Source organism: Gossypium raimondii, chromosome 9 (assembly GCF_025698545.1).
Source record: "Gossypium raimondii isolate GPD5lz chromosome 9, ASM2569854v1, whole genome shotgun sequence".
NCBI classification, from domain to species: Eukaryota; Viridiplantae; Streptophyta; class Magnoliopsida; order Malvales; family Malvaceae; genus Gossypium; species Gossypium raimondii.
In genome coordinates this window covers 22730920-22803008 of record NC_068573.1, presented here as the reverse complement: position 1 = coordinate 22803008, position 72089 = coordinate 22730920, and the positions used below count along the sequence as shown (strand labels likewise).

Here is a 72089-nt window from a genome sequence, read left to right as displayed (position 1 = left end):
CCTATGGCATGCCAACTATATTTAACGGTTTCAATAATCACAAGGCAAAAGTATCAAATTAACACACATATTACTTATTGATTATCCGAACACTATCACTACATGTTAGCATCTTTTTCAGAACACTATCACTTTCATATAACATATATAAATTATGTATACATTTGCACTTCTCACGAAAATTATCACATCCACATACCGCATATCTGAGTTCCTCATCACTATGCACAAGTTCATAATCATGCAAGCACATAAACCTCACACAAATATAGAGTAGGGGTTTAGGCTACAACTAAATTCCCAAATACGCATGACTCATGTCTATGAGTAGTGGTTCCAAACACTCACCACTAATGCTTTTGCTGAGAAGCAGAAAGCTCAATCTAGCTCTTTCTTTAACTGGTTGAAGGCCCTAATGAACCCAAGGCTTCACACCCAACAATCATACAATATATACAGTCAAATAACGACCAATGATTCACTCAAACCAACCAAAACACAAGCCTAAGTTGAGTTCCCAAGTAACTCAAAACCATTAACATAACAAACTTAAAATGCTCATAACTCAGTCTACGCTTAACCTTTTTGCATAAAATGAATTCCGTTCATCCTACTAATCATCTACGCTTAATTCCCAACCTTTAAATTACACTAAAATACCCAGTCCATGGTATCAACATTTTTCAACATCTTTTAGGCAATTTTCACAAAATTCATTAAAACATGAGAAATCATTAACGAAACTTCAACGTAAGTTTCAAAAACTCTTAACCACATTGAAACTAATATAATAACACTTTAAAATCACATTTTTACCTAAAATCTCAAAATCCACCATTAATGACTCCATTTTCAGCTTTTTAAAAACGTATGATTCAATAGCTGATACTTCAATTTTAAGCACCAGATATCATGAAAAACTCATAAGAATTCAAAATATTACCTTTGATGGAAGATTAGATGAGTTTTGACACAAAACTAGAAAACTCGCGTTTAGAGAAGATGATTAAATATATGTATATTTTGAGTGTTTTCTTAGAGATTTATGAAGGTAATTGGCTTGGGAATGTTAGGAAATCAAAGTGCTATGGTTTGGGAATAAAAAATCAACTGAAATAACAAGGGAAAAGCAAGGGACGACAAACTTGGTGTTTGGACAAAACCTATAGTGAAAACAAACCTAGGAACGGGGTTTTTAAGTTCAATTTTAGAAATCGATAAAACTGCATCATAAATGCTTACTATTTCGACTCTGTTGTGATTCAATCATTTTACTAAAATTAAGGGTTTCTAGAACACTTTTTTTAAAAATTGATTAAACAGCTAAGATGCCATAATCGAATATAATCTCGATTTACCATGCTACAAAATTCTGACCACTCTCGAGCTAGAATTCCTAAAATACCCCTAAAACTCCTAGGCCCTTTTTTGGCGTGTTACAGGTATCGATATCATTTAAAAAAAATTTTGATACTTTTGTTTCAATATCAATATCTATGTAGTTTGTTTTGAAATTTTGGTAAATGAACCCTATGCATGTTTAATTATATTTGTAAGACTATTTGATGTATGTTTAGTATGTATTAATGATGATTACAGTAAGTTTGACTCATAAATTGTGCATATGTTAAAATGGAAGATGTTTCTTTAATAATGAGCTCATTTGTATCGTGTATGTTGTGATACGATGGTGTGGCATCCTAATATTCGGGCTCAACAACTAGGTTACAATATTTTGGCAAGCATGACCAACACTCTGTGTAAGCAACTAGAGATCTATAAGACTACTAAAGTGATTCTAGATAAGCTCAAGGCATGTTCGGAGGCCATGCTACCTTGGCTCGACATTCTGACATAATTAGCTTGATGAATGGCTAGCAAAAGCCCGACACTTTGGTCAAAGACCATATGATCACTTTCATGGGCTACTTTGCCGAGGTCATGGACAATGAGACCAATCTAGACCAAAGCACTTAAATTGAGAAAAATTTCAAAAGCTTGTACAGGATTTTACTAGTTTTTGGGTTGCATATAACCCTAACAACAAAAACCTGACACTTACACAACTCATGAAGGACTTAAAATCCTATAAGTTGGTGTTAAATGGAGGTCAGTTAGTCTGAAGAGTAGAAGCAAATATAGCCATCACTTCTTCCTCAAAAGGGAAGGAAAAGTGCGCTACGAAAGGCAAGGCTAAGGTCTCTGGCCACCACAAGTGGAAAGGAATTGACCCAGAAAGCCGAAAAACTTATCTAAGTCTAAATGTTTCTTCTGCAGCAAGAAAAAGGAACTTCAAGGCAAATTGTAAAGATTGGAAAGAATACCTAGCTACCGAAGGTGAAAGTGTGGAACTCTTGATAATAGTGTCTTGTTTAGTGGAAGATTCAATAGACCAATGAGTCATTGATTTGGGAGTCACTAATTATGTTTGTGTTTCTCTACAGGGGTTCGAGGAGACGAAAGATCTTAGAGAGATAAGAGTTTATCGTTGTGAACTAGGAATGAGACAAGTGTGGCAGCTAAAACAGTGGGAGAGGTATATCTTTATTTTGATAATTTTAGGAAGATTATGTTAAAATATGTTTTCTATGTACCAAATTTCAAAAGAAACTTAATTTTTGTTGCTTGTTTATATAAAGACGGCTTGACCATGACTTTTAATGAAAGTTTAATATTTAAAAACCGTAATCTTATCTGTAATGAATGGATTCAAATAATATCTATTTTATCAAACCAAAGATGTACACACTACTTGAGACTAAAATATCGAATAAAAGACTTAAAACTTCTTACTCTAATGATGCTTACCTTTGACATTTGAGACTTGGTCATATTAACCAAGAAAGAATCACTAGAATTGTAAACGACGTAATTGTAAGTTCACTTAAAGAAGTTGATCTTCCATAATGTGAATCTTGCTTCGAATGTAAGATGACGAAGTGATCTTTTAATGCAAAAGGAACGAGGGCCTGAAAAGCCCTAGAACTTGTACACACTAATGTATGTGGCCCCATGAGCATTAGTGCAAGAGGTGGTTACGAGTAATATGTAACCTTTATTGATGACTAATCGAGATATGGGTATGTATACCTAATGCACGGCAAAAGTGACAACTTTGATAAATTCAAAGAGTTTCATGCGGAAGTGGAGAAACAACTAGGTTTACCCATAAAGACACTTCAGTTTGTTCGAGATAGAGAATATTTATCTAATGAGTTCTTACGGTACCTTATAGAGAATAAGATTCTATTCCAGTTAACTACGCCAGGCACTCCACAATAGAATGGCATGGTAGGGAGAAGGAATCAAACGTTGTTAGACATTATACATTAAGTTATTTGAAGCTGCCATTTTTCATTCTAGGGTATGTGGAACAAATGACTTGTTATATTTTGAATGATGTGTCAGCTAAGAAAACACCAAAAACTCCACACAAAATGTGGCATGGCAATAATTCAAGTCTAAAACATTTAAGGATTTAGGGATGCCCACGTATTTGATAAAGATGCGAGGAAGTTGGACTTACAGACAAAATTGTGCATGTTTCTAGTATATTCAAAAGGAACAAAGGGTAACTTGTTTTATAACCCGAAAGAGCAAACTATTATAGTCTCAACTTATACTACTTTCCTTAGAGAAAGTTACATGAATGACTTTAAACCTCGGAGTAAAGAGGTACTCGAGAAGCCTTCAGAAAATATACAAAACCCTATGAAAATGGTTTTAGAACCAACTCCTAATAGTAGTCCTGCAAATGATCAGCAGCATAAGGAGCCTGGTCGTAGTGAGTGGGTCTTTCATAAGCTTGAGTTCTTCCAATCTAGAAGAAGTGTTTTTAACACTAAGTCTACCAAACAGAAAGATGATGATCCACTCACATATGACAAAGCGATGTAGAGTGTTGATTCCAAGCTTTGAAAAATTGAAATGAAAGCTTAGATGGACTCTACATATTCCAACTGAATGTGGAAACTTGTAGACTTATCAGAAGGGATAAAACCCATAGGGTGTAAATGAATCTACAAGAGGAAAATAAATGCAGATTGAAAAGTTGAACACTCAACTTTGACGGGTTTTAAGTTCTGTCGAGTAGCTGAGAGTAATTTGTCAGATGCAACTTATCCGCCCAATCGTTGTCTTGGTGTATAGATTAGACACATAGCAAATATTTGAATATCATGTAAGGATTGTTCTCAAAATGTATTAAGTCTTAATGAAGAAGAGATTGGTAAGTGTTAAGAACCTTGTAAAAATGGGGTATCACCAAATGTATTTTACGACTAGTTCATTGAGCTGTTGTGCTAGTTATGTTGTGGATGATTTGGTCAGGATCTATTTAGACCGACGAACCAGAAAAATATAAAATATTAGATTTTTATAGCTGTAAACCATTTTTTATAGGCAGTTCTTGAAGCTTGTGAAACATGTCAAGTTCCAATAGGGACTTAGGTAATTTATATAGACATTTAGGTTAAAAAATAGAGAGTTTTACTTCTTCCTTCTTTAGGTAGACTTCAGTCTAAATCTTAAGAAACTTAAAGTATTTCTTTCTTCCTTCAGCTAAAGTTGTAAACCTAGATCTTTGTCGGTGGTTACTCCATGTCAAGGTAAGTTTTATGGCTTCACATGTTATGTTATGAAACATTAGGTCTGTAAGAGCATATGAACAGTAAGATGAAGAATTAAGGCTTTATATAAGGGGTATCTAGGTCTAAGATGATGGTAAAGGTTATGAATGAGTATTAATGGTGTTCTTCTATTTTGTAATTAGTGGTTGTTGTAGTTTCTTGTTAGATCTAGAGTCCAAGCTACTATCTGTAGTTGTCAGGTGAGTCTCTTTATATTGACTCTTATATGTGCGCTAATCATACCATAAAATCTATGGAAAATTGGTTAAAAAGGTAAAGTTAAGATCGTGAAAGATATAATATGATATGTTGGTGATTATAAAAGAGACTATTTAAGAATGTCTATGATTGTATTTTTGTTGAGGATGGTACATACACCTAGTATAGATTTGATGAGTTCAAGTAAAGTGATGTCAAGTAGGATCATGCAAGTGTGTCTTATATGTATGCTAAGTGATATGTTCTATTCAGAGTTTGTGTCTATCTCCATGTTATTGCCAAAAAGGGATCTGTCGAAACTTTAAACACAAATTTTGAAAGGAAAAGTCTATGGTCATGGCATCTTTCGAAAGGAACTAAAGGATAGTGCTTAACCAAAGGGGGTTCCCTCTATGTCCCAAGACAATGATGGGAAAACCTCACGTAATGTGAGTTTAGGCAAATTCATATCGTAAACACACCAGCAAAGAGTAGCCTTTGTGGTGAAATATGAAAGAGTAGCCTTTGTGGCGAGTCACGAAGGTATAGTCTCTGTGGCGAACCTTGTAAGGATAGCCTTTGTGGCATACTTAGGATGAACTGCCTTTGTAGTGTGTCATAAGAAGGTTTTTAGAGAAGAACTTTAAAGAACAACATTTCTGGCGATTTTGAGCTAAGTTAATTGGCGTATTCAATCTGACTTTTAAAAGTAATCCAAAGAAAATTATCAAGGCATAAGTCATCTATTGATTGTACGGTAAGGCATCACTTAAGGCTATGAATCAATTGGGAATAACGAATTGAAGAAATATAGAAAAGTAATAAGCTAGTATTGGAAATGTATTCTGAATGAAGATGCAAAGTTGAATGTTCGAAAAGGATATGTCATATGTGTATGTGTTTCTTCTTTAATCGTGAGGGGTGATGGCTCAGAGATTGATGGATGTATGTAATGTATCAAGGACATTAAATAGAAAGAAATAGGTCAGAGTAAGGTATAGTAATAAATGAGAATAAAAGAATAGGACTAAGGGAAATATTTGTCACAGAAAAGGTTAAAGGTTTCAAGTGATGGAATCATCAATTCAAATCATTAGTTGCAATGTGCAAATATGACTCGGGTAAGTAATATTTTCTCACTAAGTTCTTCTGAACTTATCGGTGTGCACTATGTTACTGGTGAGTCAATATAGGTCTGCTCTAGAGGAACGATGTATCATGTATTTATGCATACAGAGCGAGTTGGCGGCATAGTCAAGTCTGAAGTGTTGCATTGAATTACATACATTTAGGTATTTGTAATAGAATAGGGTTTCAAATTAAAAATCAATATCTTGTAATTACCATGGGTTGTAGTTGTATTTACTATAATCACATATTTTAGTTTGAAGTTTTATAATTAAGTTGCAACTGATTTCAATTGTATAAGTAAATCAAGTTCTATTTGAATTTTGTGGTAATACCCAAGATCTGGATCCGGTTAACTGAATCAAGTTTAGGGTGTTACAAAAGTAGAAACTTATAAGGCCAGACTTGTAGCAAAAGTTTATACTAATAAAAAAGGTATCAATTACGAAGAAATCTTCTCTCTGGCTACCATGCTCAAGCCAATCTGTATATTAGTATCCATTGCGGTGGCTCTTGATTACGATCTGGAAAATGGATGTCAAGACAACACTTTTGAACGACTATCTTAAAAAGAGCATCTACATGATACAAGCCACTAAATATATAGCTAAAGGAAACAAACATAAAGTTTGCAATTTGCTTAGATCCATATATGGACTTAAGCAAATGTCCCATTCATGAAATCAAATATTCGGTCAAGACTTTTGGACTTGATCAAAACATGGATGAACCTTATGTTTATAAACTTTTAGGGGATGGAAAGGTAGTCTTTCTCGTTCTATATGTCAATGATATTCTACTCATTAGGAATGATGTAGGGACATTATCATCAATTAAGTTGTGGTTAACCCAACAGTTTAACATGAAGGACTTAGGAGAAGCTAATTTTGTTCTAGGTACTCGAATCCTAAGGGATCGAAAGAAAAAAGTGATAGCACTGTCTCGTGCTTTATACATAGACAAGATATTGAAGCGTTATGCAATGACTGATTCAAAGAAGGAAAATCAACCCTCCGTATCAAGATTTCATCTCTCTTTAGAGGACTGTCCTAAGACAGCGGAAGAAAGTGAGAACATGAGAAAGTTTTCTTATGCTTCAGCAATAGGAAGTATCATGTATGTTATGCTATGCACACACCCAGATATTTGTTTTGCAATTGGGTAGGTAAGCCGATATCAAGCGAATCTAGGACCAAGGCAAGTTGGAAAATTGGGTTTGGAAAATGTACCAGAAAATAAATTTAGGGAAAAACAGAGTTTTAAAAAAATTCCAAAACAAGACCTTGGTTGTGATATCTAAAGTAATAAACACTTAATCAAAATTGTACATTTTCGATTCATCTAGGATGAACGTTTTGACCAAGTAATCTTCTTTGTTATCCTCAAGCTCACGTCAGTCAAGTGTTGGCTCACTTCGAATTAGAAAATCTTTCACAAAAATTACTAGTGGGGTAATTTTATAATTCCTTTAAACTTGTAGGTCAAGTTGTAAATAAAAAAAATATCTCTAGAAATTCTCTAAAATAATTTCTTCAAAAAATTTTCACTTTACAAATTTCTCTTGAATTCAAGTGTGTGTAAAAATAATAATGACCCAGACCTCTCTTTATATAGGGAGAGTTTAGAGAGTTAAACTATGACTAAACTTAATCACTTTAATATTAAATTAAGATAATATTTATCAACATAAATATTAGATTAATTTTAAAATTAAATTTTATTAAGTTAAAAGATTGTTTATCTTGTAGATAAACATTAAATTAAATTTAATATTAAGATAATCGCTTTAATATTAAATTATTAAAATATTATTAAAATAAGTATTAAATTTAATTTAATATTAAATCTATTAAAATAATATTATTTTTAAAATAGTTAATTTGAAATTAAATTCCCTAATAGAGTCCCAGTAAGAGTGTAATCATTTCACCGTTCAACCACTGACGACACACCGACGCCAACCATTTTTCGGTCATCGGAATGCCGTTGTCGCAGCCGTCGGCACCCTAAGTTAGTTTAGTTACTTTCGGTTCGGTCCAGGCCAGTGACGACCCAACCGATCTGATCCAGTTGTCGATTGGACCATTGGCACAATTTTACATACCAAGCTCGGTTCGACCAATTTTTGGGTCTTGGTCTTGGTTTTGGGCTCCCAAACCCAATTTATGATATTATGTCCAATTTTATAGTTCAATTACCCATTAGGTCAGTTATCTGACTTGAAAATTTATTTTCAAAAATATTATATTAATTTTAATTAATTAAATCAATTTAATTTTACTTGATAAAAAATAATTTTCCTAAAAATCACTTAGATTTTCCAAATTAATTTTTCAAGAAAAGTCTTTAATCAAATTCTCTAGTTGAACAATTCTTCCACCGCCCAATTTAATTCCACATCGAATAAATCGACTCAATTGAGTTTTTGTTGAGCTAGCAGAGGGAGCACTCGGACACATACAATTTGACTAGTAATTTCAATTATATCCAGAATCATCGTTCCAATAATTCGCAACTACTTAATCATGGAGTCAGTCCATAAGAAGTACCATGATTGAAAACTTATTATTGTATACTCTTTACGAAAACAATTCATCCAACTGCTTTGTCCAATGACCTCGTCATGTGTGTGTTACCTTCATATGATATCTTTAATTCCTTTGAGTTAAATCAATTCACTCATACAATCTTATTTTATCTCATTGTCACCATTGTGTCTTCTTAATGATTAATATAACCACTGTCAACAAATGATTATGATAAATTGCTTTTTAGAGAACAAGCAATCCATGGCCACATTACATATTTATCAATCCACACAATGCCAATGAGAGGATATCATTAACTCTTTAATTGAGCTATGAATTTCATTGTTGCTAGTAAAGCCATGTCATACACAAGTCATGTACCCAACATACCGGCTATGGGCTCGATTATCTTTAGAGCATAAGCCTTCACTTATATCAAAGCATATGAGTTACATATGCATGGTCAGTGACTAACTCGGGATTTATGTAAATCTAACCATGAATGTCACAAGTGAATTAATTCACAAATGGATTCAAAATTAATTCATCTTGGGTCCAGTCTAATGTATCATTCTTCCAATAAATACATTTATGTCTCTACTTGTGGAGTCAACTGCTCCAGTAGCCAAGACTAGTCATCTCCTCAATTAGAATTTTAGATGACATAATAATCCTTCTAAGTATTTGAATCAAATGCTCACTTTGATTCTTTTACGGGATTATCGACTCGTTTAGATTATCTACTAAATTATCTTTCTCTCAATGTAAACGTTCTTACAATGCCACTTATATTCAGTTTGAACTTAGACAATCAATGAGCTAATATTTACTTATCACAATTTCGCTATGTATGTAAAATATGAAAGATAGAAATACAAAAGACATAATAGTGAAATGTGAAATTAACATTATGTATTTATTAATCATTCAAATAAATAGAAAAAAATTACATGTTTACTACAATATGAGCACATTTCCGAACAAGACATTGGCAAGTAGATAAGCATATACTCAAGTATTTACGGAGAATGAGAGATTATATGCTTGAGAATTTTGGAAGAGATCTTACTCCTATCGGATATACTGATTCTTACTTCAAACGTGTCGACATTCAATGAAATCGATATCGAGTTATGTTTTTATCCTAGACGGCGAGGTCTATATTATGAATAAGTGTCAAGCAAGGTTGCACTGCTAACTTCATTATGGAGGGCCGAATGTGAGCTATGGAAAATCTATGGCACTGTAACAGTGCGAATATAGCTAAGGCTCAAAAAAACTACAAAAGAACAAAACAAATTGATACAAAGTATCATAAAGGAGACAGTAGTGTTTGGCGGAATAGTGGATATAGTCAAAAATCACATATGAGGACAAACCTTGGAGATTTGTTTTGCCAAGACTCTATTATCTAGAAACATCTTTGAAAAACATATGGAGCAGCACAAGAATGTGAAACATGACTCATCTACTTCATTAGGGCAAGTGGGAGACTGTTGGATTTGATGCACTAAGTGTAATATTTACTTCTAAATACACTTATAATTTTTTGAAAAGATTGGTTAATAAAATTATTCATGAATTACATTAATACTTTGTATATTGTCCCCACATGGTTTTTGACATTCAAAGCAAAAAGGAAGCAAATGTTGCTCACTATTTTTCTATTATTTAACTAATATTTAGTGGTATTACATGGTTGGATCGTAATAAAGAAAGACAACTTGTATTAGTAGATGAACCTACATGTCCTTAGTTTAATCAAAACGAGAAAACTGATTGAAAGACTAATATGTCATCTACCAAGTCCAATTGAGAAAATGATTTGTCTTGGGCATCGAAGTGGATGACTCCCAAAAGATAGAGACATGGATGTGGCTGACTGGACTGACAGTATATCAGACTAGACCCAAGTAGAATAGATCCTGAATTTTTTCATGAATCTATTCACTTGTGACGTTCATAGTGTAACATACCTAAATCTTGAGTGGATAGCGGACTATGTATGTGTAACTAGTACACTTTGATGTAAGTAAAAGCTTGAGTTCAAATAGACAAGGAACTGAAAGCTAGTGTATTAGATGTACTTTATCTGCAGTATTTAGCGTCATTTACAACAGTGGAATTCATAGCTCAAGACATGGGTAAATGATATCATTTCACAGGCATTACTTCAATCAGACCGAAGTGCATTTCTAGGTAAACCTACTTTTTTCTCCACTTCTGTACGAAAGTTTTTGAGTTTATCAAAGGTTTCACTCTTACGGTGCATCAGGTATACATGCTCATATATGGAATAGTTATTAATAAAGGTTACATAATACTTGTAACCACCTCTTGCACTAACGCTCATGGGTCCACATACGTTAGTTTACATAAGTTCTAGGAATTTTCCAGTCCTCGCTCCTTTTGCAATAAAAGATCATTTCGTCATCTTACCTTCTAAGCAAGATTCACATTATGGAAGATCAACTTCTTTAAGTGAACTTAAGATATTGTCTTTCACAAGTCTAGTGATTCTTTCTCAGTTAATATGATCAAGTCTCAAATGCCAAAGCTACATCTTATTAGAGTGAGAAGTTTTAAGTCTTGTTTCAATATTTTAGTCTCAAGCAGTGTGTACATCTTTTGTTTGATAAAATAGAGATTATTTGACATCCACCCATTACAGATAAGATTGTAATTTCTAAATATTGCAATTCCATTAAAAGTTACGGTCAAGCCGTCTTTATATAAACATTCAATGGAAATTAGTTTCTTTTTAAACTTGGTACATAGAAAATGTTTTTTTTTAAAATAATCTTCCTAAAATTATCAAAATAAATATGTACATCTCTCACTGCGTCAACTACCACTACATCTCTCACTGCGTCAACTGCCACACTTGTCCCATTCTCGGTTTACAACAATAAGCTCTTATCTCTAAGATTTTTCGTCTTCTCTAACCCCTATAGAGAAACACAAACATGATTAATGGCTCTCAAATCAAAGACCCAATGGTCTATTGGATCTTTCACCAAAGGTATGCCTTTTCCTTAAAGTGTCATTTCTTGTTGCAGAAGAAACATTTAGACTTAGATAAGTCTTTAGGCTCTCTGGTTCTCTTTCTTTCCATTTGTGGTGGCCCAAATACCTTAGCATTGCCTTTCTTAGTGCGCTTTCCCTTCTCTTTTGAGGAAGAAGTGACGACTATATTTGCTTCTGCTCTTCGGACCAGCTGACCATCGTTCAACATCAACTCATAGGATTGTAACTCCTTCATGAGTTGTGTAAGCGTCAAGTTTTGTTTTGAAGTTTATATGCAGCCCGAAAACCAACAAAATTCTTTGACAAGCTTTTGAACACCATCTCAATTTGAGTATTCTAGTCTTTAATCAAAGTGTCGGGCCTTTTCTAGGCATTCATCAAGCTAGTTATGGTAGACTGTCGAACCAAGTTAGTTTAGCCTCCGAACTTATCTTCTAGCTTATCTAGAATCCCTTTAGCAGTCTTACAACTATCTAGTTACTTATACAGAGTGTTGGCCATGCTTGCCAGCATATAGTAATGAGTTATCTCATTAGACTCTTCCCAGTGTTTCTAGCCTCAACTTATATGGCTCGTGGGCACTTATTATCAAGAACTATTTTAATTTTCTCACGGCTCAAACCAATTATCAGGTTCCTTTTTCATTCATTATAGTTATTTTTGTTCAATTTGTTTTCAGTAAGTATGTTCAAATTAAGGAGTTTGTGTCATTTTTGAACTGAAAATAAAATATTCAGATATTAATATCTTTGTATTAAACAAATGTTTGAAAATGTTTTACAACATTACAATATACATTAAGATGATGCATATGTCTTACATTAAAACTTGAAAACATTTGTAAGTCATTACAACTATAATTCTCGCACCCATTGAATCAAGCCACCTTGGGTGATCATGCTCAACTAGTAAGAACATAGATTTCCATCCAATTAGTACATGAACCTAATTCCTTAGGCATTTGCACATACTAATAATCATGTAACGTTTAACCATCATTCTAACTTAAGCATAGCTCTTTGGGGAGTTACTTTACTAGATGATCTTAAGTGTATATCCATCAGCTCAACACCTATCGCATCATGCACCACAAATGAGTCATCTTGGGACAATCTCAACCAGTAGTATACTCTGACTATTTGTCCTCTTTAAAGACAAAATTTCTTATTGTATTGTATGATAATACCTACCACAGATGTCAATCCAACTATCATACGATCATAAAAAAAAATTTCTTACTTTCAGGAAATCTCATCAATGAGATCCACATGACGTCTACCTTGGGGCGAGTCTATTTCATGTCATCACAAAAGACCATTGATGGAGGCCATAGGTCTTGTTTAGGGACCTTCTCCCACTCAATATTTTAAAAAAATTCAAGGTTTTTAATTTCTAGTTTCAATCATGGATGATCAATATATGCATGATAAGTACATGTGGCATTCTTTCCTAATCTATATGGCATGCTTATCTCATATGAGTATGAATATACATTCGTAGTCATATAAATACCATCATGCTTATCTCATAAATATAAAAGCATAAAATTTAAATGACTTTGACAAGCCAAAGTTTTCATGATTCCATCCTAGAAAAGTAATAAAATTATAGAATTACAAAATTTATCCCAAAGCATACTTTGGGTCATCAATTTTGCCACCACGGTCTTTTTATTGTCATTTTCGTGTCACCGCCACTACTAGCCACTGTCGACCACCATCGTTGGACCACTGTAGTTTCAATTTCTCAGGTTTTGTTGAGAAGAATTAGGTTACTAAAGTTCTACGTTCGTTTTGGGCTCACATGCTTTATTCTAAATGAATAAAATTAAAATCCTACGTGGAGATGATAGTCCACGGTCTAAAAAGTACATGCTCGAAAAATAAATTAAATTACAAATAAATTTCTAGGAATCACATCTTGGCAAAATTACTTTATCATTCATAATAATAAAATAATTATATGCATTCATTCATTGACATTCCCTAAACATGCAAATAATAAATATAATTATTTTATTGTTATGAATGATAAAGTAATTTTGCCAAAGTTGTGATTCCTAGAAATTTATTTGTAATTTATTTGTAATTATAAAATTGTAATTCCTAGAAAGTTATATTGGGCCCAATTATAAATGCATTCTATAGTTTGAACTCATCATTTTATAATTTAATATAACGTAATACATATTTTTCTATTTTTCAAAATAAACATTAATTTTCAATTAAATAAATTTCTCATCCCAATTTTACTCAGAGTAAAATTATGACGATTTACCCTAGTAAAATTTTCATGAAAATATATTCAATATTTCAAAACTCAACTTGTTTACTATGACCGAATGATTTATTTTCATTTTGGGCTTCAAAACTACTAAAAAAGATAAATTCATTCTTCCGACCATTTTTTGAGTAATCCATATATATTTTCAAATGAATCATTTCTCACTTTCGTTTCCATTTTTTGAGAAACCCACATTCATTTCTTAATGATTTCATTTCTCCATTTCAGATAAAACCATAATCATTTCTGAATGTTTTTCATTTATTTTTTTCTATTCATTCTTTTCAGTTTGATTCAAACACACAAATCATTTATGGTTTCAACGAGCTAGCGAAGGGACCGATTGGAAATATATAACTAGGCTCAAGTGATTTTATAATTAAGTTCTGAATTTTCACCTATTAATTATAAGCTCATTTGTCACGAAGTCATTCCACTATAGTATTGTGACTGAGCTCTCCCTAACGACATACCATTATGAAAGCAACTATTCAGTGCTCGTCCAATGACATTTTCATAAGTGTGCTACCCTAATAGTGTATCCTTGATCTCTTTAGAATAATATTCATTCTCCCAATATGATATTATCTTATCTCATGGTAACCATTACATCTTCCTTCATGAAAAGTCAATCACTATCAATAATGATCAAGTCATCCAATACAAAGACAAACGACCTGTGACCACGTTTACTTTTCATCAACCATGTAATGCATATGAGAAGATATCATTTACCCGTGTCTCGGGCTATGAATTCCACTGTTGTGAATCACACTACATATTGCAAAAGTCGTACACCCAACGCACCAGTTTTGGATTCCTTATTGATTTGAACTCAGACTTTTACTTACATCAAATTGCACAAGTCACACATACATAGTCCACCATCCACTCAGGATTTAGGTATGTCACACTATGAACGTCACAAGAGAATAGATCTATAAGAGAATTCAAGATCTATTTTATTTGGGTCAAATCCGATGTACTGTCAATACAGTCAGTCACATCTATGTCTCTATCTTTTGGGAGTCATCCGCTCCGATGTCCAAGACAAAGCATCTCCCTAATTGGACTTGATAGACGACATATTAGTCTTTCAATCGTTTTGCTCATTTCTAATTAGTCTAAGGACATGTTTAGGTTCACTACTAATATAAGTTGTCTTTTTGTATTACGATCCGACCAAGTAATACTGCTAAATATTAGTTAAACAATAGAAAACTAGTGAGCAACATTTGCTTCCATTTTGCTTTGCATGCAAAAACCACGTAAGGACAATATACAAAGTATTAATGTAATTCATGAATAGTTTTATTAACCAATCTGTTCGAAAAATTACAAGTGTACCTAGACGAAAATACTACGCTTAGGCCACCAGATCCATCACCTTCTACTCTAGAAACAATGTTGATGCCAACCGATGTCTTTAGGCAATTAGTATTAGGACTATTGTTAGAAAAAAAAATAAGTGTTCATATTCAAAACATTGATATGTACTAGTTAGTTATAACATGATATTTCATTAATGAAATGCATTAATTTTAATGTATTAATTTTAAAATTTTAACAAAATTATTATATTTATTTTAAGCCCTTTAAACATTGTTATTTACTCATCAAAAGTTTCTAATTAGCTAATTAACGATAGGTTACATTATAATTAATTGACCATGTTACATTGTTACTGTATTAGATAGTAATCCAAATTTTAATAATAATTAGGATTAAAATAAAAAAATGTTTCAAATGTTCAAGACTAAAAAAGGAAAAAAACGTATAAACTCAAAAGTATATATACTCAAAAGTGTAGTTATCTCTTAAACTATTTTATGATCTGAACTTACATTAAACTAGAAAGGTTTTAATATTTTAGAGGAAAAGTAATTTTCTTCTCAACAACATAAATATAAGTACATAGATTGCTCTAAGGATGCATAATATATCAGGATAATGTTAAGAAGGTAGAATCCACCGGTGATCTTGAAGGAGAAGACATGTAAGGCTTAGGTGGAATTTGCAAAACTTCCAAGCTTCCTTCCAGCATCTCTATCACCTTGCTCATCGAAGGCCTGTCCAATGGGTTCATTTGTATGCACCACAATCCCACTAATATCATCTTCCTTGCAATCTTAGTTTCATCTCTAGTCCTGAGATCTAGCAATTGTGGTTCTATATTGTCTTGCACAACATACCCATAGATCCAATGAGGAAAATATACCTCACTATTTCGGCTTACTCCAACATCAATGTTCTTTCTTCCTCCAACCATCTCTAGAATCATCATTCCATAGCTATAGACATCGGATTTATGTGAAACACCTCCAACATTTCTGCAGAACACTTCTGGAGCTATGTAACCAATTGTCCCTCTAGCTTCCAACATTGATACAATACTATCCTTTGTGGTGCATAGTTTTGAAAGCCCAAAATCAGCGATTTTCGGGAGAAAATTTTCATCTAGAAGTATATTATGAGGTTTTATGTCAAAATGCAATATCCTAGTGTTGCAGCCACGATGCAAGTATTCAAGCCCTCGAGCTATTCCAATTGCAATTTTGAACAATTCTTCTGATGACAAATGTGGACGATCATTCATGATATCCTTTTTGTGAATGAATAGTTCTAAAGACCCGTTGGGCATGAACTCATAAATAAGAGCTCTTTTTCGACCCTCTGAACAAAATCCTAAGAGAGAGACAATGTTAACGTGAGAAGTTCGACTAATACTTGCAACCTCATTTATAAATTCTTCACCGTTTCCTTTGGTTGTATTGAGAAGTTTAACAGCAACAAGATGGCCATCTAGTAGCTTTCCTTTGTACACAGTTCCATAACCCCCTTTACCAAGTTTTTCTTTAAATGATTTTGTTATTTTCTTGACATCTGAGTAACTATATCTTTTGGGAGATAAAGTTCCATTATTTCTTATGAAAGCCTCTATATTTGTATCACTTTTTGTGAACTTCCAAAAAGAATTTCTTGCGATAATGAATGGGATCCTTCTTCTGAAATAGAATGCGATGATGCAGGTGACTAGTAAACTAATTGATCCGCCACCAAAAGCTGTCATATAAGCAGAATCCCAAGGGAAAATCAAGGGTGATTAACGAAATGCGATTGAGAAATTTGTTATTTATCCATGGCATAACATAAAAGAGTTCATTCACAACTTCCCTACAAAGTGAATATAAGGTTATTTACCTGGCTTAAATAGTAACCTAATTAGACCAAGAGAAAGTTAATCATTTATAATTTTTTATGTAAGATTATTTTAACAAGTCTTATTCAATTTAAGTTATTTTATTTTTAGTGAAGTTAACTATGCTTACTATATAATGATTATTATTTGTTATTGATATGTCGTAATTTGATATGTTAAATTAGGCTCACTCGAATATTTGATGAGTTTGTTTTCGTAATTTACTAGTCATTTTAATTATTTTTATTGATTCTTATCTTTTAGTATTGATAATAGTTTTCTTACATTGTACTTCTTTTTATAAGCTAAAATTTAATTGTGTTATCATCATATAAAAGTAAAATGAATTATTACATTCGAAATTAAAATATTTATAACATATAAAATGCAAAATAATTTGAATTTGTCAAATCTTGCCCGGCTCGATTTGAGATCAAGAAAATTCAAGTCTAAAAGGGCCTGAGCCCAAGAAAATCCGAACCCAAAAAAATTCAAGCCGGAACTGATCCAAGCTAGAGAAAATTTGAATTCGAAGTAAACTCGATTCGAGCCGGCCCATTTACTAGCTCTAATCACACCCACTTTGTAGGTGGAAAATAAACTTTTTAATATATAAATTGAATTATAAATTTTTTTTGAATTGAACAATTATTTTTAATAAATAATATTTTTAAAATTTTAAATACTTGTAATGATATTTATTTTACATTTTAACTTATTTTAATATCACATGCATCACTTTAAAAAAATTATTTCATTATAATAACTTTAAAAATTTTGAAACTTAACCAATATAAAAACTTCTCACCAAAAAAAAACTGCCAAAATAAAAAGCTGCTCACACCGATTATTAATAGCATAGATTTCATGCTCATAGAAGCAACAAAAATAGGTTTTGAACCAATCAATATAGTTTTTGTTGTTGATTAGGTTACTTAATTAGTAATTTTAAATTTTTGTTATTTATACACTTTATATTTAAATTACTATGTTTGTATTCATCAAAATGTAAAAAGAACAAAATTTAATTTTAAATAGTAAATTTTAATTATTTACATAATAAGTAAGTTTATTTTTCATATAATTTTATAATACATTTATATAATCTAATATGTTTATATTTATATTAACTTTATTGACTATTAAAAATTTGAAAAGTTAAAAAGTGAATAGTTTAATTTATAATATGTCAAAATTTTTAGGGTTAGTATTTAGTATATTGGCAATGCGTTTTCTTTATTCAAAAAAATTAATAAATTTTCATCTCTTTTTAAATTAATTTTTAATATTTTATTATATCCTTGTAGGAGAATTGTCAACCCTTAGCCCTATTTATATAGTCTAAAACTACACTGGTATCAAATATTTTTTATTTTTAATAGTTTATACAACTGCTTTAATGATGATTAGAAAATTTTTATTAGCACTATATTTGAATTATCAAAATAATTTTAATATGTTTATTAGTTATATTTTGAATAATATTACTTTGCATCAATTAAATGAAATTAAACTATATTGTAAATTGTATATGGTACAAATGTTTTAATTATGATTCCAAATTTTTCATTATATTTCAATTCTTAAATAAGTTAAAATATTTTAATTATGTTGAATAATTCGAATAATGAATTAAAACAATAAGTAACAACTAATTGTAATATTATTTAAAAATAATTAAAAATAAATGCGTAAAATCATATAAAAGACATGTAACAATATAAACTAATTAAAAGAATCAGGGAGTATATTACCAATTGCAAGCTTCCTTCCTGAGTTAGAACCACTCCGGCCTGAAATAGAAAAAAAATTGTCTTTTTAGAGAAATTAAATGAATATTATATGGAAAATGGGATAAATAATAATAAATGTATCATGGAGAAGTTAGATTTTATTATGTAAATTAATCAAATTAATAATTTCATTCATTTATATTGTTTAAAACCGGTTCTTATATATTAACATAAGGTACATGTGGCTAGTTACGTGTTATCTGTCTCGTTATTTCATTAATCACGTTAATTTTATTAGTACAAATGGATGAATTTTAACAGAAAATATTATTTTACTATTTGATTTAACGTAATTTAACGTAAATAGACTAATGTATCTATATTTTTAATAGAAAGAGATAAAATACAACCTAATTAATAGTACTTGAGCTTTCATGATATTTTTACCCATGAAAAATCCATCAAACTCTCAACATTTCTAAATACATGGAATACTAATTCCTCAATTACCAACGATCTATATCACATTTTATAGTCCCAGTTTCAACCATGAAAAGAAACAGAAGCGAAACATGTAACAATCCAAAGAAAAGATAAAGATATTATTATTTTCTTCACACACTTGAAGTTGATTAATGGTATCCTAAACTTGCCTATAATGTAATGCTACCCTATTTCATATCCAAACAGAACAATTTCAGATCATGTATCACGACATGGCTCGATAGGTCGGGTTATAGTGCCAGTTTGCATAATAAGGTTGTATAAAAGAGGGCAATAATACAGAGAAGAGAAAATGATATAAAGGTTTGGATAATTAAGAACCGAAAGCTGGGGTTAATTCTGGGCCATAAACAGCAGAAAAAGACGAATGGATATTAACTGGATTCCATGTTTCTGAACAATGATTCAACGGAGTGTTTTAACGATTCAGGAAGAGTTAAAAGAAGCAGGTATACCGTACCTTGGTTGCATTCAAGTAAATGAGGCTTATCACGACAATTGCAGACAAATGCAGAGGTTTCAGTTTGGTTGTGTCCACATCTTCCGCCAGAATCCTTGCAGTGTTTGCAATAAGGATCGTATGCAAAGTATCTAATATCAAAGGGTTGGACTAAACTTTCATTAACAGTGCTGATTCCGCCAATCAGATCATCAAAGGCCTTTTTCCCAATAGGAATTTCAACTTGTTCACTGTTTCCAATACATTCATTTTCATCCTCCTTAAAGAACATGAGGGAAGTTTCTTTTCCACCCTTTCTGCAGCTGAAACGATGATTCGGACCTCCCCTGCTTCGGCAGTCGTAGACCAGCTTAATGTTTTCAGCAGTTTCAGTATAATTAAAAGCATTGTTCATCAAAATCGGCTGAGGACAGGTGTTGTTTAATTCCACTCGTCTGATTGTCAACAAACTATGAGACCGATTGAGATGCAGCACATAGAATTCTTGGGAACTGAGCGTCATAACAGGGGGCTGATTCTGCCTGCACTTCAGCTTATACCCTTCATCACCGTAACCGCAATATGAAGGTCGATTATATTGATGGGTCCAGAAAGGATATGAAATATTAACAAGGTTTCCACAATCAAATGGAGCGCATGAAGTAAAGTGGAAATCATCTCGGGCGTAAGACAGCTGGAAAATAGTTAAAAGGAATAAGATGGAGAAGGAAGATGGTGAAAGGAAGAAGGCATCCATGGAAGAATGAGTGAATAGTTGGTTTAAAGTGAAAAAGGGTTTATATGTACATATAAAAACAGAGTGAGAAGGTCAGATAGATTGGGGAGACAAAAAATGGGGTTGGGTTGGAAATTTAACAGAAGAGGAAGGAGGGGGGTTACAAAATTTCCAAGAGATACAAGGGTGCTGACCTTGACTTGTGGAAAGGTACTTCACATGTGGTTGAATGACGTAATGCCATTTAGTGGCTTATTTTTCATGGACAAATCATCTTCACTCCAAAAATCTCGTTCAAGTTTTTGGCACGGAAGGTTTACCACTCCACTAGGAATTTTTAGTTTTCCACCACTTAAATGACTAGCATCATTCTTAATTTTGAACCTAATAATCAAAATACCATACTATGACAAAAAAAAAAGTGTGATAACTACAACATAAATATAAAAACACTTCAAATTTATGTATCAATACATATATAATAATAATAATAATAATATTATTATTATTATTATTATTATTATCTAAACTATTTTTTCTTTTTGCAAGTTATTACAACCGTTGATCAAACCGATAAGTGATATTTTTTTTTTATTTCAAGCGGATTAAAGTTTATTTAAATTAAATGAGAGACACATTTATTTTTGGTTTATTCCTATTTTTCACTCATTTCCTTGCTAAAGCCCAACAGGTCTAATAAAATAAGTACTGGGCAGAAGATGTCAGCCTGGGTAACATACTGCCACTTACTTTTGTCTTATATTCATACCCAACCCCCTGTCTAATAACCAGGGTTTTAATTTTTATTTTCAAATCTCATAAATCATAATCAAAATTTTTATTTGATGTTTGATTGGTTAAAATGATTCTATATTGATTCCAAGTTTTTTATATAAATAATATGTTACTTTAAATTAGACAGTATCATTGTTTCCAATTCAATCTGAGGTTGGTCTAATCTATTTTTCAATTAATGTTGTTACTCTCTAATCCAATCTTTTATCTTCTTGCATTAGTTTGTTTATTTTATAAATAATTAAATTAAATTTTATTAAATAATTGTTTGATAAATTATTAAAAATTAAATTTATTTTCAATGGATTTAGTTTGATAATCCAAAATTAAAGCAATTTGATAATATTTTTTCTATAAAAAAGTGTGGAAAATAATAAGTGTGGAAAATAATGAAGAATATTTTCAGTTATTGCAATTTTACTTTATTCATTTTAATTTTATATTATCCTATACAAATTTTACGTTCAAAATTTTAAGTTTTATTTAGAATAAGGTGGAATGTTTAAAATTAAAAATATAATGTAGAATATATTTTTTTATAATTTAAAATCTATATTTGTCAAACAATCTAATTATATTCTATAATTAATTTTAAGTAATATATCAAACAAATTTTCTAACTTAGAAGGGTAAACTCCACCCATGGTCATTTTTGTTTACCTTAGGTTACGTTTTAGTCACTTATGTTTGAAATGTTATGTTTTAGTCATTTACGTTATCATGTTGTAGCATTTTAGTCACTGAGCCATTAATATACGTTAATGGTGTAACGATAAGCTGACGCGGCACGTTAAATCATTATTTCAAACAAAATTTTAGGTTAAATTATACAATTGATCCCCATATTTTTTTCGTCGTAAGCAATTTAATTTTTTTTTCTTTTATGTTCTTTAAACTTTTCTCTTTTGTTTCTCCCTCTGTTTTCATACTTTTCTCATTTCTTTTAACATAGTAGGAAGTCGAATTGGCAATGAAAAAGTAGGAAGTCGACTGTCATCATTGCCTATAACCAAAACCCATAAACCCATTCCATGCTTCTTTCTTCACTGCCAATTCGACTTCCTGGTATGTTAAAAGAAATAGAGAAGGTAGGAAAACAGAGGAAGAAGCAGAAGAGAATGGAAAATAAAGAAAAAAAGAAAGAAAGTTAAAAGAACATAAAAGAATTAAATTGCTCAAAACGAAAAATTATGGGGACCAATTGTATAATTTAACCTAAAATTTTTGTTTGTAATGATAATTTAACGTGCCACGTCAACTTACTATTACATCATTAACGACAATTAACGGCTTAATGACTAAAATGTTACAACACGATAACGTAAGTGACTAAAACGTAACATTTCAAACATAAGTGACTAAAATGTAACCTAAGGTAAACAAAAGTGACCGCGGGTGTAGTTTACCCTAACTTAAATTAAGTACTTAAATTTTCAATAATTAATTTTTCAAAACTTATTTTTTTAATACTTACTTTTCAATTTATCAAACAACACCTAAAATAGAGAGGATTGTATATGGATGTGCATATGATAAAAATTTTATGTTCTTAAAATTGATGACATAACTTTATTCCATTGGTACCTAAAACTAAAATTTTAGGTGATACTAATATAATTTATCCCGTACTTATATTATAGGTTAAACATTTTTTCATAAAAATTCCTCTAAAGAATATCACAAATATTGTGATGGATATTATAAGTTAAGATAAAATATACTTCAATTTCTTATTATACTTTTTGTACATTTGGAATTTAGTCTTTTACTTTTATTTTTAAAAATTTAGTTCATTTACTTTACTTAATTTAAAATTTAAGTTTAATTATTAATCTTGTTAAAATTATTTTTAATTGTTAATGTGATATTATAAAATTAAAAAATATTCACTTAGTAACCATATAACAAAAAATAAAGTTATAATAAAATTAAAATTTAACAAAAAAATAATAGTATTAACTGTTGGAAATCTAAGAAGTAAAAGTACTGTATGAGAACTTACATCTAAATGTAAAAAAAAATACTATTCTAACCTATGTTAAACAATTAAAAGTAATAACTTCCATTCTTATTATTTCCAACTTCCTACATAAAATGACCTAGTAATAAATCATGTGGGAATATTGTTTAGATTTATTTTAGTTTAAATTTCATATTGGGTAGGTTATAATGTTTTGAATGTTTAACTTTGACATAAATTCTAAGAAAGAAAAATTGGGTTGAGATTTAGTGGAATTAGCGGCGCTTTTTCAAAAAACGCCGCAATAGATCGAGCATTAGCGGCACTTTTTTAGAAACACCGCAAAAATTTGAGAAAACTACGTCGTTTGTTGTTGAGCTTTAGTGGCATTAGCGACATTTTTTATAAAAATGCCGTAAAAATAATTTTATTTTAGGGTTTAGGGATTAGTATTTACGGTTTATTGTATATGGTTTACTGTTTTAGGGTTCATGATATAATGTTTATTCTTTTGGGATTAGAGTTTTGAGTTTAGGGTTTAAGGTGTATTTTTAAGGTTTGAGGTTTAAAGTTTAGGGTTTATGATTTAGTGTTAAGAGGTTAGTGTTTATGACTTATAAGATCTAGAATTTTAGGGTTTTAAGGTTTAGTGTTTATGGTTTAAGGTATAGTGCTTATGGTTTAGGGTTTATTGTGTATGGTTTAAGGTTTAGGGTTTAAGGTTTAAGATTTAAGGTTTTAAAGTTTAGGGTTTATGGTTTAAACTTTAGGGTTTTAAGGTTCAATTACTTTTGTGATACCAAATTCATAAAAATATTAATTTTGTCTTTTACTTCTTATTATGTTATAATATATATTATGATTACATTTGATAATTGTGTTATTTACATTCGTTTTTCATTTAAAAATAAAGTATAATTTTGATAAAATGCCATAAAAATAAATTTATTTTAGGGTTTAGGAATTAGTATTTAAGGTTTATTGTATATGGTTTAAGGTTTTAGGGTTCATGATATAATGTTTATTATTCGGGATTAGATTTTTGAGTTTAGGGTTTAGGGTATATTTTTAAGGTTTAGGGTTTAAAGTTTAGGGTTTATGATTTAGTGTTAAGAGGTTAGTGTTTATGGTTTATAAGATCTAGAAGTTTAGGGTTTTAAGGTTTAATGTTTATGGTTTAGAGTATAGTGCTTATGGTTTAGGGTTTATGGTGTATGGTTTAGGGTTTATGATTTAAGGTTTAAGGTTTAAGGTTTTAGGGTTTAAGGTTTAAGCTTTAGGGCTTTAGGGTTCAATTACTCTTGTGATGCCAAATTCATAAAAATATTAATTTTTGTCTTTTACTTCTTATTATGTTATAATATATATATTATGATGACATTTGATAAATGTATTATTTACATTCGTTTTTCACTTAAAAATAAAATATAATTTTAAAATTATAATACATTATTTGAATAATATCAATAATTTATAAATTTGAATATTTAAAATATTTAAATTATACACTCTCTAAGATTTATAAAATTTATAAAATTTTAACAATTAAAAATAATGTGATATTAATGTATCAAATTTTAATTTTATAAATCTATTAAAAATTTGAAAATTTTTAAATAATATTATTTGAGACATATATATATTTAAAAAGTCAATCATTAGTGGCATTTCTCTGAAAAACGCCGCAAAATGTAAGCAGTAGCGGCGTTTGGACTAAAAATGCCGCAAATATGTATTAAAAATTAAACAAAACGACGCCGTTTCGATGCAAGAATTTAATTGGCAGTGGCGTTTTTGCTGAAATCTCCGAAAAATTTATAAAATTAGTGGCATTTTTTGGAAGCGCCACAAATGTTGCAATACTAAACGGCGTCGTTTTCTTCCACAAATCAGTTTTCTACTACATTCCCGCTCCCAGCCTCTAATTCCCCATCCAAATTTCTAATCAGTCATTCACAGAAACATATTGTTTCAGTTCTTCGATTCTTTGATTCTTCATTTTGTTTTTTTACTTAAAAGGAGAAGATTTGTTTCGGTTTCTTGTAAACATTCATACGAAGACAGAGAAGACAAAGAAGGAAAAGAACATTTCGATTCTGTTTTTTGGTCAAGCTTCAATCAGGTTCATTTTTTTTTGCGTGATTAAACTTTGGGTTTTTCTTGTTTTTGTGAATTTTTTTGTTTATAATTTGTTGTTGACCCTGAAATGTAGTCAAATCGTCTTTGGTTTTAGGGTTTTTGATCCCTAAAAACATTCTCATTTCACCCTTTTACTCATGGAATCCGTTCCGAAGTGCTTTCATTTCTCTTCATCTTCCTCAAGTTACTGTTTTCTTTTCTCTTAATTCAAGTTTTGGCGTTGGATTAGAGTTTTAGTCTGAATCCCTTTTTGATTCACACTCTACTGTTAGTTTAAAAAAAATGGCTTGTTACGTTGGCTTCTTAGGAATTGTTGTTGTAATTTAGCAATTTCATTGTCTTGTTATGTTCTCTGCTGGTGTACTGAGATTAATTTGATGCTGAAATTTTATCTGAATTTTGGGTCTGTATGGGTGCTTGTTGTAATTGAAATTCAGTAGTTTTGTTTTGACAACACTGCTTTATTAATAAACTTATTTTGCTTTTCTAAAGCATGATACATTTGTTTTTCAATCAGGTAAATAGAATTTTAATTGCTTATATGTATACGTATCAGTGAATTATGAAGTTTGGTATTTTTTGTTATGCTAAGTTCTTCATGTTTTGGGTCAGATTTAATTTTGGTATGGTAAACTAGTTCTTATTAAATGGGTTAGATTATGAGTTGATTGATGTAATATTGTGTGCTGCTCCCAGGAAAGAAATTATTCTGTGGCTTGGCAGATATTTGGCTATTTAGATACTACTTGAAAATTTTATTGATCAATTTAGTACTCAATAGTGAAACTTGGCTTAACAAATTGAATTCAATCCTGTGTAAGTATAATGTGGGTAAACTTTGAAGCATGCTACTGAAACAGATGACTAGTGACCTTAGGTTTTCGGAAACATCAAAGTATGTATGTATTATGTATGTATACCTTGGTATCTGACTTTCATGTATTATAGGACTCTGTTTTGTTTAAATAAGTAATGTTATTTTACATTTTGATTGGCTTTTCATAAACTTTTTTGTTTATCTAACAAACAAATTTCTACTTAAACTGGCTGAAGCACGTGAAAAATCCTTTTTGCACATTCTTGTAAATGTTAGACCCTTATATGATCAATTTCAAAGGTTTGACCCTCGCATAAACAATCCCTAAAAGGTTGGATTTAATTTCAGCATTTAACCCTAAATTTACTTGAAAACTATTTATGAACTTTATGTGTATAATTTAAGACTACATTTTAATCTTTTAACCACAAGGATTGCATTAAATCTAAATTCAAATTAGATCAGATACTGTTCAAGAGGCAAGTTGTTCATGCATTGTTTTTTCATTTAAAATGATAAACTCAAATCTAAAACCTTAGTTAGGAGATATCAAAATTTTTACCTATTCACTCCATGGGCTGCAAAATATTCATTCATACTAGGAAAGATGTAAACAGAAAAGTTGGATCTAAAGCGTATGAATAATTTGAGAATTATTTGAACAAGTGGAATATTGGGAAATAGATTCGGTTTTAACTATTCCTATGCAATTTTAAAATAATTATATATATTATTTTTAAATATTAAAACCTATATTTTAATATATAACCTATACTAGTATGGATAAATAACCTATATTTCAAATTCATTACTAATAACTTTTTAAATTTTAAAATATTTATAAATATTATATTTTAAATATTAAAACCTATATTTTAATATATAACCTATATTTCAAATTCATTACTAATAACTTTTTAAATTTTAAACATAATTATTTATTTTACAATTTTAAATATTAAAACCTATATTTTAATATATCACCTATATTAGTATGAATATATTACCTATATTTCAAATTCATTACTAATAACTTTTCTAAATTTTATACATAATAATAAATATTATATTTTAAATATTAAAACCTATATTTTTAATATATAACCTATATTAGTATGGATATATAACCTATATTTCAAATTCATTACTAATAACTTTTAAATTTTAAACATAATTATTTATTTTATATTTTAAATATTAAAACCTATATTTTAATATATCACCTATATTAGTATGGATATGTAACCTATATTTCAAATTCATTACTAATAACTTTTAAATTTTATACATAATTATAAATGTTATATTTTAAATAACTTATTACTCAATTTACATTATTTTAAAAATCTAAATACAAATCTCAAATACTAATTTCCACATAACATACATAACTCACATAACATACATAACTTAATAACTTATATATATCATAACTCAACTTACATAACTTACATAACTCACATAACTTACATAACTTAATAACTTATATATATATATATATATATATCATATCATAACTTACATAACTCACATAACTTACATAAATATATATATCATATCTTAACTTACATAACTCACATAACTTACATAACTTAATAACATATATATATATCATATCATAACTTTCATAACTCACATAACTTACATAACTTACATAATACATAAATATATATCATATCATAACTTTCATAACTCACATAACTTACATAACTTACATAATACATAAATATATATCATATAATAACTTTCATAACTCACATAACTTACATAATACATAAATATATATCATATCATAACTTACATAACTTATTTATACTTATAAATAAACAACTTACACGTGTAATTTATTGTCAACTTTAGACTTCAAGAATTAAGAGATGGACCGGTCTTGGATGAATTTGTCAAGGGTAAGCTACGACTATCTAAATGGAGTACAAACTTTTCTAAATTTTGCATTTCAAAATGCAAGCCAAGAGAATATGATTCTTTGCCCATGTAAGAAGTGTGGCAATATCAATTGGCATTTTAGTAAAGTTGTCTATGAACATCTAATTGTTGATGGGTTTATTCGGGGGTATAAAAAAAAGATTTTCCATGGAGAATGCACACCTAGTAGAACCTCTTCAACGATTAATCCGACTTATCCTCATAGTGCTTACCATCGGTCTGTTAGAGAATATGACATGGAAGGTATGTTGCGGGATGCATTTAATATGCGCAGTCATGGTTTCCAATCATTTCCACCCGACTTTGTTGCATCCGATAATTGTAATCTTAGCTTTTACCAAAACGGGAAGAATTGTACCTAATGAAGAGTCAAACGGAGAAGCGGTGAAGTTCTACACTTTACTTAATGAAATGAATGAAGAACTTTATGAGGGTTCAAAATTTTAAAAAATGTCCTTCTGTATTCGTCTTTTTCGGTTAAAATGTTTAGGAAGGTGGACCAAAAACTCTTTGACAATGCTGTTAGAGTTTTTGAGAGATATGTTTCCGTTTGCAAAAACCCCTCATTCATGCAAAGATATGAAGAAACTGATAAAAGATTTAGGTCTTGGGTACAACAAAATTCATAGTTGCCCAAATGACTGCATGTTGTATTGGGGTGATCAGAAAAACCAACAGTGTTGTCATGTATGCGGTCAATCTCGTTGGATGAATAGAAATACAAAAGATAGGAATGAGGATGAAAATGATGCACAGTCAAGGAAGAAGCCAATTAAGATTTTGCGATTTTTTCTACTAATACCAAGGCTTCAAAGGCTTTTCATGTTGTCGAAGACAACCGAGTCTATGACGTGGCACCATGATGGACGAATCGATGATGAATTATTAAGGCATCCTACGGATTCTTTAGCTTGGAAATCATTTGACAATAAATTTTCAAGCTTTGCAAGTGATCCTTGGAGTGTGAGGCTTGGGCTAACATCTAATGGATTTAATCCTTATAAAATCATGAGCACTTCGTACAGTACTTGGCCTGTAGTGGTTGTTCCTTACAACTTTCCTCCATGGATTTGCATGAAGCAATCTTCCTTTATCTTATCTATGATTATCCCCAGAGAGAAATGTCCCAGAAATAATATTGATATTTATTTGCAGCCACTTATTGAAGAGTTAAAACAATTATGGGCTGGTGTTGAGAAATATGATGTATTGAGAAGAGAGAACTTTAATTTACGTGCAGCTTTGTTGTGGACTATTAATGACTTCCCAACTTATGCTAATTTATCTGGTTGGTACCAAGGGACGTTATGCTTGTCCTTACTGTGCTGCGAAAACATGTTCGAAATAGTTATATAATGGGAATAAGTTCTCTTATATGGGGCATCATCGGTGGTTACCGGGAAATCATAGATTTAGATTTCAGAGTACTCTATTTGATGGTACTGAAGAGTTCAGAGAAGCTCCTTCGCAAACCATTGGATCTGAAATCTTGTTCATGTTGAAAGATATGAATTTTAGTTATGGAAAGATGAATCAACCGCCCAACACGCAAACAAAGAGAAGATCGGGGGATGAATCTGATGAAGAGGATGATCCTAATGAGGCGGACTAGTGAAAAAAAGAAGTATTTTTTTTGAGTTGTCTTATTGGGAGCATCACATTTTATGACACAATCTTGATGTTATGCATATTGAGAAAAATGTTTGCGAGAACATCATTGGGACAATTTTGAATGTCGATGGAAAATCGAAAGACAATCTTCAGAGTTGACTTGATTTAGTTCACATGGGAATTCGACGTGATCTTCATCCCCAAGTACTTCCGAATGGGAAATATCGGTTGCCGCCTTCTATTTTTCAATATCGAAGAAGGAGAAAGAAGTGTTCTGCATGGTGTTAAAAGATATAAATGTTCTAGATGCGTATGCATCAAATATATCTCGATGTGTGAGTTTTAAAGATCAAAGACTATATTCCTTAAAATCAAATGATTATCACATCTTGATGTAAGATTTACTACCAGTTGCTTTACGGTGTTCTACGTCAAAAAAGGTGACGTCTTGTATAATTGAACTATCCAATATAATGAAAGCCATTTGTGGCAAAGTTTAGAATGTTGAAGAACATGAGAAAGTACAATGATCGAGCCACTTTGACTTTATGCAATTTAGAGAAGATCTTCCCACCTTCCTTCTTCACTATTATGGTGCACTTGCTAATCCATCTCCCTCATGAAGTAATACTTGGTGGACCCATTTTCTATCAATGGATGTATCCTATAGAAAGGTGCTAATTTATTTGTAAAGTATTCATTCATTCACCTCTATGCCTTTAGTTACAATTTTGATAATGTTGTATATCGTGTTTAGGTTCCTATCCAAATTGAAGTCTTATTGTCGTAATAAGCGTTATCCAGAAGTATCAATTACTGAAGGTTACTTGGCAGAGGAGTGTATGACTTTCTGTTCTAGATATTTAGAAGATGTTGAAACACGACTGAACAGACCAAGTAGAAATGTTGGGCTCACTAATCATAACTTAGTCGAAACTTATTTATTTCAAAGTTATGGAGAACCAATTGGCAAAGTTGAAATTACAGAAATAGATGACAGATCGTGGGTACAAGCACATCGATATGTTCTTTTTCACCACGATTCAATGGAACCATTACGCAAGTAAGTTCTAGAATTTGTTAAATATTCATCTTTTTAATTTATTTATCTTCTAACAAAGTAAACCTCTTCTTAACATGGTGAGTACAAACAAATCTTGAGATCTCGTTCACGCTCTCAAAGATTACAACATCGAGAGATTAGTAAGTTATTCACAGAATCTTTTCATGGATGGTTAATCCAAACGATATGCAATTGAAGATTTCATTGACAAATAATAATGTTTTCTCATAACATTTATAATTACTCAATTTACTTTCAATTCAATAGGTTCGGAGTCGGAAGGGCGTCAATGACGAAGTTAAATGGCTTTCCCAAGGTTCGAATAGAGTAGTAAAAAGATATAGTGTCTTCCTTATCAATGGATTCAAATTTTATACGAAACATCGCGAGAGATTGAGGAAAACTCAAAATTGTGGAATAGTTGTTAATTCTTCAATTACAAGTTATGCTAGTGCTAGGGGCAGTAATCCTGTTGAGGGAAATGTTGAGTATTTTGGACTTCTTACTGACATTATTGAGTTGGATTACTATGGCAAATGAAAAGTTGTCTTATTTCGATGTGATTGGGCTGATGTTAATACTGCTCGCGGAATTAAACAAGATCAATTTGGTTTTACAATGGTGAACTTCTCTCGATTGATTCACACTGGACAACAATTGATAGATGAGCTGTATGTATTTTATTCTCAAGTGAAACAGGGTTTTTACTCGAAAGATCCAACTGATGAGGGTTAGTACATTGTACTCCGTAACATCCCTAGAGACTTGTTTGACATGGGCAATGGAAGTAGAGATGACATCGATGATAGATCAGAAACTTTGTCTTTTCCAGAACAAAACTTAAATGAAAATATCCCTAGTACTAGTACACAATTTCAATGGGTTCGCCAAGATGTTGATGAAGATATTTATGAATTATGATGTAGTAAGATTTTACGATTTTTTAATTATATGTAATATCATAATTTAAATCTTGGTCTTATTAAATATTTCAACTATTTTATACGTAATATTATTGTTGTAATTAGTTACTAAAATTTCAACTATTTTATGTGTATTGCAGATAAAATGCCTAAGAAGAAGATTGCGAGATCTAAGTATTGTTCAAAATACTCCAAATTCGAAAGAAACAAATAGTGAACAACAGACTGCTATTGAATCTTCGAATGTTCCGAATATACCTGACGAACCTGCAGAAATTCAAAGTAATGTTAAATTTAATTTACATGCGTGTTGACTTTTATTATTGATTTCTTTTTCAAATTATTATATTATAATATACCATTTTTCAGCTAAAAGTGGTGGGATGCGCAGAGGTCGAGGACGTACGCTACTTATAGATTTATACGAGTTAAATCCTGTCGAGCATGTCAAAGTATCTAGAAACAATCTTGGTCAGCCTGTTGGATTAGAAACTCGACTTTTAGTAGGATATTTGGGTATTATAGCATAAAATGCCAATATGTTGCCTATCAACTACGAGTCATGGCATCAAATGCCTGATAGTAACAAAAATCAAGCTCTCGATAATATTAAGGTAACAAAACGTGAATTAATTTATAATACTTTGGTTTAAGTTTCATTTATATTTACTTTCTAAACTTGTGCTTTTGTAGGAGAGGTTTGCTTTAGAGGTCTCGGATGATTATGTCAAGAAGGCATTGGGAAAAAGATGGAGAGACCATAAAAGTACTTTAAAGAAAGAATATTTTAAGACAAAAACAACCCTCGAAGAAAAATTGCAAAATGTCCCGCTGGGAATGCTGAGGTACCAATGGGAAGATGCAGTTAGATTTTGGAATTCAAAGAGAGGAGAGGTATTACGTACTTCTAAACTTTTATAATTATTTCTGTTTTTAGTATTTACTATATACGTAATAATAATTTCATAATGTAGGATCGTGAACGAGTTGGAACAAGCAGCAGGCAAAAACATAAATTCACTCACACAGCTGGGTCGAAAAGTTTTGCTTGTGTAGCTGAGGCCGAGGTATTTTGGATTTATTAATAGTGTCAAATATTTATTACTTTCTATTAAATAACATTTTTACTACTATATTGTAGGAACTGTCGTCTGGTCAAAAAGTTGGACGCCTTTAGCTTTTTGACATTACACATAAGAAGAAAGATGGATCTCCTATGACTTCTGAAGCTGCAGAAATTATGGTATGTTTACTTAATAAAATTTGAATTATTTTAAATATTTATAGTGTTTAATTATAATGGTTTAATTCTTTGTCTGTAATGCAAATAATGTTAAGTTATGTTGCATTTGTTTTTATAATATATATTGCGTTTTTAACTCTTTGATTGATCTATTAGGAGAAACTAAAGGATAAAAAGGCGGAGTATGAAGCGATTACTTCGAGTGATAGTTTTGTTCATCTTGACGACATTGATAACTAGATTATTACTGAAGTTTTGGGTCCTGAAAGGTATGGTGGGGTTCGATTTCAAGGATCTTTTGTTAACCCAACCCAATATTTTGGATCCAGCTCACAACAATACATGCCTTCGGGGAGTCAGGCTCAAGATGAAGTTCAGAAGTTAAGAGACCAGATGGCACAGATGCAAGCGAGCACATATGAACGAATTGCTCAACTTCAAGCGGAAGCTAAAAGAAAATATGAAGAACTCCTGCTACAACTTAAAGCAGAGGTAGCAACGAGGGAAGCAGAGTAGAACAAAAAGTACGACGCACTCCAGCTATAGCTTCAGAATATGATGAAGATGTTTCAGTAGTCACAAAATCCGCCATCTTAGACTATTGTATGAATACTTTTAACATTTTAACTTTTAACATTATTGTAAGAATAATTTGAATTATACTTCAGTTATCAATTTATATCATATATCTTTCGTTGAATTTGAAGTATAATTTAGATTTGCTGTTTTTGGTTGGATTCCATGCTACAGGAAGGGTTGCATATGGATGAAAATTGGATGCTACAAATCTGCCAAAGTTAGTGGCGCGTTTTTTGTAAAACGCCGCTAAAGAACGGTACTTTTAGCGGCATTTGTGAAAAAAGCGTCGCTAAAGGTCATGTTTTTAGCGACGTTTATAATAAAAACGCCACTAAAGGTCATGTTCTTTAGCGGCGTTTGTAACAAAAGCGCCGCTAAAGGCATGTTCTTTAGCGGCGTTTGTGATAAAATCGCCGCTAAAGAACATGACCTTTAGCGGCGTTTGTTATAAAAGCACCGCTAAAGGTCATGTTCTTTAGCATCGTTTGTGATAAAAGCGTCACTAAATGTCATGTTCTTTAGCGGCATTTATGTGAAAAAAGGCCGCCAAAATTAGCGACATTGTTTATAGTGGCATTTTTTGCGGCGCTTGTGAAAGAAAAAGGAAGGAGAGGGGTCAGAAATTTCCAAGAGATGGAAAGAAAGAAAGATACAAGGGTGCTGACCTTGACTTGCAGAATGATACTTTATTTAAATTAAATGAGAGACACATATTTATTTTTGGGCAGAAGATGCCATCCTGGGTAACAAACTGATAATATATTATTTTGAACCAGATAGCATTTCTGTTTCCAATTCAATCTGAGGTTAGTCTAATATATTTTTAGGATTGATGTTCATACTCTCTAATCCAATATTTTATTAGTTTGTTTATTTTATAAATAATTAAATTAAATTTTAATTAAAGCGTTTGATAAATCATTAAAAATTAAATTAATTGAAAATTAATATTTTTAATGGTTTAGTTTTTTACGCTTGTTTGATACTTCAAAATTGAAGCAATCGATTTCTTTTCTACAAAAAGTGTGAAAATAATAAGTAGATAAGAGCTACGTATCACTTAATGGAGGATATTTTAAATTATTTTGATTTTATTTTATTTATTTTAATGTTATATTATCCTATTTAAACTCTATGTTTAATTTATTTTAGAATAAGGTTAAATGTTTAAAATTAAGAATATAATGTAAAATATAATTTTTATAATTTATAATTTATCTTTATCAAACAATCTAAGCTAGGAATTGAAAATTATGCTTATTCCGAGTTTAAGGACTAAATTGAATAAAAAGTGAAATATGAGGGATAAAAATATAATTATAAGAAATCATGCATATCATGACATTATATGAAAATGTTTGGTATTTATTAGTGTTATAAAATAATTTTATAGATCAATAATTCGATTGTAGTGAAATTAATCGGGAAAAACTAAAATTGTGAATTAGTCCATGAAGTATCCTCTCTTTTCACATTTTGAACAGGTAGGTTTACATGGAACTTATTAGTCTTTTTTTTGTATTTGATCTTATGTTTGATTTCATAAATAAAACGTTTAGATATAATTAGAATTCTAGTGAATTTGGCTTAAATGGTTGGTTATATACTAAATTGAAATGACGTGTGATTATTGATTAATATGTAATAGTTCAAGGTACAATTGTGAAAATAGATTGATTATAGGGCATGTAAATAAAATTATTTGATCAGGTACAGGGGTTTGTAATGGTGTATATATGGAAATGATGCCTGTGTGAACTTAGTAAAAGGTTAGGATGCGTTTGGCATGCCAATAGGGTTATACGCACATTTGATCAGGATTTTATAAGTTATATGCTTAGTAAAAGGTTAGCCCAGACAGGTAACATAATATATGTTAGCTTGTGTGAGCAACCTTGATATAATGTCAGCTTCTGTGAGCAACTTATTCACCTGTGTATTTGAGTCCATTTTACTATAGTTCGGTCGGATGATATTCTATAACGACTCGATTTCTAGTGATACTAGAAATTACGATTTTGGGACCCTATTTTTATAAATTGTGTCTGTAAATATTAATAAAGATATTTATGGAGTTATTAAATAGGTGAATTGAATTTTAGAAAGTCAATTTGACCAAAATTGTGGTTAATTAGGGCCTAAGGACTAAATTGTAAAGTACGATCACTATAGATTTTTAATTAGGAAAAGACTTGGGGACTTAAATTGCAATTAAATAAAGGTTCAAAATAGAAATTAAAACATGTTTAAATGTATGTTAGTGGGCAGTGGGATGAAATGGCCGTTAACTTAAACAAATTAAGGTTTATTTGATTAAGTTAAGATTAATTAACTTAATTAACCAACTAATCCTATTATATAAACCAAATTTTGATGGAAAGAGAAAGGAACTCATCTTCCTCAACTTAATTAAATAAAAAAAAGGGAAGGATGCCATAACCAACTGTTTTAATCTTTTGAGCTTTAATTTCAAGTAAGTCTCTATCCATTTTTCTTTAATTTTTATAGTTTTTTTTATATTGGAAGCTTGATTAAGCTAACCCAATGATCAATTTGATCAACTAGTGAAGTTCTAATGTGATGCCATTGTTGAGAGTTGAATGTTCTAGGTGTTAAATTGATAGAAATTAAGCTTAGATTAAGAAAATGACTAAATTGTAAAGCTTAATTGTTAGTTCTATACATTAGGTACCAAAATAAATAAAATGTGAGATTAAAATTAGGAATAAGAAATAGGAGGTTCCCAATGAGTAATTGTGAAATCAGATTTCAATTTGAAGTATTAAATTGAATTTTATGTTAGTCTTAGTTTGAAGGACTAAATTGAATAAATTGAAAATTTTGTATGAATTGAGAATTGGTTGGAAATTGATAATATTATATGTTTTTGTAATTTCATTTAGCTAACGTTGATATGAAATCGTCAAGAGGGAAAGAAAAATCCAAAGTCGTCGACGAATGGCTCGAAATTTTGGTTTGTATTTCTATGATTCAGGAATCAATTATATTTCTATTTTTTCATGTCATTTGCATTATATGGAGTTGAGGTAAGTCATTTATGGTTATTTGAGTTGAATTAATATGTTTAAGATTGATTATCAAGACAAAGACTAAATTGAACATAATAGAAATTTCTTTATTCAATTGAAATTTTATGATTTGAATGAAATTGAGTTATAACATGTTGGATACATGATGAATTGATGATTAGTTAGATATGATAAAATGCGATTTAGATTGTTTATAATGAATTGGAAATTCGGTTACCCTATTAGTTATTTGGATCGAGGCAGATATAGTTGGCATGCCATAAGGTCAGATTATTCATTTAAAGCCATCTTTGTCAGGCAATTTGGAGTGGTAGGTTGTTCTTATAGAGTCATCGTTTTCGGGCAATCCAAGGTGACAGATTTTACAATTGAGAAAACCATAATTGTCGGGAAATCTTAGGTGAAAGATTTTTTAAGGATGACATTAAAGGAGATTTTTTTTGTGGTTGAATTGGCATTAAATTTCTCTCTTTAAGTTATAATGGGAAAAATTATTTAACCCTAAGTTCTTAATCTTTTGTTCAACTAGTCTTTTTCTTCTCTGATAAGTTTCTTTTCACATCTAAGAAGATCAAACATTCCATATTGAATATTGATGGTTAAAGTAAAGCGAGTTGCTAGGAAAAAGGGTTGGAAGCTCCTCTTATTCCATGGAGATATCTGATGATGAGGCAACACATGGATAGACAAGCCAAACTGTGAAAGAGATCCTTCCCTAATTGATCAAGATACACAAGATGAAAAAATTAACCAATTAATTGATTCCTTTACTGAACAATTTGATGAGGCTTCAGATGAAAAACAACTTGAGGCAGAACTTGACAAACATTTGTTCGAACAGGATATCAAACAGAAGAACAAATAGGTGAAAAAATAAATTTAAAAGTACGACATGATACTCTTGCTTGGTTGACTAAGCTTATTTGCAATATTGAGAGAACACCCTAGTAGGAGGAGTTGCTTTGAGCTTTTTGATAAAAAGGGGGAAAATGTTTGAGGCTAATGTTATGGGGAGTTTGAGCTTGATAGGCTATTACTTTTTGTTGCTCTTATTGTTTTTAGGGGAATAGTTGAGCTATTTTTCATTAATGAATTTTCTTGTTGTTGCTATATTGAAGATCTTTTGTTGTTATTATGATCTTATTGGTGTTATTCCTCTTTATTGATGAATTCTTGTTATTATAATCTTCTTGTTGTTGTTATTGTTGATGCCCTTTGTTGATGAATTCTTTATGTATTAAACAAGCCTTTTTGTTTAATGATCATACACTCTTTAAAGTGTTACCTCTTAAAGATCTTGCCATGGTGAAAGGAGGAGAATGGTTGTTTGTTTGAGAGGGAGATATGTTGAAAATGTGCTACTACGACTTCACTTCTTTTATGAATGCTTAATTTTGATGATACTCTACCTTGGATGATTGTTGGTATTCAATTCTATTTTGAGATTTATTTTAATTTTCTTTTCGGTATCTCCTGTGAACTGATGGCATGGTGATAGCGGAGCTTTTACCATTTGCATATTTTTTTTCTCAAAAAGCCAAAGGGGGTATTTTAGGACCAAGAATGTCTAAGATGACACGAATACGATTACGAGTTTAGAACGTGATTCACGATTTGATTTGCCCAATCGTTTAAATATGTACTTTCTCGAGAAAATGAAACTTAAGCTTAGAACTTGGAATGTTTTTATGGTGATGAAATGATAAAAATGAAATGGATAGAAATCGATAAAATAAAACTCAACCCAAAAATGAACCAACACTATATACCACTGTGACCTGATTTCTACAAAGCTAAGTTAAGTTTTAACAAGTTGGTTTTTTTCAAAGAAAGATCGTGACCCTCTATCTATAACGAGATAGGAACGAATGATATAAGGTGATCTCCACACTTTAGAAAAGGTTAAGAAGTGAAGTAATAAGATCGGTAGTTGAACGGCACAAGAATGTTAGTTGTTAATAAGTTCATTTTTAGTTTTGAAAAGAACAAAGAGTATAAACTCGTTTTCTTAATTCAAAGATGGTTGATCAATCCCACAAAAGTGTCCTAGGTTGAATATTTATAGGCCTAGGTAGACTAATGGACACATTCGACCATAAATGGGAATACATGAATTTTAAAGAGCCATTAAACTAAAATTTATATTCTTCAAACATTCAAAGCATGTGTGGCTAGCCATGTTCATTCTCCATTGATGTCCATGCACTTGGAATTAATATTGGTGATTGCATTTAATGAGTTGGAGGAGAGTACATGCATACTTCATTTTTAAGCATTCTTCAAAAGGCTCCTACTTCCCTCTTGGCGGATGATGGCTTTAAGATGCATGGAAATAACCATTAGACATCTTCTAGAAGGCCATTCTAATGGTATCATTCATCTCTCATTTGGACAGCTGTATTTCAAAAGGTAGTGCTTGGCCGAATGGTCTTTTTTCATGCCCAAAATGAATATCCACTTGTGTATAAACACCCTTGATCCTTTTAGCAAAATCGAACAGTTCCTTAGCATCTTCTAGAAAGGTGGTTAACCATTAGACATCCTAAGAGACATTTAAACACACCATTAGGACACATTAATCATACTAATCATCATGTCATAGATTTGGACACATTAAAAAGCAACACACAAAGACATATTAAGACACTTATAAACTATATTAATTAGGTAATGAAAAAGGAACAAATTAATGATGCCATAACATAATTAAAATTAAAAGTTGTGGAACTAATTAAATAAAAATAAAATAGATGGTTGGGCCTTAATGATCCATATGAAAAACATTGCAAGGGCTTAAGTTTTTTATAGAGGCCAATACAAATTAGATTTGATATTTTTTACCCAAATTTGTTGGATTAACCCATAAATGCATCATTAAGCTTTTTAAATATAGCCCGCTTCATTGGCCCGAAAGGAAGTTCAATTGGTTTGTGCTTTGATAGTTCATCAACTTGTGGCCCAATGGTTGTGGACAAAAGTAGCTTGGCAGTCAGCCCAATTTTTGAACTCGTGATCACATCATTCCCTCCCTCTTCAAAGCGATTTGTCCTCAAATTGTCAACTACATCATAAGGAGACAAATCAGAAACATTAAAGCTTGCACTAATGTTATACTCACCAGGAAGGTCTAACTTGTAGGAATTGTCGTTAATACTTTCCAACACTTGGAAAGGACGATCTCTTCTCAGAAGAAGCTTTGATCTCCGTTGTGCTGGAAATCTCTCTTTGCACATGTGCGCCCATAACTAGTCTTTGAGTTCAAACACAATTCTCTTGTGTCATATGTTAGCCTGATCCATATATTCTTGTCCTTCATTCGATATTATCCCAAACTTTTCGATGGAGATCCTTGACAAACTCGGCTTTTTTTCTTCCATCTAGATTAGCATGTTCACTAAGTGGAAATGGAATTAAATCAAGGGGAGTTAATGGGTTGAAACCATAAACAATCTCAAAAGGTGAAGATCTAGTTGCAAAATGAATACTACGGTTATAAGAAAATTCCACATGTGGTAAACATTCTTCCCATGCTTTCAAATTTCCCAGAAAAAATGGCACGCAACAAAGTAGAGAGAGTTCAATTTACCACTTTCGTTTGTCCATCCGTCTGAGAATGACAAGTTGTAGAGAACAACAATTTCATGCCTATCTTACCCCATAGAGTCTTCCAAGCAAAAAAAATTAGTGTCTCGGTTAGAAACAATGCTCCTTGGAATATCACAAAATCTAACAACCTCCCTAAAAAATAAATTTGAAATATGCACAGCATCGTTAGTTTTATAGTAAGGAATGAAATGTGTCATTTTAGAGAATTGATCAAAAACCACAAAAATTGAGTCTTTTCTATTTTTAGTTTGGGGTAGTCCTAGAACAAAATCCATGAAAATGTTGGTCCAAGGTTCACTAAGCACGAGTAGAGGCATGTACAAACCATGTTGATTAACTCATTACTTATCTTTCCTACAAACTATACATTTGTGACAAAATCTTTCAAGTTCCCTTTTCATTTGAGGCTAAAGGAAATGCTCTTGTAACACTCCTAAACTTTATAAATGCCAAGATGGCCCATTACACCCCCATCGTGGCCTCTGTGATCAATAATTTACACATGGATCCTTTAGGTACATATAGTTTATTTTCTCTAAACAAATAACCATCATGCCTAAAAAATTTCCAAAAGAATTTCTCTCAAATGCCTTAAACACATTTCGATAATCAACATCTTCAAGATATAAATATTTTATGCACTCAAATCCAAGAAGTTTGAATTTAAAGATGATATAAGAGTGTACCTAGGGCATTAGCCACAATATTTTCCCTACCTTGTTTATACTTGATAACATAATAAAAATTTTCAAGAAACTCTACCCATCTCGCATGACATTTGTTCAGCTTATTTTGTCCATTTAGATGCTTTAAAGACTCGTGCTTCATGTGGATAAAAAAATTCCTTTGGCCGAAGGTAATGCTACCAAGTCTCCAAAGCTCTTATGAAAGCGTACATCTCTTTATCATACATGGGGTAATTTAAAGAAACTCCGCTCAGCTTTTTGCTAAGGTAGGCAATGGGACGTCCATCTTTCATTAAAATGGATCAAACTCTAAAACCTGAAGCATCGCACTCAACCTTAAAAGTTTTAGTAAAATCTGGTAAAGCTAGTAATGGGACATTGTTTAATCTTTCTTTAATCAAGTTAAATGCCCTTTCTTGTTCGTCTACCTGGTGGAAACCCACATTTTTCTTATTATTTCAGTCAGCGGTGCGACTAAAGTGCTGAAATCTTTAACAAATCTATTATAAAAACTAGCCAAACCATGAAAACTTCTTACGTCACTCACACTTGTCAGTTGTGGTCAGTCTTTAATAGTACTTACCTTTTCTTAGTCTACTTCAACCCCTTTTGAATGACCACAAATCCTAGGAAAACAAGTTTATCAGTGCAAAAGGAGCATTTCTTAAGATTGGCGAATAGTTTTCCTGTAGCAAGACATCCAAAATAGTCATCAAAATATATGTCATCAAACAAGTTTACCTTTCCAACATGTTCATCAAGATTACGACTATAACATATTATGTCATCAAAATATACCACAAAAAATTTTCCAATAAAATTTTACAATACATGATTCATTAACCTCATGAACGTGTTCGGTGCATTGGTTAGGCCAAAAGGCATGACTAACCACTCATATAGGATGTATTTGGTTTTGAATGTTGTTTTCCACTCATCACCTTCTTGTAGGCAAATTTGCTGGTAGCCACTCTTCATATAGATCTTTGTAAACAAATTTGCACCACACAACTCATCTAGATGATCATCAAGTCGAGGAATGGTGTGACAATAATTACCAATAATTTTATTGATGGCACGGTAGTCCACACACATATGCCAAGTTCCATCCTTCTTGGGTACATGCAAAATAGGAACCACACAGGGGCTGAGACATTCCCATATGTATCCCTTTTCCATGAGTTCACTTAGTTGTTTTTGCAACTCTTTAGTCTCTTTGGGTTTCTTCGATATGCTGGTCAATTTGGAAGGGTGGCCTCAGTATAAATTTAATTTGATGTCCTATACCCCTAAATGGTGGCAACCCCTTAAGAATATCTTCGGGAAAAACATCTTAAAATTCTTACAAAAGAGTCAACATAGAGCTAGGCAAGGATTTGTCAAGTTAGTTAGTATTAAAATACAACTCCTAGTACAAAAGCACAAGTATGGGTTGCCCAATCGTTTCAACTCTCCTAATTTCTCTTTCTCTTTTTAGTAGAAATTTGATTTGATTTTCTCCCTTTTTCTTTCACATTCTTTTTCATTATGGGTTGCCCAATCGTTACAACTCTCTTAATTTCTCTTTCTTTTGAGTAAAAATTTGATTTTTTTCTTTTTTTTTCACATTCTTTTTCATTCTCATTTTCATTTTATTTTTCACTCTTTTTTTTAACTTTCTTTTTCTCTTTTCCTCATCATCTTCACTTGATCTTCTCAAATTTGATCCGAAGTCAATGTGCGAAGGTGATTTTCTTACTTTTACACTCGAACGTGTATCGATTAGCATGACATCATAATGAACTCGTTGATCAAATTGCCATGGATGCCCGAGAAGGATATGACAGGCTTGTATCGAAAAAAGATCACAAAGTACCTCATCTTTATATTTGCTGATTGCGAAGGATACCGTCACTTATTTAGTGACCTTAACTTCACCATTTTTGTTCAACCATTGTAAGTTGTATGAGTGGGGATGTTCCATCGAAGGCAAATGAAGTTTTTACACCATAATTGTTCTTGCAATATTAGTATAACTCCCACAATCAATTATCATGCTACAAACCTTATCTTGGACATGTCTTGTACATGAAAATGAGTTTGAAACAGATTCTTTTGTTGTAGTCTATTGCCCTCGATTCAAACATTTAAGGCTCTCCTCGACGCAATGTTTTCTTTCATCATGATTTAAAATGGAAAAAATTAATTGAGAAAAAGATAAACACCTTACCACAACAAACCTCTTGAAGTTCACTCAGAAGGAAATGTCACTCCACTCGTGTTTGCACACAGATTCAACTTATTCACTCGAATAATCTCACACGCTCGTGCCTTTTACCTCTCAAGAGTTTTCTCTCGATTTTAATTAAACTATTAGAACAAAATCAAGAACTCAAAATGTTGTGACGAAGAATGGTGAAATAGTTTCAAGGCTAAAAATAGAGAAAATAAGGTATTTCGGCTATACGGGCAAAATGAAAATTTCGAGCTCTAGAAAATTTTGCTATTGCCAAATTTCATTATGAGGTATAAAATAGGCTAGAAAGTATAAATCAGATAAAAATAATTTGTAGGGTTCCCAGACTATTTTTTTCTAATAGAAAATTATCTCTTTCTTTTCCTTTTTTAATGATTTTTTTAATTTTTTTCGAGATAACAAAACCGTACCTAATTTAGATTTTTGTATCTCTGATACCAACTAATGTGAACCCGGTTATGAGTTGAGAACTTGATTCATGATTTGATTTTCGTGATTGTCTAAATCCGTACTTTCTCAAGAAAACGAAAACTTAAGCTTAGAACTTGGAATGTTTTTTACGGTGATGGAATGATAAAGACGAAATGGGTAGAAATTGATAAAACAAAACTTGACCAAAAAATGATCCAATGCTTTATAACAATGTGACCCGATTTTAACACAGTTAAGTTTAGTTTTAACAAGCTCGATTTTTTAAAAGAAAGATCATGACCCACTATCTACAATGAGATAGGAGCCAATGATATAAGGTGATTGCCACACTGGGTTGAAAAGGGAAGTGATATGATCAATAGTTGAACACCACAAGAATGTTAGTTCTTGATAAGTTCTTTTTTAGTTCTGAAAAGAAAAAAGAGTATAAACTCGTTTTCTTAATTCAAACATGGTTGATAAATCTTACAAAAGTGTCATGTGCTGAATATTTATAGGCCTAGGTAATGTACACATTCAGCCATAAATGGGAATACTTGAATTTTAATAGATAATTAAACTAATATTTATATTCTTCAAACATTCAAAGCATGTGTGACAAGTCATATTCATGCTTCATTGTCATCCATGCACTTGGAATTAATGGTGGTGACTACATTTAATGCGTTGGAGGAGACTACATGTATACTTAATGTTAAGCATTCTTCAAAAGGCACCTACTTCCCTCTTGGTGGACAGTAGCTTTATAATGCATGGAACTAACCAATAAACATCTTCTAGAAAGCTATTCTAATGGTCTCATTCATCTCTCATTTGGACGGTTTTATTTAAAAAGGTAGTGCTTTGCCAAATGGTCACTTTTTATGCCTAAAACGAACAACCACTTGTGTGTAAACACTCTTGATCCCTTTGGCAAAACCGAACAGTCCCTTAGTATATTCTAGAAAAGTGGCCAACCATTAGACATACTGGGACATATTTAAACACACCTTTAGGACAGATTAATCATACTAATAATCATGTTATAGATTTGGACACATTAAAGACGCAACATACAAAGACATAATTAAGACTCTTATAAACTATATTAATTAGGTATATACAAAGACACAAATTAATGATGCCATAACATGCTTAATTAAAATTAAAAGTTGTAGAACTAATTAAATAAAAATAAAATGGATGGTTGGGCCTTAATGATCCACATGCAAAATGTTGCAAGTGCTCGGGTTCTTTATAGTGGCCCAATACGAATTGGATTTGTGATTTTAGGCCTAAATTTGTTGGATTAAACCCACAAATGCATTATTAGGCTTTTTTAAATCTAGCCCGCTTCATTGGCCCAACAAGAAGTTCAATTAGATCGTGCTTTAAAAGTTCATCAACTTGTGGCCCAACGGTTGTGGACAAAGGCAACTTGGCATTCGACCCAATTGTCGACCCCTCGTGATCTGCAGAAATTTGGTGTAGCAGATTAAACTAATTTTTGCATTTAAAGAGCTTGGATACAAACATTTTCTTTATGTTTTAGTTAAGTTTTCTTCATTTTATTTATACTCAATAAAATGTGCAAATTGAGTCTTTTATTTTCCTTAAGGGCCGAATGAGGCCTAAGGGAGAGCTAACGCACTTTGTAAGTGTGCAAAAGACCTTTAGAAGGCGTAATAAACCGATACTGGTCGTTATGTTGGAACATGGGATGTTTAAGATTGCCTTCGATGTCGCGACACACCTTAATGATGTCGCGACATACCTTTAGAGATATCCCAAGAGGAGTACATTGACTGCTTTGTCATAACACAAGTCTTGGTGTGTCGCGACATCAACTCTGATAAAACATGACCTATGGGGCATTTTGGTTCGCACAATCAAACTTAAAGCTCAAAGACATCAACTAAACTAGGATTAAGGATGACGACCACCTAAAATCTATATATAGGCTCTTTTGGCACATGATATGGGCATCATTCACTTAGCATAGATTTTCTTTAATGAAATTAGTTTAGTTTTTCTTTTGTTTTTATGTTTTAGAATTTATTTCAATTGTTTTTCATTGTTCTCAAGAGATCTGAATTATTGAAAGCATTTAAACTTTGTGGATTTGTGATTAAGTTCAATACAATCAGGCTATTTTATATACTTTATACTATCAATTTAATTAGCATGCTTTTTCTTTATATTGCTTCTAGATTAGTGAGTGGAGGTATCATTTGTTGATTCTTTTGTAGCGTTACTCAACGGATCAACTACTCAAGAAAGGAAGAATGTGAAAAAAACCCTAGGCTTGACAACCTCAAGAAGTTATCAAGGTGAGAGTTAACCACAAATTGGTATGACCCATCCGTGAACACCTTCATCCTAAGTTAGTTTGGACTGTGAGGTCAGAAGATAAGTAGTCCTTGCTGACTCGTTATGCGAGTGGAAGATTGAAAGGTCCTATTAGGGTAGGGACTAGTTGATTGACAAGGAACTTAAAATGACAGTTGATGTGGATTACCATAGCGACCAAATCACCCATAATCAAGATTTGATTCATTCTCCTTTCTTTATCTCTTAAAGTTTATTCCTTTTACAATATTTTGTTTTATTATTATAAAAATCCTAAAAATCCTTTATTTTATGTTTTCGTACAATAACTAATTTAAAGTACTAATTAGATCTGTTAGTGTTTAGGTTAGAATTGATCTGGCACTTACCTCCCTTAGGTTTGATCATCGGAGTACTCACCTACTTCATTATAAAACTATATTACAACTTGACTCGTATACTTACAAATACTGCCTCGTATTTCTATATTTTATTGCAGTATTCACACTCTGTATGTTATTACATCTAGAAGTAGTCAAGTTGTTGGTGCCATTTCTAGGGAGGCAAAGTCACTAGTTTGATTTTAATTTTTTCATTTAAAAAGAATAATTATAAAATTTTTAGGTAATAGATACGATTTTGTTATATTTTATTTACTAATTCTCTTTTTATGGGTTTAGTGTATGACTCGCAGTAGAGGCATGCTTATTGTAGCAACCACAGGTCCAGAGAGAATAATCTTATGAAATTGTAGACAACAACAACAAAAACAGATTCAAGATCCACCACCACCTGCAACAAGTAATGTACCACGTGAAAATCCACTGTTTGGCGACACTAATGATAATGCCTTAGGAAACCCACCAGCACCACAATTACCCGCAAACGTACATATGGCTCAGAGTGAGAGAACCCTAAGGGATTATACCTTACCAAGTTTGGACATGGTTTAAGAAAGTATAGAAAGGCCGATAATTACAACTAATAACTTCGATATAAAACTGGCAATAATTCAGAATAATCTGTAGCTTAGGGGCACCATGACAGAGGACCCTAATTAGCATTTAAAACGGTTTTTCCAACTCTTTGATACTTTTAAGTATAGTGGGGTCACCGATGACACCATTCGTCTTTGCTTGTTCCCTTTTCCTCTATTGATAATGTATTTTATTGGTTAAACTCCTAGACTTGTGACATATTTTATAACTTTTACAAATTAATCCTTTTAGGCATTTTCATCGAAAATCACTTAGTAAAAGACGTTCATCACACTCCAAATATTCATATTCTTCCATAAAACATCAAAATACATGCATATCATTCATGAGTAAATTTTTAAATACAAACCTTAGCTCAAAATAACGATAAAAATAGGTAAACCGAACTATGAGGATTTCAAAAATGTAAAGAACATTAAAAACGAGGCTAGGATGCACTTCCTATTGAGCTTGAAAGCTTGAAAAACCCTAGCAACGGAAGCTTAGGGACATTTGGCCAATCCTCTGGAGAAGATGATAAAATTTTGGCCTTTTTTGTCTTTTTAATTCATTTTAATTACAAAATTACCAAAATTCCCCTAACTCAAAAATATCCTATTTCACTTATCTCATGTCCATTTTTGTCCATAATTTAATCAATGGTCTAATTACCATTTAAGGACCTCCAATTTAATATTTCATAACAATTGGACACTTCTAACATATAGAACTCAACTTTTGCACTTTTTATAATTTAGTCCTTTTTACTAAATTGAGTGCCCAAACGTCAAAATTTTCAAACGAAATTTGTCACAAAATCATTTCGTCAAAAATTTTAGACCATAAAATTTAATAAAAATAAATTTTTCCTCGTCGAATTCGTGGTCCCGAAACCACTGTTCTAACTAGACAAAAAATCGGGCTATTAGAATCTTCCAAAATTTGCTCAAAAAATTGGCATCTCGATCAAAAATGATGCTCCTTGGAATACCACATAATCTAATGACCTCCTTGAAAAAAAAATTGGAAATATGCATAGCATCATCAGTTTTATGGCAAGGAATGAAATGTGCCATTTTAGAGAATCGATCAACAACCACAAAAATTGAGTCTATTCCATTTTCAGTTCAAGGTTGTCCTAGAACCAAATCCATTGAAATGCCGGTCCAAGGTTCACTAGGCTCAGGTAGAGGCATGTACAAACCATGTGGATTAACTCGGGACTTAGCTTTCTTACAAACTATACATTTGCCACAAAATCTTTTAACATCCCTTTTCATTTGAGGCCAAAAGAAATGTTCTTGCAACACTCCTAAAGTTTTAGAAATGTCAAAATGGCCTATTAAACCTCTGCCGTGGGCCTCCCTGATCAATAATTCAATCGTGGATCCTTTAGGTACACATAGTTTATTTTCTCTAAACAAATAACCTTCATGCCTAAAAACATTTCAAAATAATTTTTCTCTCATACCTTAAACACATTGCCAAAATTAGCATCTTCAAGATAAAAATCTTTTATGTACTCAAATCCAAGAAGTTTTGAATTTAAAGATGATAAAAGAGTATACGTACGAGATAGGGCATCAGCCACAATATTTTCCTTAGATTGTTTTTTCTTGATAACATAAGGAAAAGTTTCAAGAAATTCTACTCACCTCGCATGACATTTGTTCAGCTTATTTTGGCCATTTAGATGCTTCAGAGACTCGTGATTCGTGTGGATAACAAATTCCTTCAGCCAAAGGTAATGTTGTGAAGTCTCTAAAGCTCTTATCAAAGCGTACATCTCTTTATTGCATGTGGGATAATTCAAAGTAGCTCCACTCAACTTTTCGCCAAAGTGCGCAATGGGACATTCATCTTGCATAAAAAATCGCTCCAATTCCAAAACCTGAAGCATCTTACTCAACCTAAAATTTTTTAGTAAAATCAGCTAAAGCTAGCAATGAGGCATTGGTTAATCTTTCTTTAATCAAGTTAAATTCCGTTTCTTGTTCGTCCCCCAATGGAAACCCACGTTTTTCTTAATTACCTCAGTTAGTGACGCGGCTAAAGGGCTAAAATCTTTAACAAATCTACGGTAAAAACTAGTCAAACCATGAAAATTTTTTACGTCACTTACACTTGTCGATCGTGGCTAGCCTTTAATAGCACTTACCTTTTCTTGGTCTACTTCAAGCCCCTTTGAACTCACCACAAATCTTAAGAAAACAAGTTTATTAGTGCAAAAGGAGCATTTCTTAAGACTGGCAAATATTTTTTTGTTTTGCAAGACTTCCAAAACAGACCTTAAGTGTCCATGTTCATCAAGATTACAACTATAAATTAATATGTCATAAAAATATACCACACAAAATTTTCCACTAAAATTTTGCAATTCATGATTCATTAACCTCATGAATGTGCTTGACGCATTGGTTAGGCCAAAAGGCATGATTAACCACTAATATAGGTCGTATTTTGTTTTGAATGCCATTTTCCACTCCTCACCTTCTCGCATGTGAATTTGGTAGTAGCTACTCTTCAAATCGATTTTTGTAAACAAATTTGCACCACACAACTCAACTAAATGATCGTCAAGCCGAGGAATGGTGTGACAATAATTAATAGTAATTTTATTGATGGCGCAACAGTCCACACACATACGCCAAGTTCCATCCTTCTTAGGTACATGCAAAACAGGAACCACACAAGGGCTGAGACATTCCCATACGTATCCCTTCACAATGAGTTCACTTACTTGTTTTTGCAACTCTTTAGTGTCCTTTAGCTTACTCCAATATGCTAGTCAGTTTGGAAGGGTGGCCCCCGGTATGAAGTCGCTTTAGGAAAAACATCTTGAAATTCTTGCAAAAGAGTCTATATAGAGCTAGACAAGATTCGCCAAGTTCATTAGTATTAAAATACAACTCCTTTTACAAAAGTACAAGTATGAGCTGCCCGATTGTTACAACTCTCCTAATCTATCTCTCTTATATTTAACTAGAGTAATTATATATTTTATAAGTTAATATATTTTAATTATATTTAACTATCTTAATAAAGAATATTATTTTGCATTAACTATAGTAATTAAACATGTAATGTTTAAAATCTAATTAAAAATTAATCACATAAAGCCATATATAACATATGTGACATTAGAAATTAGATAAAAATTAAAAGGGATAATTGGAATATAAGTAAAATTAATTTTTGTGAAAGGGATAAAATTAATTTTTGTGAAAGGGATAAAAATAGTTTTTAAAATTTGATCCAGGTGTTGTGGATTATATCCTGGATCCAGCTTTTAATTGCCAGGTTGTTGATAACCTTGGTAAGCTAAATTGAGATGGATGTTAGGCCTAGGCATCAAACAATCTAGGCTGGAGGATGAGTTCTTTGATATCCACGAAAAAAACTAAAAATCTTACTAAGGTAAATGCACCTATCAGTTAATAGCATAGCTACGATGAGTAAAGATATCGTTCCCACGAAGACTAAAAGTACTATAATTACCGTCTTTCTATTATTTAACTGATCAATTTGAGTGATTGGTTAAAACTAAAATTAACTAAATTAATTAAGTACGAACGCGACAAAGAATTAATCAGGAAAATAATCAAGTAAACAACCGAGAAGCAAAACAATACTGAGGAAAGAATTCACCTAGATTTCATCTGTCTTTATCAATCTAAATTACGCAATTTCTTCACTTAGTATCTTGATCCGTAGAAATCTCTAAATTATGCTAATATATCTTTTCAAGAATAAGAGCAACTAACTCTAGGTTGATTAATTGAAATTTCTTTCTAATTTAAATCTCTATTATCGTATTAACTCGATCTATGGATTCCTTATTAAATTTTACTCTAATTCGGTATATTTATGTCGTATTATTTCTAGGATTACATGCAACTCCACTCAATTATGCTAGATCTACTCTTAAGCAGGTATATTCTTTCTCGATTTAAGCACATCAAACATTGATCAATAGTCTAAAATATTAAACCAAGAATTAATCACACATAATTGAAAACAAGATCTAAGTATTTATTGTGTAAAATAAAAATCAAACAACATAATCCATCATAGCATTCATCTCCTAATTATTTAGAAAATTAGTTCATGCTTGCAAATAAAAATATCTCAAAGACAGTATAACCACAAGAAATAAAGAAACATATAATAATCTCCAAAGAAATCAAAAGGAAATCTTCAATCTTGATGAAAATCTACTTCAGAATATACTTCAATGGTGTTTTTTGAGTTTTTTTTTTAAGTATTCTATAATGGCTTACTCCTATCTTCTTATTTTTGTCATATATAGGTTTCAGAATATCTGAAAAACCCTAAAAATCACGTTTTTTGCTGTTTAAAGTGCAATTTGCGAAATTGAGGTAATATTCTATCACATGGTCGTGTGGCAGCCTGTGTGGCTCAGATGGTCATGTGTTTAGGTGTAATGACCCAAAATTCATAGGCATCAAAATAGTGCAATATTGGGCCTCCGTCTTAGTAAACCGAGTCCGCAATTAATTATTAGGAGTAATTATGAGTTTAGTAATGTGTTTAATTAAGTTTTAATTAGATGAATTTAGTTTAATTAAGAGAAATTAGGAAAAAGGACTAAATAGAATAAGGTGTAAAAGTTGAATTATAGATTAAAAGAAAGTATAAAGGGCCAAAATGACAATTAAGCCAATTCATAAAAATGAGGCGGCATAAGTATGATAAAAATATTAGATTTTTATGTTTTAAATATATTAATATATTATTTTATTATAAAATATATTATATTATATTATATTATATTATATTATATTATTATGTAAAATAAACCAAAATAATGACAAATGTAAGGTATAAATTAGTACATGTGTAATAATATAAAATGTACAAATGTATAATTATAATTGTTTACTTAAATTTCAAGTAAAATATATTTATTACTTATTATTATTAATTTATTAAATCTTAATTTATATTAATTATATTATGGGATTTTATATAATAAATAAGTTATGATTTTGACAAATGTATGGTTATGAATATGTACATGTGTAGTAAAAGATATTTATATTAATTATTATATATTATATTATTATAAAATAAAGTACATAAACTAAAAAGAAATAAAAGCAAAAGCAAAACAAATAAGAAAGAAACAGAGGCATTTGAAACAGAGCGAAAAAAAAAAGAAAGGAAAAAAGGAAAAACTAAGGGTTTAAGGTTTAAAGCTTGATTGGTAAGTTAATTAAGCTCTTTTATTTAATTTTGATAATTTGGAAGATTTAAAATAAAGTTTTGTTAAAAATAAGTTGAGGTTTTGGAAGTTTATAGGTTTTTAAGCATGGTTCATGTTGGACAAATTGTTGAATTATGGATTTAATTAAATGAATTTCAAGTTAGAATTGATAAAGGAATTAAATTGTAAAAGAAACTATAAGTTTTGTGTTGTAGGGACTAAATTGAGAAAAATTTGAAATTAGGGATTTATGCTGAAAAATTTAATAGTTAAATTTGAGTTTGGTCAAAATTTGAATAGAAATAAAGTATGAATTAAGTTAGGAAAGTAAGTGAACTTAGCTAGGATCAAATTGAAAATAAGGAAGAAATTGAATTGAAATTCAATTATTATTGTAAAATTAGTGCTGTAATTAATAGTATAATTATTTAATTTTCGTAGCTAATAAAGAATACGAGAGATCGGCACAAAAAGGGAAGGAGAAGGTCGTCGAGGAGTAACTGCGAAATTCAGGTTTGTATTACTATAATTCAAATCTATTTATTATTAATTGTTTTATTTTAATTAAAATGCATAGTAAGTAAAATTAGGTAAGCAATTGAAATGATAATAGTGATTTGAATTGAATCAAATTGAATTGAATAAAGAAAATATTTGAGTATTTGAAATGTATATTGATTGAAAAGTAATTAGTGATTTGAATTTAATTGGAAAATGAATTAAAATATGAATTAAATAAAGTGAATTAATTTATGAATATGTGTGAATATGTGAATTGTGTATTGATTGAAAAGTGGTTTGAATTGAATCGAAATATGATTATATGTGATTATTTGAAATATGTATTGGTATTAAATTATTTATTGATTAGAAAGTGGAAAAGTGATCTTGAATTGGAAATGAAAGTGAATTGTGAAATTGAAAGCTATTAACTAGTCGGGCTGAGTTGGATATAATTGGCATGCCATAGGATTTAGAACACTACGGGATTTATCGGTTTTGCCAATCAGGCACTTTATGTGTCGTATTTCAGGCGCTTTATGTGTCGTATTTCATGCACCTCGTGTGTCGTATTTCAGGCACTTCGTGTGTCGTATCAGGCACCTCGTGTGTTATTTCAGGCACTTATGTGTCGTATACTGATTAGGTACTATGTACCGTTTTAGACACAATGTGCCGTACTAGTGTGTTTGGGTTGGAATCCGTGTATCCGTCAAAGTTCAGATTGTTAATAGGGTGAATAATTGAAATGAGAAAATCAAATGAATTTGATTGATTGTAGTATTGAAAATGAGAAAATTTAAAATTTTGGATTGAAATTGAGATCGAAAATGAAAGGCATGAACTTAATGTTCATATAGTGATTGAAATTGTTACATGTGATATGTGATTGAAATTGAAGAATAGCTAAAAATTGTATTTTTATTGTTAATTAATTAAAGCTTAAGAATTAATTGATATTTAAGAAATTGGATAATTACATGCTTGGTAATTATAATTCTTTATTGCTATTATAATAGCTAAAAATACTCGGGGTACGGTTGTTTCCGTGCTTAGGTTGAAAGGAGTACAAAGTCTTGGTCCAGCATCCAGAACGATCTCGACTTCAGCATAAATTTTGGTGATGTTTTCTTCCTTAATTGAAAGTGGCATGTACTAGGAGTTCTATAGGTTATATTTTATGTTTGTAATGTTGGTTGTAAAAATGGTATACCATATTTTGATATTATTTGAATAAAATAGAAATATTATATTATATAATTTGGCATTAAGTTAAAATGGAAAATGAATAAAGTTATTATTTAATTGCGAATGATATTATAAATGTTTAGTTATTAAAATTACTATGTTAGTGAATTGGTTATGATTTAGGTATATTTGAGTTTAAATTGTTTTTTGATATGCCATAGGTTTTGGATTGGTTGTTGTTTGAAAATTGCAGGGAAGGTTAGATGTTTATAAAGGGGATATATTGAGTTTCAACCAAAAAAAAAAGATTTGGAGTACTCAAGCAAGTCCCGTTCCATTTTTAATATGTGATTTAACTTCAAGGGTTCATTAAAAGGGATTTTATGATTTAATATATCTATGTTTGTTATTTATTTGTGAATTGCTCGTAAATTGACCGATATGTTTTGTAATGCCTCGTAACCCTATTTCGGCAACAATTTGAGGTTAGGGGGTGTTACAGTTATTGGTATCAGAGCTATCAGGTTTAGCCGATTCTCTGCTTAAATTGGGCTCAAAATTGAGTCTAGATGTACATGTCACTGTCAAGTCAAAACTGAGTCAGGATTTTTGGATGCTGACGTATTTGTTTGTTTCTGTTTTATAGATTAAAGATGTCTGATGAAAGAATAAATAATACTGATTAAGAAATGTTTACCGGAGAAGGAGAACCTTACGGGTGAGATGAAACTAAATCGGCAACACCTAGTATTAACCTGATAAGGAATCAATCTCCTAGAGTAGATAGAAGAAATAATAGAGATGATTCTGATATATTAAGAGTTATTGTCAATGCTTTGCAAAGAGTAGCGGGGACTGTTCCTGCTACAACTTTTACACCAACTCAAAGACGGGCCCCGATAAAAGAATTAAGAAAATATGGTGCCATTAATTTTTTGGGTTTGAAGGGAGTTGATCAATCTACTGCAGAGAATTGGATGGAATCAACTAAACGAGTTCTGTAGCAATTGGAATGTATCCCCCGAGCATGTTTGATCTGTGTTGTTTCTTTGTTAAAAGGTAAAGCTTATCTATGGTGGGAATTTGTAATATGACATCTGCCTACAGAACAGGTGACATGGGACTTATTTCAAAAAGAATTTCAAAAGAAATATGTTGGGGAGCTGTATATCGAAGATAAGAGGCAGGAAATTCTGATGTTGAAACAAGGTAATCTGTCAGTTGTAGATTATGAACGTGAATTTTCTAGACTCAGTCGATATGCTTCCGAGTTTATACCAACAGAGGCTGATAGTTGAAAGAGGTTCTTACGGGGTTTGAGAGATGAGATCAGAGTACAGCTCGTGTCACACCGAATTACGGAATTTGTGGATTTGGTTGAGAGAGCTAAGATGGTAGAGCAGGTTTTGGGTTTGGACAAAAAGCCCAAGATTGCTAAATCGACTGGGAAACGAGTTGGCATTACTATTTCAAATCCTTTACCGAAAAGATCTCGAGAATCCAGAGGTGGGTGGAGGTTAAGTTTCAGATCTGATCGAGGGGACAGAAGCCGAGGGAAATAGACGACGGTATCTACTGGTAGTGTAAGAGGTCCACCCCGGGATGCGAAAATTCTAGAATGTGCATATTGCAGGAAAAAAACATTTAGGTGAATGTTGGAAAGTGACTGGAGGCTGTTTCCGTTGCGGGTCAACAGAACATTTTGTTAAAGATTGTCTTAAGAATAAAAATGTTATTCTTGCCACACCACAGTGAACAGTATCTACTGCTCAAGGCAGAGGTTCGGGCAAAAGTGGTTCAGTATCCATAGGTGAGGGAGTTTGTAGGAGCAGTGACATAGTTACACAGCAGTCAGAGGCAAGAGCACCGGCCAGGGCTTACGTGGCTCGGACAAGAGAAGAGGGTGATACACATGATGTCATGATAGGTATATTCTTATTGCATTCTGAGCCGGTTTATGTTTTAATTGATCCAGGGTTGTCATAGTCATATATTAATTCAAAACTGGTTAAGTTGGGAAAGTTAAAATTTGAAATGTCTAGAGTTTTAATAGAAGTGTCTAGCCCTTTGGGACAAACTGTGTCTGTAGTTAGAGTATGCCGGAGATGCCCGTTGATGATACATGATAAAATGTTTTCCGTTGACTTGTTAATTATGCCTTTCGGAGATTTTGATATAATATTGGGCATAGATTGGTTATCCGAATATGGGGAGATTTTAGATTGTTACAAAAAGAGGTTCAATATTCAGACAGAGGATGGAAACAGAATTGAGGTGAATGGCATCCGTACCAGTGACTCAACACGTATTGTTTCGGCAATAAAAGCTAAGAAATTACTTCAGCAGGGTTGTTCAGCGTACTTGGCATATGTTATTAATTCTGATTCAGTTGGAAGTCAATGTAGTCAGATCAGGATCGTATGTGAGTTTTCAGATGTAGTTCCTAAAGAACTATCGGGCTTACCACCTGATAAAGAGGTTGAATTTGCTATCGAAGTGTATCCGGGTGCATCACCAATCTCTATACCTTCGTACCGAATGTCACCCACTTAATTAAAAGAGTTGAAGGTGCAGTTACAAGACTTACTAGATCGTGGATTCATTAGACTGAGCATTTCACCTTGGGGAGCCCTGGTATTGTTTGTTAAGAAGAAAGATGAATCAATGGGGCTATGTATTAATTATCAGTAGTTAAACAAGGTAACAATCAAAAATAAATATCCATTACCTCGGATTGACGATTTATTTGCTCAACTGAAAAGGGCTTCAGTATTTTCAAAGATTGATTTAAGGTCTGGGTACTATCAGCTGAAAGTAAAAGAAAGTGATGTGTCAAAGACTGCATTTCGTACCCGGTATGGTCATTATGAATTTTTGGTGATGCCGTTCGGGTTGACTAATACCCCAGCTATTTTTATGGATCTCATGAATCGTATCTTTCAGTCGTATTTAGATCAATTCGTGGTGGTTTTTATTGATGATATATTGGTCTATTCGAAGTCAGAATCAGAACATTATCAGTATCTCAGGATTGTACTATAGATATTACAGGAGAAACAGTTGTATGGGAAGCTCAGCAAATGTGATTTTTGGTTATCAGAGGTTGTATTTCTGGGACATGTTGTATCTGCTGATGGGATTAGAGTTGATCTGAAGAAGATTGAAGCAATTGTTCAATGGAAGTTACCAAAGAATGTATCTGAAGTCTACAACTTTCTGGGTTTAGTCGGGTACTACCGAAGGTTCGTTAATGGATTTTCGAAGATAGCATTACCGATGACAAAACTGCTACAAAAGAATATTCCTTTTATTTGGAATGATCAGTTCTAGAGGAGTTTTGAGACATTGAAACAGATGTTGACTGAGGCACCTATTTTAACATTACCAAAGTCGGGGAAGGATTTTGTTGTGTACAGTGATGCTTCTTTGAATGGTCTGGGTTGTGAATTGATGCAAGATGGAAAGGTAATAGCCTATGCATCTCGACAGTTGAAACAACATGAACGTAACTATCCGACTCATGATTTGGAACTAGTAGCTGTGATTTTTGCTTTAAAGATTTGGAGGCATTATCTTTATGGAATGCTATATATACACCGATCATAAGAGTTTAAAATATCTTCTTTCTCAAAAAGAGCTAAACTTGAGACAAAGATGATGGATTGAACTTTTGAAAGATTATGATTGTTTCATAGATTACCACCCGGGAAAGGCGAATGTAGTAGCAGATACATTGAGCAGAAAATCTGCGGATGAATTAGGGGAAATGTTTGCTCAACTCGGAATTGATAATGATGGTAGCTTGCTAGCTGAATTAAAAGTTAAGCTAGTGATGTTTGATCAAATTAGAGCAGCTCAGATGGAAGATAAGAAGATAATGAAGAAAAGAGAAATGGTACAGCATGGTACGGTGGAAAATTTTAGTATTGACGATCATGATTGTTTGAGGTTTCAGAATCGGATTTGTACCCCAGCTACTTCTGAGATTAAAGAGTTGATTCTCTGAGAAGCACATGATAGTACTTTTTCTTTGCACCCTGGTGGAACGAAGATGTATCGTGATCTACGAGAATTGTATTGGTGGCCAGGAATGAAGAAAAATATATATGTTAGTAAATATAGTTGAATATGTGATTTAACTTCGAGGGTCCATTAAAAGGGTTTTTATGATTTAATATATCTATGTTTGTTATTCATTTGTGAATTGCTCGTAAATTGACCGATATGTTCTGTTATGCCTCATAACCCTGTTTTGGCGACAGTTTAGGGTTAGGAGGTGTTACATTAGGCTGTGTGGAAGGGGTCAGCTTGTGTGGCTCCTGTAACTTGCTCTGATTGTTTGATTTTTGCTCATTTGCTCCAAAATGCTCTCCTACGTATAAAAACATGAATGTAAAGAATTAGGAGCATGATATTTACGATTAACATTAGGACCATAATATTCACAATTAACATCGAATAATCACCCAGAAATGCATTAAGAATGGAATTAAAACATATTACTTTTAGCACTTATCATTCTTTTACGACTTTTTATTCTAACCCACTTAATTATTTGTTTTGAGTTAAGTCTGATTTCTCTACATGCAATTTGATTCTTTTTAGTGGAATGAAAAAAAATTAGAAACAGGTTTAAGTAAGAAATTAATATGATACCTTATTAGTTAATAATAATTAGAAAGAAAAGGAAACAGAAGCAATGCAGGCATAACATACCTCGGTGGCATTCAGTTGAATAAGGATGATCACGACAATAGTAGGCAAATAGAGAGGTTTCATTTTCGTTCGATCCATATCTTCCACCTGAATCCCTGCATTCTTAGCAATAGTCTCCGTATGCAATGAATCTCATGTCAAACGGTTCAACTAAACTTTCATTCACACTGTTGATTTCACTGATAAGATCATCAAAGGCCTTTTTCCCAATAAGAATTTCAACTTGTTCACTGTTTCCAATACATTCATTTTTATCCTCCTTAAAGAACATGAGGGAAGTTTCTTTTCCACCCTTTCTGCAACTGAAACGATGTTTTGGCAATCGTAGAATAGAGTAATGTTTTCAGCAATTTTAGTATAATGAAAAGCATTGTTTATCTAAATCAGCTGAGGAAAAGTGTAGTTTGATTCCACTCGTTTTATTGTCAATAAACCATGAGACCAATTAAGATGCAACATATAGAATTCTTCGGAATTGAGCATCATAACAGGGGGCTGATTCTGCCTACACTTCAGTGTATACCCTTCATTAGGAAAGTCGTAGTAAGAAGGTCGATTATGTTGATCAGTCCAGAGGGGATATGAAATATCAAAAATTTTTCCACAATCAAATGGAGTACATGAAGTAAAGCAGAAATCATCTTGGGCATAAGATAGTTGGAAAATAGTTAAGAGGAATAAGATGGAGAAGGAAGATAAGGCATCCATGTCTAGTGGAAGTTCATCAAAAAGAAAAAATAAATAGTGAATAGTTTATTAAATCAAAAAGGTTTATAATATGATTTAATGAGAAGAAAAGGTAAAACGGGGGAGAAAATTAAGTTGGGTTGCAAGTAAGAGGAAAGTTAGGAGACTTCTCAGAATTTTCCATGAGAAGGGACTGTAGAATGAAAAACGGGCTTCATGCTTGACTTTCTAAAACGTTTTTTGGTTCAAGTGGTGTTGTATTATTAGGATCAGGAGCAATTCAATGATCACTTCTAAATTTTAACCAAAATAATCATAAAAAAAAGTTGTTATTTTACGCACAATATTCATCAAAAATAGTATTTCAATATGATTCTCTTTAGGAATTAAAATATCCATCACAATAGATTTAATTATACATATATGCCCTTTTTTTATAAAATTTAAGAAATTGGGTGTTGAAATTCAGAAGTATCTTAGTAGAATAAACTTCTTTCTTCATTGAATGAGAGAGATGTATATAGATGTATTTAATAGGTGTAACCTCACAACTGTTTTCTTAACAACTAACTGATTATGCTAACTACCAAACTAACATTACTCCTGACTTAATACTCATAACATTCCCTATGTTGTCCTGACTTTCCCTTCTTTTGTGAACTTATCCTTCATTTGGAGCAACCCTCAGCTGCTTCCTGAACTTGTTGAACAGCATTGCAGACAATGGTTTCATCAACACATCAGCAACCTGATCTAGACTTGACACATGACTAACTTGAAGCACACATGCTGCTACTTTCTCTCTTACAGAGAATATGTCTAACTCCACATGCTTAAACTTTGAATGCATGACTGGATTGTCTGCGACAGCAACTGCAGCTGAGCTATCATACCAAACCAATGACTTCTTCTGAATTGGGACACATAACTCAGTTAACAAGGACTGAAGCCAGACTATCTCTGCAGTAACATTTGCCAAATTTCTGTATTCAGCTTCTGCTGTAGAAAAGGATACAACTTGCTACTTCCGAGAGCTCCAGGAGATCAGATTTCCTCTAAGAAAAATATAATAACCCGACGTGGATCTTCGGTCATCAACGTCAGAACCCCATCTAGAATCTGAGTAACCTTCAAGCACAAACTTAGATGTTCGCCATGATCTAATGTGCCCTGCAAATATCGCAAAATTCTTTTAACAGCTTTAAAATGTGTATCTAAAGGTCTGTGCATAAACTGACAGACTTTGTTGACTGAGAATGCAATATTCGGTCTGGTGATTACTACATACTGGAGAGCACCTACTATTCTCTTGAAAAAACTCTCATCTTCAACCGTACTCCCTTCATGAGCTGACAAACGATAAGTAGATATCATTGGTGTGGAAGAACAACTTGACTTTTCCATAGAAGCTTTCTTAAGCAAATCCAGTATATACTTCTTTTGATTTAGCACAAGTCTATCTGAGGTGTGGGTAACTTCAATGCCAAGAAAATTGTTCAACTTCCCAAAATCCTTTAGAGAAAACTAACGATTAAGGTCCGTAACAAACTGATTAATAGCACTTGAATCAGAACCAATAATTATGATGTCATCAACATAAACTAAGACGTACAACAAATGATTCCAAGACTTTTGGATAAAAAGTGAATTGTCTGCCTTCGAAATTTCAAACTAATTATCGAGTAGAAACTCCCTTAATTTGTGGAACCAAGCTCGAGGGGCTTGTTTTAGACCATACAGGGCTTTCCTCAACCTGCATACCAGCTGCTTGCCATTAACCCTTACTGTTCAAAACCTGGTGGTTGCACCATGTATATTTCCTCACTCAAATCACCATTTAAGAATGCGTTATTTACATCGACCTGCCTGAAAGACCACCCCAAAGACACCGCTATTTCCAAGACCACTCGAATTGTCGTGGGTTTCACCACAGGGCTAAAAGTCTCATGAAAATTAATGCCAGCTTCTTGAAGATAACCTTTCACCACTAAACGGCCGATATATCGTGCAACCGAGCCATCATCATTCTTTTTAACCTTGAATATCCATTTACACCCTGCTGCCCTTCTGCCTGCAGGTAACGACATAAGATCCTAGGTGTGATTCGAAAGCAAAGTCTAGCATTCAGTTTGTGCAGCAGCTGTCCACTCAGGACTCTAAAACGCTTCTTCTATAGATGCTGGTTCCTTCTCAATCATAATTGAAGAATACAACTTAGTCTTGTAGATGCCAGACTTAGATCGGGTCTGCATAGGATGAGTGTTCACAATAGTCTGGATAGGAGCATTAGACTGAGCGGTAGTCAAAGGCACACACTGTCCACCAGAGGAGTCGAACGATTGAGGTGAAAATTTTCTGATAGAAAGACCCGATGTAGAAACGGACATAGAGGATGAGCTTTCAGGGGAGTCAATGAAGGGTTCAATGGAACTGAGGTTGCAACTAGAGGAATGTAAGACTACTAATGAGTTTATTGCTTGAAGTCAACTAGAGCTTTGGAAGGACAATGTTGCTGAAACGGAAACTGAGTTTCATCGAAAACCACATGTCGAGACACAAATACATGACCATTGTCATCGAGACATTTATAGCCTTTATGATTTGGCTCAAGACCAAGAAAAGTACAACACTTGGACCTAAACTGAAGCTTGTGTTGGTTGTATGGTCGCAAATAAGGAAAGCATGCGGAACCAAAAACACGCAAACAAGAATAGTCAAGCAGAACTTTGTGCAACACCTCATAGGGACTGACACCTTGAAGAACAGATGTAGGTAGCCTGTTGATTATATGGACAGCATAAGAGAATGCAGAAGACCAAAACTCCAGAGGAAGAGAAGCCTGTGCTAGGAGTGTTAACCCCATATCAACAACCTGTCGGTGCCTCCTTTTAGCCACACCATTTTGTTCCGAGGTATGAGGACACGTAAGCCTATGCTGAATGCCACGTTTGAATAGCTCAGTGGACAGTGACTGATATTCACCCCCTCAATCGGTTTAAAGCATTTTTATAAAGAACCCAAATTGTACTCGAACCATTTGTTAAAAATGAAGAAAATATGTCAACACTTTAGACTTAACCTTGATAAAATACAACCACATATACCTGATGTGCATATTTACAAAAGATACATAGTAAGAAAATCCATTTGACTTATCATGAGCTGGTCCCCAAACGTCAGATACAACAAGCTCAAATGGCAAGGAATACACTGTTTTTAGAGTACTGAATGGAAGTTTATGAGATTTGCCTAATTGACAAGCAGAACAAACACTTGGCAGACAATTATGCTTGAAAGAAACATTACAACTTCACAAAACTTGGGAAAGAATGTTGTTGCATGGATGCCTGAGCTGTTTATACCATAGCAGAGGTGCTGAAGAAAGCTGAGCATTGCACACACTCATAGAGTTGACTCTTGGTACAACAGTTGGCTTGAAAGAACCAATTGTAGACACATCAAAACGGTAGAGACCTTTATGCATGTGGCCCACCAGAAGAACTGTCCCTGTCTGAATTTCCTTCACAAAACACATATAGGGGTGAAACTCAAAATACATCGAATTGCCCTTAGCAAATTGACCCACAGATAATAAGTTCTTGCAAACAGTAGGCACATGAAGAACATTTTTAAGATGGAGTAGCCTAGAGCCAGACATCATAGACGAGGAGCCTACATGAGCTATAGAAACATACTCACCACTTCCCATAGAGACCTATCCGTACCTATGTAAGGAGAAGGAGTTGAGAGATTGGTCATGTCAGGAATGATATGATTCATGGCTCCAGAATCAGGATACCAAGTCTGAACTGAGGAACCTGTAGAAGGAGATCGAGAAGTCTGTGAAAGGGGCTGTGAATGTGAGCTGCAACAGGGAGAAGAGGAACTTTGCTCACAATGATGATAGTGAATAGTCTTCGAGTCATTAGCATCTATACCAAAAAAAATTTTATCAAATCAATGATAGCAAGTTTGAACGATATGCCCAAGCTTGCCACACAGGTGACACTATGGTCTGGAACGTGACCACACCCTACCATTTCCTTGATTTCTACCACGAAACCAGCCTCTACCATGCTCCCGGTGACCTTGTTTGAAATTTTGAGAATGGTTATTTGAGTTATCAACATGTATAGAAGAATGAAAATTCTAAGAGTAGGAAGTTACATTAGCTTGCATAGGGACCTTAGACAACAGATCCAACTGTCAAGCTTCACAGTCAAGAAGCATATCAATCAATAGATCTAGAGACATTGGAGTAGCTGAAGCAATCACACGAATAGACTCAAATTCTAACGAGAGTCCAGCCAAGATAATGCTGACTTGTTCTTGCTCGGTAACTATACTCCCAGCAGCAATGAGACTATCACTCAGCCGTTTTACCTTTGACAAATACTCTTTAATTGGGAGATTTTCTTTCTTGAGAGAATACAAATCATGTCACATTCTTGAAATCTTGATGCTAGATTTTACTCCAAATCGTTTTTCAATAGTGGACCAAATATCAAAACTACTCTTGGCTAATGTAAAGTGAACTAGAACTTCATCTGAAACTGTGGACAGAAGCCAAGAAGCTAGAAATTTGTCTTGTTTCTTATGAGCAAGAAACACCTGATTATCAACCAATTGACCATCGACTCCAGTAATAAGAGGAGAGGGAATCGAAATAGTACCTTATACAAAGCCTTCAAGATCATAACCTTCAAGAATGAGCAACAGTTGATGCTTTCAGAGAAGAAAATTACTCTCTATAAGCTTGATGGTGTCATGTTTAGAAAAGGAGTGGATAGTGTGTGACACAACACTGCTAGAACTTGATGAAGGATCTCCCCCAAAATTAGAAGAGTGGCGAGGTGTATCATTCCCAGGTACAGGATTAGTAGCCATGAATCAAGAAGAAAACTCGTGAGAAAAAAAATTAAACTATAAAACCCTTTGCTCTTGATACCATGTTGAAATTCAGAAGTATCTTAGTAGAATAAACTTCTTTCTTCATTGAATGAGAGAGATGTATATAGACATATTTAATAGGTGTAAACTCATAACTGTTTTCTTAACAACTAACTGATTATGCTAACTACCAAACTAACATTACTCCTGACTTAATACTCATAACATTGGGTTAATTTAATAGGTCATTTTTTAATACAAAAAATAAAAAAAATATCTTGTAAAACACGTTTTTCATTTTCTCTCCAACAGCAGTGAAAACACGTTCTATAGGATACGTTTTCAGGGCAATGATAACTTCCCCCCAACGGTCACAATTATAATAACTACATCCCCTAACAACCATATTTCTTTTCCTATATAAAGCCGTCTAAACTTTATTTTTTTCCATTCAAACCTATTCTCTCAATTCTCAATTATCTCAATAATTTAGTTTTAAATCCCTCTCAATTATATTCTCTTCAATTTTATTTTATTCCTAATAATTTGTAAAATGAAAAATCAGTTTATTTGTTTGAATGATAATCACATCTTCGACGTTCAATTACAAATGGCAAGAAAATATTATTAAATTATTTAATTTTAATTAGTTAATTATTATGTTGTTAACATTATTAATTTTTTATATTTATTTACTCAGGCCGAATATCGAATTTTAGAGTTATACATACACAATTTAAGTATGAGTGCACTGATTGTTATTCATGGATACTTGCAAGATGCGAAATTCTTATACATGACTCGCATGCTGAGGTACTAAATTTGATCCCATTTGATACGACCCCGGCCTCGTGGATGAATTCTGAGTCGTGTTTAATGCTCGATCGTCCTAACGATGAAGTTTCGTTCGTCTTGAATCAAAGAGTTATATTTGTTCAATGAAGGTGTTAATGGTTCATTTAAGGTTAAAAGGAAATGGTTGGTAAGGTATTTTGGCTAAGAAAGAAAGAAATCAAATATTAAAGGTATGGAATTTTCGGTTTAAGGTGAAATGGAAAGAAAGGCTTAAAAACAAGAATGAACCAACACTAAGGAAAATGTTGACCCGAATCTTATATGTCTTTAAGGTGGATGAAACGGATGTAAAAGGACCTCGACCCACTATCTATCAAAGATAGGAATCTCGGTATCAAATGAACGCCACACTTTGGGTTGAAAGTGATAAGTTCGATTTTTGCAAAGAGCAAGGTTGACGCCACTAACTAATAGATAAGCCAACGAGTCTTTGGACAAAATTCAAGAGAAGAGTTCTCTCAACAAATTGACAGCATTTCATTAAGGTTCAAAAAAAAAGTCCTTTTCAAAATGAATTTAACAACTATTTATAAACAAAGACTGAGCTAGCCGAATAGTCACATGAATTCTTAAGTATTAAGCAAATGAGTTCCTTTAATGTCAATGGATAGGTTCGGCTGAATGGGGAGCTCCAATAGTCATCTTCTAGATGGATAATTGAACTTGGAACTTGAGTAAATACATGGCAGCAGCTACATTCGGTTGATGTGCTTAAAGGAGTTCATTTAATTGGCAACCATTGCTGAAAAATTACCAGCAATTAAGGAGATGTTGAGTAGTCACTTCAAGTGTGAAAACCAAGTTTTGAAGAGTCCTTGAATATGAACACCTTGAACCGAACAGCCAAGATGTATCCAAGAATGTGAAAGCAATAAATTAATTTGAATGGTCACTTAGGAAACTTCAAACAATGACCAACTTCATTTTCCCATTCATGCATGTGCCGTCCCCTTCATGTACCTCCTTTTAATACCTTTCATGCACCAAGGACGTTCATGGGTAATGTACCTGCAGCAACATTCATCAAATCAATCAAATACATGTTTAGACACATTAAATTAACACTAAAATTCTGCACATTAAATTCGCAGCCTTAGGACATAATTAAAACAAGGAATAAAGTTGACACATTAAAACATGCATAAAACATATTTATAGGCTGTAGGAATTAATATGACTTAATAACATGTAAGAAAAACATATTTAACATGCTTATTTAAATTCGTCCAGATTTAAGACCAATTAAACAACAAAAATTAATTGAGCTGTAATAAACTAATTAAATGACGCAAATAATTAGTTCAGCGACTATAATAAAGGTCTTAAAGATATTGAGCTGAAATTGAGCTGGTTCGAGCTCATTGAACTTGAAGGAGCTGGAAATGAGCGAAATGAAGCTCCACAAAAATAAAATTGAGCTACGTCCAGCTTGTAAAAACGACGAGCCTCGCTTGTAGGCTGAAACAATAGCCGTTCCCGGGGGCGGGTCGTATCACCATTTATCAATGCTTTAGTGGAAAGATAGAAATTGAGACACACCAATTCCATTTTTCCTGGTATAAGTGTACAACTACAGTCGGAGATGTTGATTTACAACCTGATTTATAGGTCGAAGGGGTTTTGTATTTTGAGCAGTGTTAGAAAGGTTTCGTACCAATCGTATAATCATAAGCGCGTGAATACTGACTATTCTTTTTGATATTCGAATGGGGATTTCAGTGTCATAATCACAATAAGTTTCGCTATAAGATGGACGGCTATTGACCTTGACTTACATAAAACCTTTGGAGCCAAGTGAACTGGCCTTTGATTAATTCTCGCCCCTTAATATATATATATATATATATATATATATATATATTTTGATATTAAAATTTTTTTTGGCTTAATTAGTTACCTAAAATATCCAAATATTATAATTTTAGTCCAATTTTGAATGGACAAAAGAAAAAAAAAGAAGCAATCACATAGCTTCAAAAAAAAAAAAAGAAGCAATCACATAGCTTCACGTAGCATTATATTGTAAAAATACATTATTTGTTAAAAAATTTAGAAAAATAGAAATAGATATATAAAAAATTAGGAAAAAATATATAAGCTATAAAAATAGAAAGAATTTATAAACTTTTTGCTAACCATTATTAACTGTTTTTCTTAATTACTTTTTGTTAAAAAAAATCATCTTCGACAAAGCCATGCCCAAAAGCTAATTTACCACGTGCTTATGTAAAACTCCAAAGCCTTAAGCCTATTGAAGATTAAAGGTAAGTACACGTAAACCAAATTTCCATTACATTGTTTCATTTCATTCCATGGCAAAGGTGAAGATAGTATTCATCACGACCCCAAATTCCAACCGAGTTTTCTCGTGCTAATGTAGTCCCGGAAGACCATTTCACAATCTCCGCCGTCTTCCTCCTTTCTCTCCCATCGACCATCTCCAAAGGTTAAAAGCAACCAAAATTTCCACTACAAAAAACCCAATCCCTGAAATACATTGTCGATCCGTTAATGGACACAAAAATTTGATATTCATTTGCTTGAAATGGTGCTGGGGTTGGGGATTCGGGGGTTGGCTTGTTTGATGTTAAGTGCAGCTAAAAAGATAAACAAAAGAAGAGGGTAAAAGTAATTAATAGTAATATATTTAATCTTTTTAATAAAATTAAAATTATATTATGAAATGAAAAAAAGGACTGGCTTATAATCTAATTGGGCATCGGTTTTTCTTTAACGTAGTTTTAAAATTGGATGGGATATTTTAGGTACTTAATCAGAATAAAAAATAGATATTAAAGTGAAAAATAAATATATTTCAAAAATTAAATCGTAAATTAAATATTAATAAACACTAATTTGACCAAAAAAGCCCCGCTGAATATGAAATTTTACACAAACATATGTACAAATTGTTAGTTCTTGCTAATCCTTAACCAACTCAAAATAGGTTAATGAATATGTAATTAATAAACTAAACTAAATAATCAAATGAAGTTTGCATGTTGAGATATGACTATAGTCTAATTTTATATCTCTTAATAATAATAGTTGAATTCAAAGATTTAGAAATAAAGTCCACTATTATTTTTTCTAATCATTTTTAGTTAAATAAAATATATATTTATTACTCCTTAATATGATTATGAACTAGTTAATGTCAAATAATACGTGTTCATGTTTTCTATTAGATAAATTGTTAGAATTTACAACTACAAAAAGTAAAATTCAATTCACCTAAGAGTTTAGAATTGATTCACTTTAAATAGAGAGTCGTTTTTAATAGTTGAGGTATGACAGAGTAGGGTGGTCTTCAGGGGCGAAACAGAACAATCTTTTAGGGATCGAAATTAAATTATAATTTTTACGATAGAAAAATTGTAATTTTACTATTTTAATGTACTATATCTTTATAATTTTTAAAGGATTAAATCAAATTTTTATATTTTTAAGGAATCAAAATATAATTTTACTTTTATTAATTTAAATTTTTAAAAGTTTTAACAGACCATACCAAAAGAAAATTCATTTTAAGGACTCAACACTTGTGATTTTTTTAAGAACATTGATATGGAGTAGTTCCAGTATTTACTGGCCTTACCTCTTAATATTAAAAATTACTACTCTGATAATACTAATATAATATATATATATATATTATAAAATGTAATGCTAATATCTTATTCAATAAATCTTAATGACATGTTTGATTTTGTAGAATAGAATATAGCAAGAATAGAATAGTTATTCGATGATAATGTAATAAATAAATAATAAGATTACGTAATTTGGTTCTCTAGAATGGAATAAATAAGTAATAATATTTTATTATTTGATGTTAAGGAATATGTAAGTGATAAGTATAAAATAATATTATTACCCTTCTTTAATTAAATAATTAATATTTTTATTATTTCTTAATTAATTAATTTTAATATAATTATATCTATTAATAAATTATAAAAGTATATTAATAGAAATATATTATTAGAAACTAAGATCGATAGATCTATAAATATTTTCATGAATTATAGTTAAAATAATTATTTTAATATAAAGTATATATCATTTGATATAAAATATTGATTTAATAAAATAAAATATATAATATTTATTATTAAAAATTAATATTATTTATTCATATCATAAAATAATGTTAAATATATTAACACATAAAACTAATTTATCTTAAGTAAAATATTCTATTTAAAACTAATAAATTTATTGGGATAAATCTCAAAATTATACTTGAACTTTGATTCAATATGCAATTTGATATATGAACTTTAATTTGGTGCAATTGTACACATGAAATTTTGATTATGGTTCAAATAGATAAATAAAACTTTAAATTTGATTTAATCAAACACATTTAAATAAATAAATAAATTTATGTTTATATTGAATAAATATAATTATATGGATATGCAATATACTGAACACAAAATGATGCTATATCAATAATTGTGTCAATAATTTGTGAGAATTGAATCAAAAATTTTGTGTAAAATTGTACGAAATCAAAATTCACATATAGTTTTGAAATTTATCTCTAAATTTATTATAAATAACTCATATTTTAATATATTATATTTTAAAAAGTATATAAAAGTAATATAAAAATATTTTTGTTATCTCTCGTTAGAAACACTTCTCGCTCCTTTCATTTTCTCCCCTTTCCTCCCATTGAATAATGTTCTTCATCCAAATAAAATTAAACCCAAAAACCACATTTATATTCAAATTTCGGGTACCGTCACCATCATACCCTACCAACTATCACTTCCTTGTATGGGAGATGAATGGATAATGTATATGTGACACTTAGCTTATGAGATATTGAGTAATTGATATATTACAAGAGTTAAATAGGAAAATGTGATGACATGAGAATATGTAATGATACGGATCAATCCAGGTACTCGTGATGAATTCAACAAGTGAAAGTTTATAAATTCATACGACGAGGAAGTGAAAGATTGTGAGTATATTGGGCCACGTAAACCCTAATTAGCGAATCAAGAATAACAATTTGAAAGTTTTAGTTTAGATGAAATTTTACAACTCTGTTTAATATGGTTAAAAGTGTATGTGTTCTGGCAATACTTCGTACCCTATTCCGGCATCGAATACAGGTAAGAGGTGTTACATAAGAGATGAACAAAGCTTCCCAAATCTTCAATGGTGAGGTTCAACCAAGAAGAAGAGAAAAAATGAGAAAAGTAAAGCTTTTGTTTCAATTTGTTTTATTAATTTTGAATAATTTACAAAATTACCATTAAACTCATTTTCTTTAAAATTTTCTTTAATTTTTTTCTTTAATTATTAATCCCATTATCGTCCACTACTAACTAATGAGGTCTAATTGCCTTATGGGTCCTACCACCTTTAATAATTAAGCTATTAAATCACTTAAATACCATAATTATTAAGTTTTGCACCTTTTACAAATTAATCATTTTTCTTTAATTAGCTATCTAAACGTTAATATTTTCGAACCATATTTTAATACGACTCTAATGAGTCTATAAATATTCAAAAAAAAATAATATTTATGAGTCGACACGATAGAAATTTGTGGCCCCGAACCACTGTTCTGTCACCATTGAAAATCAGGTTGTTACAAACCGTATCAGTCCCTGGTGCAGCATGAAGATCGATGTCAATCCCATGTACAGTCGATTGACTATCAACGTACGATATCAGAACCACCATACACGGCTCTTGAGCTCCATGTTCTTCACCTAATGGAGTGGGATCTTCAGTTTGCTCCACACCAGCTAACTTAGCAAACAACTGAATCAGTGCATTTTGGTCACTCCGATTCCCACGATAAAGAGCGACCATTGTCTCCACGTCTTCATTGTCTATAAGTTCTATCTCGGTGAATTTGATGAGATCTGTCAAAACTGGAAACTTGTAGAAAAATTTCTTGATCATTCTCCCACAAGGTCTAACAATTTTTGCACTAATCATTTCCTTAATATCATCAAATAAGACATTTCTATTAAATCCCAATACTATTTGTTGGCGACGTTCAAATATACATCCAACTGTTGTTGTCAAAATTACTCTACCAAAATAAACGATACGAAAAATTGATTATACATCTTCAATGTTAAATTTGTTAAAAAAGAAATAAAAATTCTCAATACAATTTAGAACAACAAAAAATTACTTAAATAAAAAATTTAATGAAAAAAGAAGACCAACATTATATCAATATACAAAACTTTTCATTCATAAGCTCAGATTTTTTCAGTTTTCATTTCGTACATGTACAACCATATTTACTCTCTTTTTTTTTTCACACTCTCTACTCTCTAATGTTTACTTTATCTTTACATTTAACCACTTAAACTCATTTCCACGTTTTCTTCCATCTTTGATTCTGTATCTTCCTCTGGAAAATTCTCTATATTAAATTCTGAATTCTCTTCAAATTCATCTTCTATAATCCAATTTGGGAATTTCCCAGGATCTTCTTCCTCTTCAATCTTTATAATGGATATTGAATTTATAAATTTTCTTGGTAATTTCCTAACAACTAATTTATCCATCCATGGCATGTCAAAGACATTTTGCTTCCTAGTCAACTTTTGTGAACCTACACTTTCTCTCGCTATTTTTCTTGCTCCATAAGAGATTATAAACTTCACGAAGTATATAACTATATTCCAATAAGTTCGTGGTACCAATGTCTTCCAAAGTTGGTATAAAATCATTTGATGCTCCTGTTCTATTAATGTCCCTCTAAGGGTCAAGTATTGCACTTTATTCTTTCTGATCAGTTCATGACCCTTCCATAACACTTTTTGCATCTTTTGATTTACAATAATAAGGTGTTAGACGATGTCTTCTTCTGATTTCATTTTATAATCTTACAATTCTTTCATCATCTTATCAACTTTCTCCCTTTGTGCTGAAGTTATTATCTCATCAGGCAATATCAGATTTATTGACATTTCTACCAAATCTATTACAGAAATTTTTGAATTTCAGTATTTATCTATTTTCCTCTAGTGTCACCACTAACCGACAATTAATTTATAATAGTTACTAACAAAATAACTTTAAAATAAATTAAAAGCAACCTAAAAATTACATTCATAATAAATCACAATAAACAAACTAAACAAATTACTAAAAAAATAATGTATAATAATTCCTAATTCATTCTATTTGAAAAAAACAAACAAACATACCTTATGCTTCCTCTTTAAAAAAACAAACAGATTTTTCTTCTTCTTTCTT

The 72089-nt window shown here is 31.8% G+C and overlaps 2 protein-coding genes and 1 long non-coding RNA gene across 3 annotated transcripts; 2 read left to right on the top strand and 1 right to left on the bottom strand.

Moving 5' to 3' along the window:
* Window positions 1–15602: 15602 nt before the first annotated feature.
* LOC105798666 (LEAF RUST 10 DISEASE-RESISTANCE LOCUS RECEPTOR-LIKE PROTEIN KINASE-like 2.1) lies at window positions 15603–20592 on the bottom strand. The gene is made up of 3 exons (XM_012628822.2): window positions 19689–20592; window positions 18746–18784; window positions 15603–16855 (listed from the first exon to the last, which is right to left on the bottom strand). The coding sequence occupies exons 1-3, from the start codon at window positions 20422–20424 to the stop codon at window positions 15735–15737; spliced, it is 1896 nt and encodes a 631-aa protein (XP_012484276.1). The 5' UTR covers window positions 20425–20592; the 3' UTR covers window positions 15603–15734.
* A 12039-nt stretch (window positions 20593–32631) lies between these two features.
* On the top strand, window positions 32632–33295 carry LOC128032450 (uncharacterized). Its single transcript, XR_008188614.1, has 3 exons — window positions 32632–32725; window positions 32800–32901; window positions 33058–33295. It is a non-coding gene; the product is annotated as an uncharacterized LOC128032450 (long non-coding RNA).
* Window positions 33296–57044: 23749 nt separating this feature from the next.
* Window positions 57045–57696, top strand: LOC128032575 (uncharacterized). The gene is made up of 2 exons (XM_052621191.1): window positions 57045–57195; window positions 57386–57696. The coding sequence occupies exons 1-2, from the start codon at window positions 57045–57047 to the stop codon at window positions 57694–57696; spliced, it is 462 nt and encodes a 153-aa protein (XP_052477151.1).
* The last annotated feature ends 14393 nt before the right edge of the window (window positions 57697–72089 follow it).

What these genes read in the sequence shown, in the direction of transcription:
- LOC105798666 (XM_012628822.2), bottom strand. Translation starts at nt 20,424, where the DNA reads ATGGATGCCTTCTTCCTTTCACCATCTTCCTTCTCCATCTTATTCCTT. An exon ending in TTTACTTGAATGCAACCAAG is followed by an intron (nt 18,785 to 19,688) that starts GTACGGTATACC and finishes TTTCTATTTCAG; the next exon opens with GCCGGAGTGGTTCTAACTCA. An exon ending in AGGAAGGAAGCTTGCAATTG is followed by an intron (nt 16,856 to 18,745) that starts GTAATATACTCC and finishes CTTATATGACAG; the next exon opens with CTTTTGGTGGCGGATCAATT.
- LOC128032575 (XM_052621191.1), top strand. Translation starts at nt 57,045, where the DNA reads ATGTTGACTGAGGCACCTATTTTAACATTACCAAAGTCGGGGAAGGAT. An exon ending in ACAGTTGAAACAACATGAAC is followed by an intron (nt 57,196 to 57,385) that starts GTAACTATCCGA and finishes ATTGTTTCATAG; the next exon opens with ATTACCACCCGGGAAAGGCG.